The sequence below is a fragment of the Microcaecilia unicolor genome, chromosome 4, assembly GCF_901765095.1.
Source record: "Microcaecilia unicolor chromosome 4, aMicUni1.1, whole genome shotgun sequence".
In the NCBI taxonomy this organism is placed as follows: Eukaryota; Metazoa; Chordata; class Amphibia; order Gymnophiona; family Siphonopidae; genus Microcaecilia; species Microcaecilia unicolor.
In genome coordinates, this window is record NC_044034.1 from 308,752,651 (window position 1) to 308,824,739 (window position 72,089).

The window sequence follows — 72,089 nt, forward strand, 5'->3', positions numbered from 1 at the left end:
CTTAGCGCTGAAAACTTAGAGAAGGCATTAGGGTGTTTGAAAAGAGGATACCCCACCATTCTCTCTAAAATCTGCCAGTTTTTATTTTATTTGGAAGCAGAAGGAAGCCCCTGCAAGCCCCTAAACATTGGCAATGTGAGGCAAATGTGTGCGAAACAGAGGAAACCCAAAACTGAAAGCACACATTGGTGTCTGTTTCCTGTGGTTAAATATAAGCTTTTCAGGTGAAAAAAATGTGAAAAGCTTATATTTAAAGGTGCAGAGGAACGATGCCAATATGTGCTTCACTTTTGGGTTTGCCTGGGCATGCGCACAGGAGCTGTGCTTACTGTGAAACTCTTGTGCACATGTGCCAAGGACGTTCCGTCCCCATAACTTCCCAATGCTCAATGGTAACAGCACTCATATGATTTCCATGCCATTAGCATTGAGCACTGGGAAGTTATTTTATTGCGCTGATCTGGCAGTATTTCCCGGTTCTGTTCTGTACAGCGCTGGAGTTTTAAGTATCAGGGCCATGGTATTTACCACACACTACCTATTGTTAGTTATGGTCCCCAGATGTTATCTTCTTTGGCTTTCGTCTGGTTCTGGGTTCCTTTCTTTGGTCCCAGGTCCACTTCTCAGGGGCAGTGGGTTTTGTAGCAGAATAATCAGAGCTTTTTTTGTGCCGGTACGCACCGGTACAGCGTACTGGCACCTTTTTTCCCCTCATCGAGTCCTACACCCTTCCTCTCACTCCCCTACTTACTACTACATAAGACTCGGCAGCGCGAACGGTGCAGGCAGCGATTGAGAGAGGCTGGCAGCGTTGAAGCTTCCCTCTTTGAGTCCCGCCTATGTTGTTTTGACTTCCTGTTTACGCATAGGTGGGACTCGCAGAGGGAAGCTCCAATGCTGCCAGCTTCTGTCAACCTCTGCACCGTTCACGCTCCTGAGTCCGATGCTGGCAGTCTTTCTATCGCTTCACTGTCAGGCAGTGGAGAAGGAGGATGGGCTGGGAGGAGGATGGGCTAGGGGAAGAAGAATCGCTGGACATGGATGGGAGGGGAGGGGAGAGAGGAGAATTGCTGAACATCATGGGAGGGGAGGGCAGGGAAGAGAGAATTGCTGGACATCGATGGGAGGGGAGGGCAGGGATGAGAGAATTGCTGGACATGGAGGGGAGAAAGGAGAATCGCTGGAAATGGATGGGAGGCGAGAGCAGGGAAGAGAGAATTGTTGGACATCGATGGGAGGGCAGGACAGGGGAGAGAGGAGAATCGCTGGACATGGATGGGAGGGGAGGGCAGGGAAGAGAGAATTGCTGGACATGGATGGGAGGGGAGGGCAGGGGAGAGAGGAGAATCGCTGGACATGGATGGCAGGGGAGGACGGGGGCAGAGAAGAATAACTGGACATGGATGGGAGGTGAAGGAGGAGACATACTGGGCATGGATGGGAGGGGAGGTCAGGGAAGAGAGATTCGCTGGACATGGATGGAAAGGGAGGGCAGGGTAGAGAGGAGAATCGTTGGACATGGATGGAAGGGGAGGGCAGGGGAGAGAGGAGAATCGCTGGACATGGGAGGGGAAGGCAGTGGAAAGAGGATACATGCTGGACATGGATGGAGGGGAGGGGAGGGAAAAGAGGAAGGAGATGCACATGGATGGGAGGGCAGGGAAGAGAGGAGAAATGCTGGAAATGGATGGAGATGAGGGAAAGGGAAGAGAGGAGAAAAACTGCACATGGATGGAGAAAATAGGCAAAAGCTGGATCCACGTTATGCCTCCTCCAGTCAATTCCACGGAGGAGGACCCAGCTTTTACTTATGGATGTACGGCAAGAAATGAAGAAGAAAGGAGGAACATAAAGAAATAAATGGAAAGGAAGCCCTGGAAACAGAATTAAGGGAACAGATAGAGAGCAGCAGAATCAGAGACTGGGACCAATATGGATAGAAAAACAAAGTCACCAGACAGCAAAGGTAGAAAAATCATTTTATTTTCACTTTAGTGTTTGGAATATGTCCAATCTGAGAATTTACTTCTGCTGTCTTATTTTGCACTGGGTATACTGGAGCTGTAACAGTTTACAGAAATTATTTATAATGAAAAAAATCACGTTACTAGTATAATATTTTCAATGATGTCTGTTTATATGCACCATGGCTGGTATACGGGGTGTGACTAATGTAGGTGTGGCTATCTTAGGGGCAGAGTCATATGTGGTGACCCCCGCCCATAATGAGTACCGGCACCTTTTTTTCTACAAAAAAAGCACTGAGAATAATACAACACACAGGTGTGGCTTGGAAAAGGGTATTTCATATAGAAATAGGCTTACAGCACTTAGGGCAGAAAGGTATTAAAGAACTGCTTCTGTGGGTCTCAGGGTCTGCCTGTCACTCTGATTCTATGTATGCATCTACTGCAGTTGAGTCTGTCCTTCTGTCGGGGCTGAGGAGGGGGATGTGTGTGTGTTCTGTGTCTGAATGTGGGGATATCTGAAGGTGTGGGGTGTGTCTGAGTGTATGTATATATCTCCCTTGTGAATGTCTGTGTATCTTTTATATCACTGAACTTTATTTTTCCAGCATGTTCCTGTGTTATGATTTGGTCTGTTTGATCTGATGTCTCCTGATTACCAAAGAGGTGTGAATTCTTTGGGGGGTCCAGTACTTGGAGTTAGGTAGTCTGGCTTCTTTTGTTGTACTTGAGCACTGATCCTGATCTCCTTTGATCTGAAGCACAGGTGTTAAAACATGCAAACTAAGCCCTACAGGCAGTAGACATTCAGGGGCCCTTTTACTAAGCCACGTAAATATCTATGCGCGTCCAACATGCACCAATTTGGAGTTACCACCCACTGCACCCAGCCACCACGTGGCTCTTGCAGTAATTTCATTTTTGGCGCGTGTCTAAAAATAATTTTTATTTTCTGGTGTACGTCCGCTATGCAAGTAGGTCATTACCGCCCGGTTAATGTGTGAGACCTTACCGCTAGGTCAATGGCTGGTGGTAAGGTTTCAGACCCAAAATGGAAGCGCCACACGTCCATTTTCGGCAAAAATTTTAAAAAGGCATGTTTTGCAGGTGCGCTGAAAAATGGATCTGCGCAAGCCCAAAACACAAGCCTACACTACCGCAGGCCATTTTTCAGCGCACCTTTGTAAAAGGACCCCTCAGTCTAACTGTACTGACATCACCAGGGATCAGACCAAGGAGGAGGGAGGAATGTCAGAGCTGCTTGCATCATCTCCCAGAGGCTTCTGGGTAGGCCCTGGATCCTTAGGCTAACTCTCAGGTTAGGCTCTGAACTGTACAAGATAATGCTGACACCTGTCACTTGTGTAGATAGCCTAGGTGCTTTTCCAAGGTAATTCTCTAAACTAGGCACTAACAATAACATGTCAGTTATGCACAGAAAAGTATGCACATATGCCAAAAGCACACCTATGCACTATTCTGTAACTGCATGTAGTTTGCTGATGGCTGTAAACATTGTGTCTTCTGGACGGAAGTTGGATGGAATGCACGTTTACATATTGTATAAATATAGTACAGCCTGCGGCCTACTATCCAGTTTGGGACCTGCTGGAAGAGCTTGGCCCAGCCTTAGAGGCTGCTGGGAAAGATAGGTCAAGTAAGATTTTAATTGAAATCAAGAGACAGCTTTTTAACAGAAATTTCTAACTGGCACAATTGTCAGTTGCAGAAATAGCTCAGAAGAACCTTATGCAGGTGTATGGGAAAAGCAGAAGTGAGAAAGAACATTTGTGGTCAAGGACAGTTGGCCATCTGCCGGAAAAAGGTGGGGAGATTTTTCCAGGGTAAAAATATCAAAATCTGCGGTTAGTCTTGAGCCATCTGGGTAAAGCAGTTTTTTTAAGGGGGGGGGGGGGGGTAATAGGGATCAATGTAAATCAAGAGAGTATAAATATGACTGGCAGCTGATATGTACGGGAGAGTCGGAGGCAAGAGTTCGACCAGTACGTCACTCTGCTGGAGAGGTCTCCCCTGAGAATATATTTCTATATTCTTATAATCAATGCTTCATATGTAACCTGGCTTTGGTAAGTAATAAACAATCCTCTAAATGAATCTGTTTCTCACTCTCTTTATTTCTATTTATAGGGAATCTGCAACAATGCATGAAATTTGGTATAGGTATGAAAAAAGGGTAAGTAGCACATATTAGCTCTTGACTGTCTTTTGGTCTGGCAAGAGAGGTGCACATCTCTGCCGGAGTTAAAAGATCATGGCAAGCTGTCCTATAGTTCTCTGCCCTGTTCAGTGACATGGCTAGTCCATAGTTGCTGAGCACTGAGTGGAATGCTAGGGGTTGAATGATTGGAGTCAGATGGTATTGGTAACAGCCTTCCCTGTAGAATCATACCTCTAGGGGACATAGGACCCCAATTAATTCAGTATATAGGGAGGAATTCAATAAATAATGCTGAGAGGATCTGCACTATGCACCAGTTCTATAAAGGTCGCTTAGCGCTAAGCAGCCTTTATAGAATAGAGTTTAGCATGGCTTCCCAGGCCTAGGGTTACCATACGTCCGGATTTACCCAGACATGTCCTCTTTTTGAGGATATGCCCGGGCGTCCAGACGAATTTGGCCAGCCTGCCCGTTTGTCCAGATTTCTGGACAAACGGGCTGGCTGGCGGGGGCAGGCGCGGGACTCCCCTCCCCTTACTCTACTATCCCTGGTGGTCTAGAGGTACCTCTTCGTCTTCGGGTCAGGAAAGAGCCCCCTCTTTCCTGCCCGGAGTGCTGCTGCTAGCTGCCCTGCATACTGTGAGTCCGGCTCTCGGCATTTCAAAATGGCTGCCGAGAGTTGACGCAGCCTCGCGAGACTTCAACTCTCGGCGGCCATTTTGAAATGCCGAGAGCTGGACTCACCACAGGATGCAGGGCAGCTGGCAGCAGCACTCCCGGCAGGAAAGAGGGGGCTCTTTCCTGCCCTGAAGACATAGAGGTACCTCTAGACCACCAAGGATAGTAGAGAAAAGGGAGGGGAGGTGACGGGGGGAGTGGAGATGACAGGGGAGAGGCAATGTGATTGGGGGAGGAGGGGAATATGCATCAGGGGTGGGGTGAAGGCGTGAAAGGGGCGGGGCAGGGGCGCGGAAGGGGCGGGATAGGGGACGTGAAAGGGGCAGGGCAAGTGTCCTCTTTTTATGAGGACAAAAAATGGTAACCCTACCCAGGCACAGCTTTGGACATGAGAACTTATGCCTGCTGAAGCCTGGTATAAATGCTGAACCCAGGTTCAAATCCCACTTTAACTCTTTCATTTTGCAATTGTGTGCCCTCCAGGAACATTCTGTACCTGAACATACACCACTCTTTCAGGTTTGAAGTTGGCTTTTATATTTAGGTACAGTAGGCATTTTTTTCTGTTTCTGGAAGCACACAATTTAAAACATTTAAAAAAAAGTTAGGTTTGATCCTGGGTCCCTGGCTTAAAGTCCACTGCACCAACCACTAGGCTACTCTTCAGACGTGTTTACTAGTTTGCTAAGAATGTCTATAATACCGAAAGCTGTCTTAGACCCTGGCATCCTCTTTCAGTTTCACTTTCAGGGGAGAGGGAGGGAGACAATAACTACTGGGGGATTAAGGAGATATTCAGGCTTATTTTCAAAAGAGAAGGGTGCCCAACTTTCGACAAAAATCGCAAGATGGGCATCCTCACAGGGTCACCCAAATCGGCATAATCGAAAGCCGATTTTGGGCATCCTCAACTGCTTTCCGTTGCAGGGACGACCAAAGTTCATGGGGGTGTGTCGGAGGCGAAGCAAAGGCGGGACTTGGGCGTGCCTAACACATGGACGTCCTCGACCGATAATGGTAAAAAGAAGGGTGTCCCTGACAAACACTTGGACGACTTTACCTGGTCCTTTTTTTCTTACGAGCAAGCCACAAAATGTGCCCTAAATGACCAGATGACCACAGGAGGGAATCAGGGATGACCTCCCCTTACTCCCTCAGTGGTCACTAACCCCCTCCCACCCTCAAAAAAAAAATTTTAAAAATATTTTTCCCAGCCTCTATGCCAGCCTCAAGTATCATACCCAGCTCCATGACAGCAGTATGCAGGTCCCTGGAGCAGTTTTAGTGGGTGCAGTGCACTTCAGGCAGGCAGATCCAGGCCCATCCCCCCCTACCTGATGCACTTGTGGTGGTAAATGTGAGCCCTTCAAAACCCACCACAAACCCACTGTACCCACATGTAGGTGCCACCCTTCACCCATAACGGCTATAGTAGTGGTGTACAGTTGTGGGGAGTGGATTTTGGGGGGGCTCAGCACACAAAGTAAGGGAGCTATGCACCTGGGAATAATTTCTGAAGTCCACTGCAGTGCCTCCTAGGGTGCCCAGTTGGTGTTTTGGCATGTCAGGGGGACCAGTACACTATGAATGCTGGCTCCTCCCATGACCAAATGGCTTGGATTTGGTCGTTTCTGAGATGGGTGTCCTCGGTTTCCATTATGGCTGAAAATCGGGGACGACCATCTCTAAGTACGACCATCTCTATGGTCAACCTAAATTTCACGATTTGGGCGTCCCTGACTGTATTATTGAAACAAAAGATGGACACCCATCTTGTTTCGATAATATGGGTTTCCACGCCCTTTCGCCGGGATGTCCTGCGAGGACATCCTCAAGAAAACTCGGGCACCCCTTTCAATTATGTCCCTCTTTATGTCTTAACTCCTTCAGTGGTCAGCTGCTCAATCAGAGAACCTTTTTGTACCCTAGACATCATTGAAACAGGTCAAACTTAGGACATCCTTCTTTTAAGATTTGGACCTTTCTTCCTGTTCAGTAATCACTGTTGGATGTCCTGATTTTGGGCCCTCTAATCCCTTCCAAAACATGCTCATAGCATGACCCTTTGCTATTTGGACATACTGCAGTGTTGGACATCTTTTTCTACCTTTGCAAAATTGGGATTTGGACTTTTCAAGCACGTAGATGTCCATTTGGACATTTTGGGCTTCAAAAATAAGCTCCTATGTATTATTGGATTCATAGGAGCCAACTTTTCAAAATGATTGGGGGTGCCAAACCCAATGGAAAATTACCCCTCCCTGGACACAATCAAAGAGTTCGCTCAATATTGGGGGTGCTCAGGCACCCATAGCACCCACAGTGCTGGCTTCTATGATTGGAATGTTCATTCAACGAACTTGCAATGCAGCCAGGTATATTATAAGATTATATGATCCAAACCACTGCAACGTTATTCTAGAAATGCTGTTTCACTGTCACAGGGTCTTAATTCTGGCTAAGCACTCAGCATACTGTATATCATTTCAGAAGATGAAGAATAGATAACAAACACTGTTCAAATGAGTGCCCTGTACTTGGAATAAATACTGGAGCCGTTCTTGCTTATTTTTCAGCTCTTCAGCTTTTGATGGAGACGCTGCAGCCTTTCCAGTCTTGCTGACTCACTGCACCATGATTTAGGAGATTAAAGAACCTGTTCAGGTTGTCGTATTCTTGAATGATGGCTGCCCTGTGTGTAGGTCTGATAGCCATGAGCACATCTCAGTCTCCTCTGTCAGAAGATTATTATATCGAGTGTTACTGTGCTTCTCCATTAATTTTTCCAACAAATGTTCAGAATGTGTTATTCTTTTAAAGCAGCATGAACCCATCAGTGATATGTGTTATAGTAGTATGTGTCATTTCTCATCCAAAACAACTCAAACAATTAACAAAATATTATTTATTGTGTTAGTCATGTATGCATTTCAACATGTGCTATTCATACATTTTAGTAAGCAGGTCTATTAAAAACGGAGAGGGAAACAATTTTCTCCCTTGTGGACAGGAATTGGAAATTGAGTACCTAGTAAATATATGGGACACACTGAAATGAATAAGCAAAACAAATAATACATGTGGAAGAATGAAACAATAAATGAAATAACATGACACAAACCAAAATTTTTCCATGCACTCCCCTAACAAATGTTTTAATACTTCAGATGTTGACTATGGATAGGAAATTTGCCATGCCTAAGCAAGGACCTGTTTGGAAACCACCAAGACCAGTCCCTCTAGTCAGTTCTATAAGTCAGGAACTCATCAATGTCTTTCCTTTTCCTGGACTTCCCTTCTTGCTACCTGTCTCCTGTCTACTCCTTACTATGCCCCCATTCCTATCCCTATTCTGACTTGCTTAGGCCTGCCTATGTGCCTTTCCACAACCCTCCCCCCCCCCCCTTCCAAAGATCTCATTTTTGGCCATGCCGGGCAGCCGCCCATTTGTGCATCTGATCGTCTATACATCTGGGTCATCACCCTCAAATTCATGTTGGATTATACACCTACAAACTTTTGCATAGTGGATGGAGACATATGTGAAACTGTTCTAGGTTATGATGCAAGCTATAGTTATACTGTGTTTTGAATGAATTTGATCAGTACATTTGAATAGACTATAATTATTTTAATATAAATGGGTATTTATGTATGGAATGATTGTGAATATTGTTAGGACCAATGATTAAACTTTATGATTGAGTAACACCATAAGGCTGACCTCAAAGTTGCTCTACCATATATGAAGGTCTACCCATGTCCTACTCAAGCTCCACCCCTGTAAATTCCACATTGCATTTACATGCTGTGGCACTAATTTGCACCATTACAGAATAGCACTTGGGCACCAGTTGGCATTTTCACGAGTAAGTGTACACTTACATACATATAAGTGCTAGTATTCTATACATTTACATGTCCAAGGGATGCATAAATGCAGGCACCCAGTTTTAGAATTGCCCAGCAATTAAATTTGCTGATGACACATTTATTCAAAGTTGTTAAATCCCACTATAATTGTGAAAAATTGCAAGAGGACCTAACAAGACTGGGAGTATGGGCATTCAAATGGCAGATGGCATTTAATGTGAGCAAGTGCAGAGTGATACATTTGGGAAAGAGGACCCCAAACTGTAGCTACCTGATGCAAGGTTCCACATTAGGAATCACGACCCAGGAAAATGATATAGGTGTCGTCATTGATGATACGTTGAAACCTTATGCTCAGTGTGCAGCAGTGGCTAAGAAAGCAAATAGAATGTTAAGAATTATTTGGAAAGGAATGGAAAACAAAAATGAGGATGTTATAATGCCCTTGTATCACTCCATGGTACCACTGCACCTCGAATACTGTGTGCAATTCTGGTCACCGTATCTCAAAACACATATAGTGGAATTAGTAAAGGTAAAGAGAAGGGCAATGAAAATGATCAAGGGGATGGGACGACTTCCACATGAGAAAAGGCTAAAGTGGCTAAGGCTTTTCAGCTTGGAGAAGAGATGGCTGAGGGGAGATATCATAGAGGTCTATAAAGTACCAACTGGAATGGAATGGAGTGGGTAGATGTAAATCACTTGTTTATTCTTTACAAAAATAATAGGACTGGGGGGCATGCAATGAAGCTACTAAGTAGTAAATTTAAAACAAACCTGAGAAAATATTTCTTCACTCAACATGTAATTAAACTCTTGAATTCATTGCTAGAGAATGTGGTGAAAGCAGTCAGCTTAGCAGGATTTTAAAAAAGTGTTGGATACCTTCCTAAAAGAAAAGTCTATAAGCCATTATTAAGATGGACTTGGAAAAATCCACTGCTTGTTTATAGGATAAGCAACATAAAATCCATTTTACTGCCCTATTACCTCCAATTAAGCACCAGTGCTACAAAAATAAAAAGTATTTTTTAGCACTGGAAATGGCGCGCTCTGGGGGTGGGAACTTGGTACGTGGAAAGCCCATTGCTGCACACCGTCCCTTTAGTAAAAGGGCCCCTCTGTGCTGCTGATATAAACTATCAGTATAGCAGCTGGATATATGGAGAGTGGCTGGGTGGTTAGATGGATTTTCAGCCAACTACTTTTCATATGGGGATAAAAATTGATGGACATTGAACTTACACATTTACTAGCCTCAAGTGCACATCAAAGTCTGTTTGAAGCTTGACCCCCATGGGTTTGGGGGGGGAAGGACTAAGGGGTCAATTTACAAAGCTGCAGTAGAAAGCGACCTTAGCACAGCCTTACACAGGTCTTTTCTGTGTGCTAAGGCCATTTCTACTACAGCCAGAAAATGGCTGGTTTTCCATTTTCTGAAATAATGGTCTTTCGTTAATGTTACAACATAACATTGTGTAATAGCCATATCAGTAAGGTTGACGGAACAGTGAAAGTTCTGCTTGGAAGGACCTATCCATTTAAGAAGGAATTAAAGCAATCTTGGCAACGCTCCTGAAGAAGCTATGTATGAAACAGTGGTGCTCTGTAGAGCGATCCGATTGGATTTTGTGCTTTTACAGATAAGTGTCCTAACGTTTGAAGGTTATAGAAGTCTTATACAAATAAGGAAAAAACGCAAGAAAATACAAGAAAAATGTAATATGAAATAGATGAAATAAATTAAAAAGAAGATATTTAAGGAGGTTTTTTAAGACTAATGGTGAAGCTTGCCCAGTAGAAGTCCCTTATAATAGGGCAGATACTGAGCTACTGAAGTATTTTCCTCCTTTTTTTAAATATTTAACATTGCACTTAGTATTATTTGGAGAACTTATGTTGTATTGTATTGCATTTGTTAATGTTGCCATTAGCATGCGGCCATTAACAAAAATTAGTGCATGAGCCCTTGTGCATGCTGCTCCTTGTGATCTTGGACAAGTCACTTAACCCTCCATTACCTCAGGTACAGACTTAGATTGTGAGCCCTCCTGGGACAGAGAAATATTCAGTGTACCTGAATGTAACTCATCTTGAGCTACTACTGAAAAAGGTGTGAGCAAAATCCAAATAAATAAATAAACGTGTTAGTGCTTACCACCTCTTAGTAGAAGGACCCCTAAATAAAATGACAGTCTCCTGATAATACAAAATGTGCTTTTTAACATTAGCCCGTGCCACACCAGTGTGTAGAGTAGTATCAGGCTGATTCAACTGCCCCAGTAGGCTTGTTGCACATTTACACCTGAGAAATAAAAAGCATATTAGACTGATATGTTATCAGTCCAGAAGGATACATTTGCTTTTGGTGAGGAGTGAAATCCAGCTCTCACTGTTGGTCTCCCCACCCCCTCTGCTGTCTCTGAAGTGTTAAAATGAACCATATGTGTTTGTATCTTCATGTTCTCTGCTGTCTGGCCCTGTGCCTAGACACTGTTGCCGTTCTGTTAATGGAAATCATATTTTAAACTGCCCTGATGTCTTGCAACAAATGGCAGTGTACCAAATGAATCCAGTAAATAAACAAATAAAAATTGGATTCCAAACAATGCAATCTTCGGTTACATTTACTGCACTCTCACAATCAGATGTTTTCAGCATTGTCCGTGCTAGTGTTTCATTACTTATTTAAATGCAGAGAAATATTATTTCTTTCATTCCCAGATTGCACAAACTATATTTAAACTTTCGGCCGACATGTCTCCTTGGCGGAAAAAATAAAGTCTAAGCTAGATACTGGATGGAGGGAGGACTTCTACCAAGCATTATAGATTGAAATCAGATTGCGAGTTGTATTATTACAGAGGAGTGATTCCTTCAGTTCATCATTTCTGTAATTGTTTTCTCCCAGATATTCAATGCCATGGCCCAGCATTGAGGGGCCTTTTTATTAAGGCATTTAAGTGCCTACATGCATACGCGCATCAAATTAGAACTACCAGCTGGGTACCGTGGTTGATACGCAAGTCAGAAAATATTTTTTATTTTCTACCACATGGTGCTAACTGGGCAGTAATTGGCTAACACATGAGACTTTACCGCTAAGGCAATGGGTGGCGGTAAGGTCTCAGGCCCAAAATAGAAGCTCGCCAATTTTTTATTTTGCTGCACATTCATTTTCAACCCCCTCCCCCCCCCCCAAAAAAAAGGCCTTTTTTGCAGGTGTGCTGAAAAATGGACCTGCGCGCATCCAATACACATGCCTACACCAGCGCAGGCCATTTTTCAGCGAACCTTAATAAAAGGACCCCTGAATGTCCAGGCCTAGTTCTGCCTGCAGTGGTCAGCATTTAAAAAAAGCACTGACTGTCGCCATCTGAATATTGACCAGATACTATATATAAATGTACAGAATGGAGACCACGTTAGAGCTAAAAAAAAAAAAAATAGAAATATCTATATCTATCTAAAGATAGAATCTGAGCTCAAAAAAATGAAACTGTATTGTTTATCCAATTGGATACTATATTCAATATGTTTTGTAACAATGCATTTATTTGCAGGTTAAGCCCACTTCGGAATCTTTGGCAGATGGCAGCCCAACCTGATATATAATGCCAGTTAGACTCTGTGTTTTTGTTTTCTGGTCTTCATTTTCTTTGTATTATTTTATGGGATACCCAGGAAAGAATGGCACATGAGCCATTTCTAGGTCTTCCCACCCTAGGCCCCTTCACTGGTATCCTCCTGAGATTGGACATATGTTCACCCTTGTGAAGAACAGGAGCAGGTTTCCAAAGCACAGATTCACTGGCATGAAAGCTATGTAGAAATCTAGTTAACAATCCAGTTGATATTCAGCCCATGGTGGTCAGGAGTTTTTTCATCACTGACCGCTGTGGGCAGAATTATCCCTGAATATTCAGTGTCAGCCATGTCCAGGTACCAGCACTGAATAGCTTTGGAGACTGCCTTGAAACTTCAATTTAGCAAAACATGGATCTATGTCAGTGACATTGGATCTCCATCATGTATCATTTACTGTGGCTGAAAAAACTAAATACTAATTTGGAGTTTAAAGATAACAATAAGTGTGGAAAAACTAAGATAAATGATATAACTGAATATTATAAAGAAAAATAAGTAAGCATCGAAAAATTTGGATTGATGAGGATTACGGTACTGCCTCTTTAAATATGCTTGGCTCATAATCAATAGCCACTATAGAGGCAGGTACGCTGATCTGATGATCCTATTAAAGCGCTTTGATTATTTAGACCACCGTGATATAACAAGGATGTGTTTCATGTGAAGCTGAGTATAGTGAGATTGATTGAACAACCAATTATTGGCATTAATTGACTTTATTTGGGTTTTACACATGCATGAAATTCTATAGCGATGTGCATGGAAATCCTATAGGTGTGAATTCAAGGGGACATGGCCGGGGACATTCCAGGGGGCATTCCCATGCACACACTGTTACAGAATATACCTAATAGGCTCTTAACTTAGGTGCCAGAATTTATACCTGATTTCAGGCATAATTGCCGGCGCCTTAAATTAGGTGCCATATATGCTTAGCTGCTATTATATAAAAGGTACAGATCCTTTATAGAATAGAACTCAGCGTTATGTTTCTCAGTTCTGATTTCTCAGCAACATTGAGCTTTATATGTAGATATTAAAGATGTATCCAGCAATATTTAAAACCATTTAACTGGCCAGGAACAGCTCCTGGCCGGTTAAATAGCTTAGTCAGCTAAACACTAATATTCAGCTGTCAATCTCGGTTGACCATTACCACTGGTCACTGGCTATATCTTGCAACATAACTAGTTAACGCCAATATTCCATTTATTTTGGATAGAATAAATGAAGGTGGGGGGGGGGGGTTCAGACTTGTGATAGCAGTAATTCAGTAGCCTTTAGTATTGTCGCAAGACAAGAAAGGCACTGATAAAAAACTGAAGTTTTTTTCCTCCATATTTTTTCATGAGAATAAAAATCAATATAAAAATGTTTTGATGAGAATATTCAGTTGGAATATTTTGAATTTAGTCTGGCATTTAGGTTGTGTGCAACAATTTATACATACTTATCAAAAATATAGATATGGAGAGAATTCTATAAATGCCACCCAACATTAGGCATCAGGAACATCCACGTTAATATAATATAAAATAATATTCTGCAATATTCTCTGTGTGGAGAGACCTTTATAGAATACTAGCTTAGGGGCCTTTTACTAAAGGGTTACTGAACGGCAACAGGCAAATCGGATTTACAACTAGCCTAATGTGTCCGCCAGCAGTAGTATCATCCCCAGCAGGCGGCAATTCCAGTGTGACCAGAAAGTTTTATTAATTTTTACTGCAGGGGGTTAGCGTAGTAGTCCTTATCACCACCTCAATGGGTGGCGGTAAAGGCTCCCTCCAAGATGGCTGCACGGCAAGTGCATACTTACCACACAGCCATTCCATTTTTCTTCACTGTAACCCGCTGTGTTAAAAGGAGCCTTGGCACATGGCAAATCCAGGCACAGCTGCTACCACAGGGCCCCTTTTACCTCAGTAAAAGGACCCCTTAGTGTGGATCTCACACCTAACCTTGGGTGTGGCACTTATGCCTGCTGAAACCTGGTGCAAATTCTTTTTTTTTTCAAACTTTATTTATTAATTTTAAACAATACAATATTTGTAGAAACATACATCTGCATATATTATTGAAATAAGAAAAAGAGAAAAGAAAAAATAAATAAATAAACAAATGTGACAGTGGGCTGGTAAAAATAAAGTAGAACAGCATATGCAAACATACTTTTAGGAAGTTAATTCCCGTTCACAGGATTACATAGCTATCTAGCAGTGACCATGCTTTATAAAAAGACGAGATATGACCAAACCTTGTGGCAGCTATTTCCTCATATTGCCTGTATGAACACAGCAGGTTCCACCATTCACGAAACGAAACAAGCTGATTATTTTTCCAATGCAGTGCAATCAGATGGAGGGCAAGAGAAATCATTAAGTTAAACAATTTAAAATATTTTTGAGGAATTGGCAGGCCAGGAGTTGAAGCCTTGAGGATTAGTATTTTAAAGGACAGAGTATCTTGAATTTTAAATATCTTCTGAGTAGTGCCCCAAACCGAACACCAGTATGATTGCAAATTACAACAGGAAAAAAGCAAATGATCTAGTGAACCCACTTTAGACTGACATGACCAACTTAGATTTGATGTACTTTGTTTTACTTTAGCAAGTTTTGCAGGCGTCCAGTATGATTTATGGACAATATAGTAGGTAGATCTGGTGCAAATTCTGACATGCAACTAATGGCAGTTGGGTGTCTAAATCACCCTATTCTATAACACTGCACCTAATTTCTGGGAACACCCTGACTCACCCATACCCCTCCTATGGTCATGCCTCATTTTGAATTGTGTGCTATAAAATTTAGGTGCACATTATAGGGTGCAGGGCAGATCCATGGGTAAACCCAAATTAGTGCAAACCAGCACCAATTATTGGCTGTTAATATCTCATTAACTAATATATTTTCATTTGGATCTAGGATCCACACCCAAATTTTAGCAAACCATATAGAAACTGGGAGAAGTAATGCATACAATGATCAAAAGAAAACTCAAAGGAAATGTACAGTCCTTATGCAGCATGAAGTGCATTCAAATGCAGCCCTAGAATAAATTTTGTATGTATAACATTTCATCCAACTGTGTACGTATTTTCATAGCTATACAGCCTCTTTTTTGACTATTTGCATTTTTCCCCTAAATGTTTAATATTTATGCAGACTTCTCAACACTCAACAACTTGCTGAACAATGTCAAAATACGTAGCCAACAGCCAGCCATCGCCAGACTTGCCCTGCACAAAATTGATGCCGATTGCCAATTGAAACATGATGTAAGAGTCATCTCAGAAATTTAGCAACCACAGGGTTCACTTTACATTGCACATGACTTGAGCATTCAGGGAGTGAAAATACTTCCAGATCCAGCATGCTTAATCAGAGTGTTGGTGGCCTGAAAGCCACCAGCCTATTGCTCCCATCACATTAGACATATCAGCAGTGCCATTGAAAGCCTGCTTCATCTGTTCCAGCCTCTCCTGAGGATGAGAATGTACAGATGGAGCTTCTTCTTAATTGCCTGCAGCACCTGCTAAAATGATGGTAGAAAGTAAAGTGGCCCATTCTGCCAACAAGATCTACAGTTTCTGTAAGGATCCAGAAGCAATAAAATTTAGGGGGGGGGGCGTAACCTAGGTACAATAAGAGGCGGGCTTTTACTATCCCATGGGTCACCACAGGAGTCACCAACCTGCAGTATCTCAGTACTGCAGGTTGCTGACTGCAATGTAAAAAGAATAATGCTGTTTGCAAGCCACTTCACAAGTAGCGTTATTCCAACAGCCCAAGAGCATATGGTCATCAAGCCACAACCCAATGCTCCCAGGCTACCAACACAAACCACCTCTTCTGGTCCCCTCCAAAATCAAGCCCCCAAATAATGCTTCCCTATTCATAACCCCTGTGACAAAACAGTGGGTTTTAAGCCTGTAAACTGCATAACATTGACATTCGCACATCGTCATTCATTTTCCCATCCTTCACCTAACTTCAACAAATAACACTACCAGTTTTTCTTGGCATAAATTTGGCTGCAGCTTTATTAAAATTATATAATTCCGTGATATTACTTTAACTTTAACACAATACATTAACTTCTTCCAGTAAAATGTTGGAATCCCCAGAGTGGTTTTGAACAATTCAAAGCCATTCGGTGACAAAACTAGCTCCTTACCTTACCCCAATTACCCCCCTTCAGTCCATGTGACTTCTTCCAGTAAAATGTTGGCATCTCCAGAGTGGTTTTGAACAATTCGGAACCATTCAGTAATGAAACTAGCTCCGTACCATATCCTCAATTATCCCCCTTCAGTCCATGTGACTCACGGTACCATAAAGCCACAGTTCACTCGTGGCGGTTCTGCCCACGAGTTACTCTTTAATCAAACATCTTTTAACCAAACATTAACTTCACCACATCTGGAGCCTCTTTCTCTCCTTGAATCCCGCCAGCTACAAGCTGCAACTGACCCCCACCCCCACCCCCAAACCCCAGACAAGAAAATTCAACTTCAATAAAATACTAACCCACCTCAACCCACTACCACTCCTAACACCAGACAAAACATAACAAACCAAGACAACAGATGTATAAGACCAATAGGGTGGGTAGGGATGAGCAAAATTTCCTAACCACCCCAGCCACCCACACCCGCTCCTGACCACCCAGAGATTACCAAAATCCGCCAAAACCTTTCAGCTTTCCCCAAGCCATCACCATAGCAACCACCAATCAACACCATTCATAATCCTCCAATCCGCTTCTTTCTAGTTGCTATCCTACTATAATGTACCATTAACCCTTTCAACCCTTCCTTCCCATCCCTCCTTTCTTACCCACCCCTCCCTCCCCACCTTTTCCATACCTATTATCCATCCATTCCTTCCTCTGACTCAGTCAATGTTATATACCCTCACAGTCAGAATTGTGGGGTTCCCTTATTTCTTGAAGTATATTTCTCTAGTTTGGCCAGCAGGTGGTGCATGCTTATGTTGAAAACTGCTACAGGGAAATGACTGTTCCCTCTTTAACACAGATAAGAGGTAACCTTGCAGTGATGTGGCCAGCTACTTTAAAAACTTGTTGTTCTGGGCTCTGATTGGCCCAGGAGCTCAATTCATATAGCATGAACTGGCTTTCCCCCCCCCCCCCCCCCCCCATCTTAGCCAGAGAGAAAAGAGAGAAAGATCCCTTTGCTGAGACCCTGTGAACAGTTATATTTGATAACCTGTGAGCAACTATATTACCTGTATCTCCAGGCACTATTAAGGTAGTGAACAAATGTTGAGATAGTTTTATAATTGATCCATATTCAGTTACCTGTTACTATGTGATGTTTAGTTCCATCTGTTTGTATGGTTCACTGTTCAATATTTTTATGACAATAAACATGATTAGTTTATTGTCTCTGCTTGTCTAGACTGACTAAGAATCCTGGTGGTTTGTGTGTTGGGTCTGTGGGTGCTTTCTAGGAACTGTGGAGCCACTGGGAGTGTGGCACCAGTTAACCTAGGAATCACTGCGGACAATCTGAAAGTGGGAGACTCGTCCAGAGGTGGTTGTGACCCAGTCGGTGGGAGAAGGGTTCTAGTGTAGAGCACAAGCAGCAGGTGCAGACAGACATGACTTGTGCTGGGATAGACCCTCTAAGTGGCTGTGGGTTAGCCCCAGGTGGGTAGCTAGGCATTTCAGGACAACCCCCATATAGGGAGATTCTATAAATGCTGCCCAAAATTAGGCACCAGGAAGATCTGAGCTAAACTAATATTCTGCAAAAGGTGCTCTGCGTGGACAGCCTTTATAGAATACTAGCTTAGCATAGATCTGAAGGGCCCCCAATTGATGACCCCCCAAAGTTTCCTCTCCCACATCAGCAGACCCTCTCCAGGCCTTGATCCCCCCCCCCCCAAGGCACCCCTATTCCCTGCAGGCCCTGGGGCCTACATTAGTAAAATCCCTAATCTCTAGTAGTCCAAGCAGGGGCAATCCTGAGTTGCTCCTGCCCTTGCAGGCACTTTCATCCAAAATGGCACCAGCAACCTCCAGCAGTACTCTTAGTAATAGTTTAAAGACTTTGTTTAATAAACAGTTGATCAACCCTACTAGTTCTTCATCCTTTGGAATATTATGATTTATAACAGCTGTTTCATTTTGCTTTTTGTTTTGTTTGTTTGATTGTTCTGATTTATTGGTTTTATATCAAATTTGTGTAGACTGATACTTCTTCTGTAATCCTCTATGAACTGATTAGTTAAGCAGAATACAAAAGATTTGAATTAACTTAAATTACATTACTGCTAGGGTTTTGTTCTAAGGACATCTAACACACGGCTTTGTGCTTAGGCCCCTCAGTGCCCACATCCCACAGCATCCACCATCACTTAAAGAGCTGAAACTGCAGCCCAAATGACTGACTGGTCTCTTCTGCATTGCCCTGGCTGCTTATCAGAACTGGTAGTCCGACACTGAAGGCTAGTCAAAAAGACAAAGGAAGCTTGCATCAGTTGGGAATTGAAGATCCCAGAACTCTGACAGCTAGGTCAGTAGGTCCTGGGTGTGCAGAAACTGGACAAAGTAAGCAATGCCTTGCTACTAAACAAAACAGCTGTCTTGAGAGGGGGGAGGAGATAAGCTAATTGATTATCTTTTCTGAGGCACAGATCTCATTTGTTGCTTCTTCCCCTGATCATTTGCCTTGTAATGAGGTAAGGATGAATTTCTCTAAGGAACCAGGAAGTGCTTAATCAGATCAACTGCAGGAAGACTAAGGAGGATTTTATTTTCTGTTCTAAGGACAAACAAAAGGCAAACTTAAAGGCATGAAATGTACATTAAAATGAATATAATACTTGGGACTCAGTAATGATTATTTCACAGAATAATACAGTAGAATTATAACACATTGCATTATGATAATTTTAAGGTGTGTGATACTGGTTTCAACAGTGACCACTGGGGTTTCAAAAGTGGCCTGCAATTTATTTGTGCTACTATACATTGTAATATAAAATGATGTCATATCCAAATTGTTTCCCAGTATAAAACCTGGTTTCAGGATTTGTGCCCCTCCTCGCTCCTCTCTCTCCCTCTCCCTTCTCCTTGTAGCCACACCCACACAGACAGGCACAAGCACAAAAGCAGGGCATCCTCCATTACATGCAGTTATATATTTAATTTGGATTAGCTCATTATTATTTTTGAAAATTAAAAAACTTGATGTGTTCAGATCTGGAAGCATTCTTCTGCTGTGGCAAGCCAAATGTAGTGGACTAGATTTTATATATCACGCCTAAAATTTGATGCTGAAATGAAATTTACCTACACGCATTCTACGAAGTACGCCTTAATTTAGTCATACTTTATAGAATAAGCCTAAATTTCTGAACGGTTTATAGAATACACCAAGCACCGGTCCACGTGACTAAATTTAGTCATCAGCAGTTACACCGAGAAAAACCTGGTATAAATGCCAACGTCTAAATTAGGCAAAGATCGGGTGTATCCTATAACACGCATAGATTTTAGAAATGCCCATGACCCGCCCATTCCACCCCCATGGCTATGCCTCCTTTTCAACCATGCAACTTCGCATTCATGCACAGCATGTTATAGAATACGCTTAGTCAGTTCTGTGTGTAAATTCTAATAAATGCCAATTGGTGTCAATAATTGCTTGATAATTGGCAATTATCAGCACTGATTGGCTTGTTAACCAATTAGGTTATAAGCATTGTTATAGAATATGCTTCAATTTTCTTGTGGAAATCTCAGTGCAATATATAGAATCCAGGGGATGTTGTTTACAAAAGAAAGTTGAAAAATTCATGCAGTGTCTTCAAATTATAATAAATAAATAAAAGCATGCACTCAACATTTGGATCACTTATGGAAAAGAGTTTTTGAAGTCCTATACTGACTTTCCAAGCAAAATAGTTCATAAATGTATCACAGTAAATGTTTCGTCCATGATGCATCACAACCTTCAGATCACCTTCAGAAAACTCTTGTAATGTTCCAGTGAACTTTCTCTTTTGTCCTCTACATAGTGATATCTGGAAATATTTATCCCTCCAAAGATGTGTTTTTGCAAGTATGGCATTGCTAGTATATAATTGAAAATATATTCTATTTAAATACTTGTACTAGATTTACCAAGAATATAAAAAAGCATGCCAGCAGTTAGAATGTATTTATTTAGAATAGCATCTAACACACCCAAAATAAGTGTTATGATACAATATAAGTAAGCATTTAATTGCTGGCTCAGTTACTGACAGAAATCTTCAGTTCATTCCTTGGCATACAGTACAACATAGTTTCTCTACTTTTGGGTAACTATTTTTGCAAATAATAATATGTATTTATTTGTAAAAACATAAATCCACCCAATCAGAAAAATTATTTCCATTACAAGGAGTTGCATTTTTTTAACACCCATCACTATCTTTTTATAAATTTTCATTAGAAAATACACAAAGAGCCAGATTACAACCTAGCTGTAGTATTTCTACTGGGAAAAAGCAAGCCATGGTTTGAGGGCTAAATATATTCTGGCATCTCTCTATTTGCTGACTTTGAAAGGCTACATTTCTCTAAGAACAAAAAATAATTTGGGTAAAAAGTACTTTTGCTAATCTTTCCTTACTTCCATTTACTAACCTATTTTGCTGCATGCCTAGTAATGCTGTCAGTAAACATGCAAAATGCAAGATCATTGATATTTGTACTAGTTTAAAGAATCTTTTCCCCTCTCCCTGACACACCATAATTTCAACCTTTTCTATCCAGGCTGCTGTGCTGCAATCCCAGGACGGCAGGAACACAAAACAGAAACTCCACCAGTATCACATGAACCTCTCTCTCTCTCTCTCTCTCTCTCTCTCTCTCTCTCTCTCTCTCTCTCTCTCTCTCTCTCTCTCTCTCTCTCTCTCTCTCAAACGTGTGATGTACAAGCTTGTTAATGTAATATTACTTAAGCCACACTTCTAATTGATTGAAAGTTCTGTGTAGGTGTTTGAGCACCCCACCATCACCACCACCACCACCTGAGCAAACTCCTTCACTGTGTTCAGGGAAGGGTAATTTGTATAGAAATCCACGCCCTCGATCATTTTATTATTATTATTATTTATTTATTGCATTTGTATCCCACATTATCCCACCTATTTGCAGGCTCAATGTGACTTACATAGTTTTGTTATGACATTTGTCATTACAGAATATCAGATACAGTTAATAGTGTGTAGAGTTTAAGTAGGGAAGAAAGAGGAAGTGATTAGGCGGGTGATAGTAGAAGTGGATTTTTGAAAACAGGGTCCCTATGTTTGTAAGATCTGATTTAGGCTATGAAGTATTTCATTTAGATCTGCAGTTCTGAGGGGACAGTGAAAGGTTAAGCAACAGCGATCGGGTCTGCCTACAACCAAACCTCCCATGTCTTACCCCTATCCAGTAATTATTTCTAGGTCTATAAATTTGTCACCCACTGAGATATTCAAAAGATACCAATTGGTTTAGAGCAGAAAATAGAGAAATGTATATCTCCACTCAGCACAGTCCATGCCTCAATGACTGGCAAAAAATCATAAGAACCCTCATCCCCATCATAGAAACTGCAATATGAACTTGCATCCTGTCCGTGTTTTCTTCCGTGTTTCTGTCTCCATATCACTTCCGTCAGTCTAAGATTATTGGGATGTTTCCCCTATTTTTCACAGAGCTGCCTGTGTCATGCTCTCACTTCAAATTCATTGATTTACGAGATTATACAAGGACGATTCATTTTAAGCTTTCATTCATACATTTAATTTGTACGGCTACAAAACTGATATAACCGCCGGTTATATTTAAAGAATGGCGTTTTGCTGCAGCTCGAAAATATACATCGAATACAGTTATACAGGGATTCAGCTCTACTTGATTCAATTTATTTAATAAATGACTAACAGCAGCGATGCTGGGAGATACTTCTTTTGTCCTTTCTCTGCTTCCATCTTGCCAGGACACTGCAGCATCTGGGAGAAACCTGCGTCCGCGGCCTTACCTTTCCCCAGGCTAAATGTCACCTCCAACAGATACAGAACAAGCTCCTGCCGAAGGGCTCTGGCCTCGTTTTTTTTTTAGGAACAGAAATGCACAGGAAGCCCACGGTAGTCTATTTGGCTGGAGGATTTTCCTCAGCTTGGCCCCGTTCTGCTCTGCCTGGTATATTACAGAGACAGGGGGAGGGGAGAGCACTTCACTGGATGTTGCCCAACCCACGTGTAGGGGAGGGAAAAAAAAGCCCCACCTTCAGCAGATCAATTAGGCAGGGAAAATGCTCTTTCTTGCCGTGCTAGCGGTATGCATGGGGTATATAAAGGCAGTGCAAAGGCAGAGCGAGCGCTGGGATAGCCACACACACACACATCACAAAGTCTTCCAAGATGAGCTACACTCTGGAAACGTTAGGCAATCCCTCCTATAGGAGGATGACCGAGACTAGGACCAGTTACACCCGAACCAGCGGCTCCCCGTCCAGCGGCTTTCGGTCCCAGTCGTGGTCCCGGAGCACGCCCAGCACCATCTCCCCCTCTTACAAGAGACCCAACCTGGCTGTCCCTAGAGGGTACGGCTCCACGGTCCTCAGCTCCTCGGATAGCCTGGATTTTAGCCAGTCCTCTGTGATCAACGGGGACCTCAAGTATTCCCGAGCCAACGAGAAGGAGCAGTTGCAGGGGCTCAACGATCGCTTTGCCGGCTACATCGACAAGGTCCATTTTCTGGAGCAGCAGAACAAGGAGATCGAGAACGAGATCCGGACTCTGCGGCAGAAGCAAACCACCCATTCCCAGCTAGGAGATGTCTACGACCAGGAGATGAGGGACCTAAGGTCTCTCTTGGAGCAGGTGAACCACGAGAAAGCCCAGATCCAACTCGACACGGATCACATTGAGGAAGACATTCAGCGCCTCAAGGATAGGTACGAGGAAGAGCTGCGCCTAAGGGATGACACCGAAGCCACAATCCGAGCCTTAAGGAAGGACATGGAAGACGCCTCTTTGATAAAGGTGGAGCTGGATAAGAAAGTGCAGTCCTTGCAAGACGAGGTCGTTTTTCTCCGAAATAACCACGAGGAAGAAGTGGCCGAGCTCCTCTCTCAGATTCAAGCGTCCCGTGTCACCGTCGAAAAGAAGGACTATCTCAAATCAGACATCTCCTCCGCCTTGAAAGAGATCAGGTCGCAGCTCGAGTGCCACTCGGACAAGAACATGCAGCAGGCGGAAGACTGGTTCAAGTGTCGCTACACCAAGCTGACGGAGGCTGCGGAACAGAACAAGGAGGCCATTAGATCGGCCAAGGAAGAGATCAATGAATACAGGCGTCAGCTGCAGTCCAAAAGTGTGGAGCTGGAGTCGGCCAGAGGCACCAAGGAGTCTTTAGAGAGGCAGATCAATGACATTGAAGAGCGCCACAACCACGACCTTGCTAGCTACCAGGTAATCTCCATCTTTCTCTTGTCAAACTTTAAGCGCACTGCAATCATGTAGACTAGGTACCTAATTCTGCTTTTTCAGCACTTTTGAATCTGTAGCTTCTCTGGTTTCAGGAGTTGGTAGCATCTGTAACATTCCCTGATTTCCTAGGCATTTCAGCTCCTCTTCCTCAAGGGTATCGTTGTTCATTGCGGTGGTACTCTGGAAATTGTTCTACCGTTGTAAAGCTTATTTAGTGTTATACGTTTATAGATTTTTGTTTTAATACCATGTGGTCATGCTAAAAATCTTAACAGAAAATTTAAACATTTAAATAGCAAACATACAATGTTGGTGGATTGTTCGAATTAAATTGGTATCTGACCTAAAAGTTTACATTATTGCTCTTATGAAATGTTTTGGACGACATCTGAATGGTTAAATGTGGTCTCTCATGCTAAAATGCCCATCGGCTAACTCCGCATACTGAAAGTTACCTGAATACTTGTTTATTAATTACTGCAGCCCAATAGCGCTGAGATAGAGGAGAATATTGGGAGGTGAGGTTGCTATAGATTTCTAGTCCTTACATGTAATATCTAAATTTAAAAATAAAAGAGTTACAAGGCGACTTTTGAGCATTTGGATAGGTCTGCACGTCCATGTAGTCAAGTACAAGGTTTCGTCAGTTAGACTCCGAATTACAGAAATTTGCCGGTTTTGTTTCAGGATACGATTCAGCAGCTGGACAATGAACTGAGAAGTACAAAATGGGAAATGGCACGTCATTTGAGGGAGTACCAGGACCTCCTCAATGTCAAGATGGCTCTGGATATTGAAATTGCTGCATACAGGTACTGTAGCCACGGCGCAGACGTGTCTTGAATATTAATAGCACTGCAGATGCTGCCTGAGCCATGCTCCAGCTGACGATCAGCAACAGAAAAGTTTTCGCAGCTTCAGGGGCGTTTGGGTTCTTGGCTATCAAATTAAAATGGGGCACTTATGATCCGGGGTGCCCAAATTGCATTCGGAACAAAAAGTCTATATTAAAGGGCTTATAAAAAAAAAAAAAGATTTTCCCAGGTAAAGGGCATTATTCGATGTTTTGTCATTTTTATTTCAACATTCTAATGCAACGTTTTTCAGGAAATGATCGATTTATTTTACAACTGCTTCTATATTGACTGTTCAATACCAGAAGGCAAAATTCAAAAAAAAAAGCATGCAAGTTCAGTGGGCACCCACAAAAGACTATTAACATGCCAGGAACATTGCAGTTTTGTAGTATAAGTTGGCCTTGCTTTTTCATAAAGTGTGCCAAAGAAAGGAGGGCTTGTTTGAAATACATAAGATAAATGACATCTACTGACTCTAGAAAGGACTTCTTATAAATAAATCCCTGCTGGATGCAGAGGAGGAAATGGGTGTGTCCTTTTTAAATTTAGTCAAGGTCATTGAAAGTCAATTTAAGAAGACAAACATAATCCTGACATAAATGTTTAAAAAGTATTCACCTATGATTTGTTATTCTTTTCCCAGAAAACTGCTGGAAGGAGAAGAGACAAGATTTAGCACATTTTCTGGAAGTATCACTGGGCCTTCGTTTACACACAGGCAGCCAACAGTAACGATAACATCTAGCATAATACAAAAATCAAAAGCCGAGCCTCCAAAACTGAAAGTCCAGCACAAGTTTGTAGAAGAAATCATTGAAGAGACCAAAGTGGAAGATGACAGGTCTGAAATGGACGCTGCCCTCGCTGCCATGGCAGAAGAGCTGGCAAAATGTTCCTATGGCGGAGTGAAACGAGAACAAAAGGAAAAAATTGTTGAAGAGAAGATTGTAGCTTCAGCAAAAACTACAGTCAAAGCAGTAGCACCTGAGGTTGCAGAGGAGGAAGAGGAGGAGGAAGGTGGTGAAAAAGAAGAAGAGGTCACAGAAGCTGAAGAAGCAGAAGAAGTGGAGTCTGATCAGGCAGAAGAAGGATCTGAAAAGGAAGGTGAGAAAGTTGAAGAAGAAACAGAACAAGAAGGCAGTGATGAAGGGGAGAAAGAAGCAGAAACTGAGACTGCAGAGGGAAAAGAATCTGCAGAGAAGAGTGAAGAAGAAGAAGCAGCAGAGGAGGAAGAAGAAGCAGAGGGTGAAATAGAAGAAACCATCATAGAGGAAAAAATTGAGCGTGTGAAATCATCAGTGCAAGAGTCTACCCCTGAGGAAGAGGCAGAAGCTGAAGAAGAAACTGAAGGTGAAGAAAAAAAAGAAGATAGTGAAGAAGAGGGAGAAAAGGAAGAGAGTGAAGAACAAGAGGAAGAAAAGGAGGAAAAAGAGGAAGAATCTGCTGAGGAGCAGGAGGAAGCAACTGTAGAGCAGAAGGGAGAGGAAGAAAAAGAAGAAGAGGTGGAGGAGAAGGATACAGCTGAGGAAGCAGAAGCAGCTGACAAGGAGGACGGAGAAGTGGAGGAGGAGGAGGCAGAAGCAACTGAAGAGGAGGACGTTTCTGAGAAAGAGATGGCAGAATCTCCAGTGAAAGGCAAGCAAGATGTGGAAGAAATTATTATTGTTGCAAAAGCAGTGAAGGTTGGTTCAAAAAAAGATGTTAAAGAGGAAAAGGAGGAGGAGGAGGAGGAAGAGGAAACGGCTGAAGGAGAAGGTGATGAAAGCGAAAAAGAAACCGAGAAAGAAGACACGGCTGTCAATGGTGACATTCAGCATGAAGACGAGGGGGAGGAGGAGGAGGAGGAAGAACAATTCAAAGAAAGGAAAGTGAAGGAAGAAGATAAGGGTGTGGTCACTAATGGTGTGGATGAGAGCCCCTCGGAGGAAAAAGAGGACAGTGAGAAGAGAGAGGAGACAGTGATAGTCACCAAAAGGGTGGAAAAAATAACTAGTGGAGATGGGGATGGAACCACCAAATACATCACAAAGTCTGTGACAGTTACTGAGAAAGTCGAGGAACATGAGGAAACTTTCGAAGAAAGATTGGTGTCCACTAAGAAAATTGAGACGGTCACTTCCAGTTCACGGGCCGTGCTAAAAGAAACTAATGAAACTGACTAAAGCTTTGGTTCAGTTAAAAAAATAAAACAAAATAAAACACGCAAAGGTAAAGCCATATGACAGCTATTTAAAAAATGCATGTGAGGAACAGCTTCAATGGGCTTTAAGCAGAATGGGTCCTCTCTATGGGGAGGATTCAGGCACCGTCTTTTACTTTGTGCAATATGGGGGGAAAATGCATGCTAGTTCAAGACAGCACTGCCTCCACAAAACTTGGGAAATTTTTAAAAAAGAAATGCATGAATTGTACGTAGAGAGGATGTTTTCGAATTTCCCAAGTGGTTGGAGGAGTGCAGCTGAGGAAAGTCTTTCAGATGTATTATGCAAAGAATAAACTGAGCCAAAATAAAAGGAAATGAAAAGAACCTGGAATTTCCTAGCCTTAAATGAAAGCTATTTATGAATTATGTTTACCTCACTGGTGCAACTCCGAAGGACTTTTGTTTAGGGGAGAACCTCTTTGACATGCATAGTAAGCAACCTTTTGTTGATCTATGTCAGTATCACAGCAGAATATTGCTCAATAAAAGTCATATTGGGAAAGAAAAGTAACATCTGCATTGTGGCCTCGTTTCTGTGAACTCAGCTTTTGACTCTAGCACAGCTGATGGTCTTGATTGATGCTAGGAGGCATCTAAGAAATTCAACATACAACTGAACCTGTCTTGCTAGAATGACCCCCAAATAATAGTTCGGAGAAAAAGTTAAATCATAAGAAAGTAAATATATGGGATACAGAATGCCCTATATTTTATTTCACAGTGATAATTTAGTGACCATAAAACATGGATAATTTGTAGATAAATTCAATAGATACATACATGCACACAGTGGATAAATAGACAAACTAAACTGAAAGGCAGACAGGCTTTATTGCTGGTGGTTATGACTAGGAATACATTATTTAAATAAGGATTTTTACTAATTGTGTACCAACTCTCCAGATCCTTCAGAGAATGCCTACAAGGTCCCTTGGCCCAAAACTGCTTATACAAGGTTCTTGTTTGTAAAATGAAAGAGAATAAATTTGAATCTGTATTTTTAGCATAGCACACTATTTCCCAAACATCTCCAAAAGTCACAACAGCCAGTAGGTTTTTCAGGATTGCCACAATGAATATGCATGAGATAGATTTGTATAGACTGGATCCCCAATGCATGCAAATTTCTCATGTGCATTCTTTATGGATATCCTGAAAGTTATAGCAGTTAGGTGTGCCTTCAAGGCAGATAGGGAAACATTGCTATTGTGTACTGGTAGACAAAAGGCAGAAGTGCTGTAATGTCTCTGAAGTGAGCTGGTTCTGGGGTGCCATAAAAACAAATTCTGCACTCCCTCTATATATATTGATCCAGCTCCCATTTATGTAGAATTATTTTTAACTTGATGAAATACAGTATGGTTGATTCTGTCTTCAGATGCGGTGGAGCCTAGTAGACTGATGGTCAAGGAATCAATGGTTTCCAGTGCGTGAAGTCAAACTGCAGTTGCCACAGTAACCTCTTCACACACCACCCTGCCAACATGATGCAGCCCTGCCACAGAGCCTAGATGGGCTGTGAAGATGGACCCAGTGGAAAATTACTATCCAACTCTCAACTCTAATCACCATACAGCACTGAATAATGCAACTTGTTTCTTGTGTTATTTTCTAATTTTGTTCTGTTTATTTTCTTAGTGGCTATATTTTCAAAGAGAAACATTATGCCCTCAGACTTAAAAAAAAGGTCACTTGACCTGGTTTGCAAAAAAAAAATACTTGAAATGTGTGGAAAGTAATAAACAGCCAAAGAAAATTGTGACCTCAAAGAGTACTTAAGGCACTCAAATAATAAGGTTTATTATCATAAAATCACATTCAATAATGAATATCTTCCAATAATTAAAACTACATCTTTAGGCCTGCTAATCTCCATTTTAATACTAACATTGCAATGCTAATATTTTTAGAGTTCTGAAGATATAACTTTGAACCTTTACACAGAGCTTCTTGTGTCCATCCATCAGTCATTTCACACAAGTGTAGCGCAAATGTATTTCCATACATTCTAGCAGATAGTGACATACAAAGTTAGCCGGGTGCACATAAGAGCAGACGAAGCAGCTTGTGTGCTTCTCCTACACACACGCCTTCCCATACAATTCCTCATCTGGCCCACTCCCACCTATACTCCACTCCTTATCAACGTTCTCCCCCTGTGTTACCATCAAACCCCTCCTCCAGCCCACCTCCATACCTACTGATTCTAGGTTTGCTGGTCCCTCTTCTTTTCAAGACATTTACATCCACATTGAAATTAATCCCTTCCTTCCATCTCCTTCTGACACTTCCCAGCCCTGTATTTCTCCCATCCACCCCCTTGATGCCTCCCTACCCTGCATTTCTTCATTCCTTCCTTCCTATCCCCCTGATGGCTTTGTCTTACACTCCTCCTTCCATGATGCCTCTACCTACATGATCCCTCCTTCTCCCTCAAGTAATATCACCACTACTTAACTCCCTCTCTCTATTCCCTAAACTCTATTCCCTCCAGTACTGCATCACCTCCTCCCCAAACTTCTCACCTTCCAATGGCATTTCTTTGATCTCAAGTAGCACCCACTCACCTCAGCCTCCTCTGTAATACTCATTATCCACTCCCTTTCCACCTCCTATCAGAGGTGCCAATGTTCCAATGTTTCTTCACCATAGCTATAGCATAGTTTAGAGTCTTCATAATAGAAGTTAGGGGAGGGGAAGTTCAAATGTAACCCAAGGGGAAAGGTGAGGAGGGTTATCATGGAGTGTTGGAGCAACATAAGAGCTATCACCAGAGGAAGGTTCTATTATAAGAATGAGGAGGATTGTCACTCATATGGAAGATGCAGGCAATGGTGAAGCAGAAGAGAAGTGACACCAATGTGGAAAAGGCACCAGGATTGGAGAAGATGAGGTTGGGCAACAGGAAGGGGGAAGAAGAGAATACCATTCCCATTTTTAAAACCCTAAAATATACAACACCCATTCTATCATCATTCTCCACCTAAGCATGATGTGCCCTCCCCATATATTGCATGATTCCTTACACCTGATGATTTCCTCTTCTCTTCCCACCCCATCCTCCTCCAACATGCTAACTTTGGCATTAGCACAAGGGCAGTGACAGAGTTATACTTTGTACTGCTTCCCTTCTACTACGTGGGGGGTTAGAACATGGGACACTATGATGTGACATAGTTGAAAGTATGACAATCAAGCTCCCAGCAAGAGAATAAGAGGAAACAGCTTTTTCCTCCTCCTTGCAAAGCCCAGATCAGCATGTATAGGAGATATAACAGGGTAGAGAGGAAATGTGCTTCACCACCACCACTGCTACTACTTCTGGCTCCTACTGGCCTCTGATATTTGATTCCACAAACATTGTAAAATGCTTCAGAAGGTACTGGATTACATGGTTCTTAATGTGGCTGTGGAATCATAAGATACACCACCTATAATAATTTATTAAGCCACCCAGTGTTTGTTGTGTAGTTTTCCTATCCATGTGGGGTCCTAAGAAGAACTGGATGTGGCTTCCTCATGAACCTGGGCAATATATCCTTCTGTTGGCCAACCATACTCTTCCAATGCATCTTTCTCTAACAATACCTGCACTCATTGATGATTATTCTGAGAAACTTCATAATATCTCTTCAGTACTGTTCTGAACATACTAAGTCATAAAAGTGCTATCAAAACATATAGTAGAAGTCCACAATTAAAACATTTCTTTTTCTTAGGCAGTTTCCCCTTCTTTTTCCAATATCAAACATAGGGTCTTCTGACATCACATTGATCTACTGCAACATAGCACTGTAGAAAAAAATGTAATGGAAAAAATGCATAAGGATGCAGCACAAAGAAGGAAAGGAACAATAGTGGACATATTGGTTCTGGAGGCAACTGGGGTCTTAGCAGACTTTTTATTTCACTATACATATTGTTACTTGTGAACTTTGAAGACCACACATCACCCAAAACTTTTTATCAGTCTGCACTTTACAAAAGAAACTTTATCCAAAAAAAGGACTGTATGATGAACAGATATTTAGTAAGAAAGACTCATCCAGTAGCTCATAGGCCCAGAAAGACAGAGCAGCTTACCTCTATGCTACAGTTTATTTTTCTAGAAAAGTAGCCCTAGTTTCTGAAGCAACCTCCATGTAGTAATCAGATCAGAAATACTGGGCCTTATTCTATAAAAAAAAATAATTTTTCCCCAGGGCACAGAATGAGGTGAGGACAATTTCACTGGTGTATCTTACCTGCTGGAAATTGCATTCAAAACTTGGGGGGGAAAGGTAAACTTGAGGTTGAATAGGTAAATTCATTAAGGCCGATATTCAGCCTGTGGGAGGCAGCCCGCCTAAGTGCCGCAATCAGCACTAACCCCAAATATTCAATGCCAAGCCTGGCATTGAATATCTGGGGGAGTTTTGGCTGACTCAAACTTAAACAGCTAGGTCAATATTCAGCGCTGGCCAGTTAAGTTTATAGTGGCCAAAGATAGGACTGCTATTTAGGCAGTCCAATTTGGCCACTAAACTTAGCCAGTCAGTGCTGAATATTGCCAATTATCAAACAATATAGCCGATTATCTTTTCTTGCTAACTGGCAATATTCAGTGGCGCTAACCAGTTATCTCACTCTGAATATTAGCGGTTAGGCAACAAAACTCTATTTAACCAGTCAATAGCCATTTCTGGCCAGTTAAATAGCACTATGTATCGGCCAGATTGTCTTTTTTTTTGTTAATTTACTCTACTTATTTAGCAAAGTCAGTTTAGACAATAGTGTAGCCTTTTAAATCTCTGTTAGGGTTTTATATAAATAGTGTTTTAGAGTCTAGTTTAGTATTTAGGTTGCATTTTAGAGCTTGGCATAACATCAGTTTAGAGCACAGATACCAGTTGAGGGAAACCTCTGTTTAGTGTTTAATTCCCTCCCTCTCACCCCATTTTCCACCTACCCCAAGGGTGATCTTTGGATTTATAGGCTCTTCAGCTAATTAGGAGGTAGAAATTGTAGATTGAATTAGGGTTTTTTGCAACAAGTGTTGTGCCTGATTTATTTATTTTAGGAATGGGTTTATTTAAATTCTAATTTTATATTGCTGGGGAAACTATTGCTTTATTTTTTTTTTTCTTATCTTAGAGAGAGGACTTAGTTTAATTTTCTCTTTAAGGAGCTTCTTTGTTTGCTTGCTCCAATATTTCTTTTTTTTACCTCCATTTTAAAAGGAGAGGTGACCTAAATAAGCTCTTTTGAAGTCCCTGAACTTCTGATGGTTACACCTTACACAAAAGAAAAAAGCTGCTACTTTTAACCTACAGGACAGCTGAAGAAAAGTTAGGGACTTTGGAAGGGCTTTTCTTGTTTTCTTTCTACAGGTGCAAATACTTCTGTAAATGCAGTATGGCTGTGAAACATGGTGTCACCAAAGCTATTGCTCCAATTACTACTACTACTACTACTACTTAACATTTCTAAAGTGCTACTAGGGTTACGCAGCGCTGTACAATTTAACATAGAGGGACGGTCCCTGCTCAAGGAGCTTACAATCTAAGAGACAAGTGAATGGACAGTCCGATAGGGGCGGTCAAATTGGGGCAGTCTGGATTTAGTGAGCGGTAAGAGTTAGGTGCCGAATGCAGCAATTACAGTTTCTGCTTCTGTGCAGACAGAAAATGTGATCCCAAGAGAGTTGCTGGTTCCATGAGCAAGATGGATTCAGCTTGAATCCCTCACGGAAGAAGCAAAAGAACTGAGAGAGGAGGTGGCAAGGTTGAGAAGCATCCATGAAAAATGAGAAATACATCAATGAAATGCTTCATGAAGCAGCAAAGATTTCCAGCAGTGGGAAAGAAGAAGCTGTGCTGAAAGAGGACAGCTGGACTCTGATCATGAGACCCTGCAGGATTGATACCATGACTCCACCTGCCCTCGAACTGAAGAACCAATATGCAATCCTGGAATTGGAGGAGGTGAGAGCATCCCAGAGAGAGGAGGAATCGGAGCTCAAAATCCCCAAAGTTGCTGGATTAGTGACCACTAAGAGGCAAAAGGTAGTGGTGGTTGGTGTTTCTCTTATGAGGTGTACAGAGGCGTCCATCTGCAGACCAGTCATGATGTCCCAGTAGGTGTGCTGTCTGGCATGTGCCAAAATTCAAGATGTTACAGAGAGTGTGTAAGACTCATCAAGCCTAATGACAATTATCCAATGCTGCTCATCCACGTTAGCACAAATGATGCTGCTAGGTACCCCTCCGAACATATCAAAAGTGACTTCATGGCTCTTGGAATGAGGGTGAAGCAGACAGATGCACAGATCTCAATATGTATTCTATGGAAGAAAGGCAGAAGAGGGAAGATAAGATAGAGACATTTAAATTCCTATGCAGCATAAATGCACAAGAAGCCAGTTTCTTTCAATTGAAAGGAAGCCCTGGAATGAGGGGGCATAGGATGAAGACTCAGAAATAACCTGAGGAAATACTACTTCATGGAAAGGGTGGTAAATTCATGGAACAGCCTCCTGGTGGGAGTGGTAGAGATGAAAATAGCATCTGAACTCAAGAGAGCTTGGGACAAGTATAACGGATCTGTAAGGGAGCGATAGGGAGAGTAAATGGCATGGCTGGGCAGACTGGATAGTCCCTACGGTCTTTATCTGCCTACATTTTTCTATGTTTCTATGTAAATTTAACTCATGTATATTCATTGTGAACATCTTGAAAAGCAGACTAGCTGGGTGTATCCCAAGGATGGGTTGAGAAGTTCTGGTTTAGTGGTTAGCACAGTGGGGATAAAGCCAGCAAATCCAGGGTTCAAATCTTGGCTTTTCCCACTTTACCCTCAGTTGCCTCAGGTACAAAACTTAGAGCTAGATTTACTAATATGCTAACATATTAGTGCAAGTTATGTGCTTTTTAGTAAATAGGTCCCATTAAATAATGTGTGTTAGTGGGTTGCATGATCAAAACTCCATATGTGTGTGAGCTGCATCAATATTTTACAATTACAATTACAAATATTCTTATATTCCACAGATACCATTAGGTTGGTTCTATGTGGATTCCAACATAAGATACCAATCATATATGGGAAATAACAATAAGTAAATATCACATCAGAGTTTCAGAGTAATATATAATTACATCTAGAAATGACAAACATTTAAATTCCATTTAATATTTCAACTCCAAATATTTCCTAAACAAAAAAAAGAAGAAGAAAGATTCCAAATGTTTTTAAGAGTTCCAGATAATAGTAGCCTGATATGAAACAACAGAAGTATAACTTCTCTTGGACCAATACAACCTGGGGTCCAGACAATATAGTTGCATGGTGTCTCATAATGCTCTGAACTTGTCTTCCTTTGAGATACAAATTATGTCCAAACTATCCACCCTGTTTACTAAAGCTTAGCTTGAATTATCTGCAGCAAGGCCCATAGGAATAAGATGGGCCCTGCTGCAGATAACTCGAGCTAAGCTTTAGTAAACAGCCCCCTATATAATGGAGCCCTCCCAAATATTATATTGAATACAATTGTACAAACTTGAAAATGTATTCATGCCTCCATTGGAAGCCAATGAAGTGATTTTAACAAGGGAGTAATCCTATCATACTTGTGTGGAGAATATAAGGTGGGCTACTGTATTCAGAATAGTCTGTAATTTTCTAATAAGGTATTTTTTTGTTGTGTGCATATTAGCAAGGGTGTGTCCATCTGTCTTTCTGTTCATGCATCTGCATAAATGGGTTGGTCTGTGCATGTGCTAACAAACCTGCACATACAGATGAAGAGGAGAAGAGCATTGGAGCAGGAAGCAACAAGATAGTGGAGAGATCAAACCCCACCATCCCAAGAACTGGTACCATGGGGATCAAACTCTGAGGTACACAGAAGAAAACCTGTGGTGGCAGCAGCCTTGCCCCGGACCTGGCCCAGTCTCTCGGTGGCCCTGAGTAGCGCTATAGAAATGATAAGTAGGTAGTAGTGCAATGGCTTCCTGCAAGGGTTGAGGCACCAGCTGACACAGAGAAGCTCAGAGGGGTGGGGTGAGGGGAAGTAGTTGCAAGAGAGAAGAGGGGAAAGGAATGACTGTAAGGGGAGTAAATGCATGGTGGGAGAAGGAAGGTGTTAAGAGGAGACTGGGGGAAGGAGAAACCATCCCCCTCTTGAAACACCACTACCTATACCTTCCTATTCACTCATCTATACCCCTTCTATCACCCACATTCATGTAACACACACATGCATCCCACCCCACACATATGCATGTATCACTTCCATTTACATATCCCTTCCCACCAAGTTCCTACATATGCAGTCACATACTCATATATCCATACCTCACTCACTATGCAAAACACACCTAATTATAATGCCTGTAGCATACACCTTACAACTTATTAACAAAATAACTGATATGCACTCTTAAGAGGAAAGATCTGAACCAGTATATTAGAGAAATGTCAAGAAAATAACACTTAGGGAGATGTGAGAGAGGCATGTAATTTTCAGAAGAGTTACAAGGTTATTTTACTAAAAGGCTTAATTCTGCTCCAAGCTCTTTACTTTTTGCATCTATTTGACAGCAACCATAGTGAGAGTTTTGCAAACATGACAGCTACTTTGTGTTAGTGTTAATGAAGAAAACAATTTTGCTTCCAGTAGCATTAACTGTAACCCACAAAATATTTGTGGCAGAATGTTTACCCTTCTCCCTTGCAATCTCATTGCTCCCTATGCCTTCTTCCCTTACTTTTTATTCCTCTCCCTACCCTCTTACATCCTCATATTCCTCTCCACTAACTCAGCACTGCACTTATTCTATAAACTTAGGACTAGATTCCGTAAATGGCACTTGCCGCTCAAATTTGGATGCCAAGAAAATGGGCGCTGAGTGCTACTCTATAAACAGCTCTCCGCTCTGCACCTAACATTGAGTGTGAGGATTTACAACACCTGAAACCTGGTATAAATCCTCATGTGTAAAATAGGCACAGATCCATTCTGTAATACTGCGTGCATGTTTAGTGAACACCCCTGACTCACCCCTGGTCCGCCTATGGCCATGCCTCCTTTTCAGTTGTGCGCTAAAAGATTTATGCACACATCTATATAGAATAGCACTTAGTAAGATGCGTGTGTAAATCCAAATTGCTGCCAATTAATACCAATAATTGATTGTTAGCGCCCAAGTATTGGTGCTAATTGACTCGTTAATTAGATTGTGCATGCATATTGGGCGCATGTCCAAATTTGTGCATGCTGTTTTGAGCACCATATATAGAATCCGTGGGTTAGTGTCTCATTGCCATAGTGCTTAACTACAAAGGGATCATGACTATGGGCAGATCAGAGGCCTGTCTTGCAGTTGTGCATGTAAGATATAAAATACTATGACCTACATGTATAAAGTGCCAACTTTAGGCGTGACCATTTACACCAGCCTTTGATATAGCACAAGAGTTTGCACCTAAAGTTATTAAGAATATAAATGTCCAATGCTTAAAGAGTACCCTTCATATCAACAGTGACCTCAGTGGCAACTCTTTTCATATGAACTCACAGGCCCACGGCTCACCAACCTCTTCATTGGTCACAAGATTACTATTCCTTGCTTAATTTATTATATGCTTCTTAGCCAACTTTATTGCTTAATAACTACAAAAGAGCTTATAACTTATCTTTTTCAAAATAGCAGATCCTGTTTATAGAATACGCTCAACCCACATTTTCTGCATCGTGGACATTTACGCCAATGAAAACCCGATGTAAATGCCAATGCCTAAATTACATGCAGACCAGGCATATTCTATAACAGTGTGTGTAAATTCTAAGAAAGCCCACAACCCGCCCATGGTGATGCCCCCTTTTCAGATCCACATCTTAGAATTTACATGCATCACTTTATAGAATACGCTTAGATATTTGCACGTGCAACTCAAGTCACACTTTATATAGAATCCAGGGGTTAGTGCCCGTATTTTTCACACCTAATTTTTGATGCTGTCTCTTGAATCGACCCCTCCCCCTATGTCCCAGGAGTGTTGTGTATCTTGACAGTGACTATCTTTAGTAGTTCGCAGGTACCCTCCAATAACCACAAAAAGAACAGTGTGGACAGAGAACCAGCTCTCAAGACTATTGTAATAGATACAGATATTTTGTACATCATATGATAAAGTGTTGTTGGCTATGCACTAATTGTGCATGCAATTTTGGGTGTTCACAATTTAATTGGATAATAAGCCAATCAGTGCCGATAATTGAGACCTTAACAAGCAATTATTGGTGTTAATTAGATTTAATTAAAATTTATGCATGGGTCCAAAAAGGGGGCCCAACCATGGGCTGGTCATGTGTGGATCAGGGGTGTTCCTTTAATTTACTCATGGAGATTTACACCAAGGTTTCACTGGTGTAACTTGTTTTGCCTAAAGGTAGTTGTGATTCCTGGTGCTAAGCGCTATTTTATAAACACTGCCTAACTTTAAACTCCATTTATAGAATAGTGCTTAGCGCTATTTTTTTCAGCACCAATTTTTTAGGTGCCATTTAAAGAGCCCTGTTTATTAAACCGCGCTGTAGGCATGCTAGCATTTTAGTGTGCGCTAAAAATGAGCACATGCTAATGCTAGAGACACCCATATTTTCCTATGGGTGTCTCTAGCATTAGCGCATACTAATTTTTAGTGTGCACTAAAAACACTAGTTCACCTTAATAAACAGGGCCCATAGAATCCAGTCCTAATAAAAATAATAATTAAACTTTATTTCTAACCCACTGTATCTGAAACAATCTAAGCGGATAACAAAAAAAAATCCATACATAATAGAATCCAATTTAACAAGAATAACTAATGATAAAACAAAATCATACATTACTACAACTGATACAAATTTACACAAAACAATGATAATAGAAACATAACATAAAACACTGTTATAAAGCAAAACATTATCATTCATTTAATGATCAATATGCACAAACCAAGGCCATATGGGCCTTTAGATCTTTCTTAAGCTGAGTGATCTCCTGCACAGAACAAAGCCAAGGGAAAACTGGAACGTAGACAAATGAAAGAGATAAGGAGAAAATAAAGTAGGAATAAGGTAACCCTTCCTTCTGAAAACATGTTTTGTCATTAGCACAGACTGAAAACTGACAGATAACCTTTTCACTGTAGGCCCCAGTTTAAAAATAATTAAGTGTTACAGTAAGCAAATGGCACAGATGGGATGCCAAGCTACATGTATATATTTCTCAACGTTGTGTTATATGTCTGAAAGACATTTTAAGACGCATAACTAGCACTTGCAAAGAGTATCTATTAAACTAACAGCCAATGCAGATGCTCATCTAACTGTGTCTATCTGGCAGGCTTCACAGTGAATCTAAGAGACAGGACATTGGACAACTAATATTAGTAACTATTTTGATTATTGCATAGTTTTGCAGATACATATGAGAAGGGAAGGGGTCTGCATAGAAACTAAACTGGGAATCTTGCATGCTGATTGGACCAAGATGGTGAAGAATAAAGGAGAATGATGATAAAAGCTGTCCTAGATAAGAAGAAATATCTTACCAGTGTTCATGTCCTGTCACTGGTAGCTGGGTACATCTGGCAAGACTGGGAGGAGGGGGAAGCTAGTCTTTTTCTGACCTCATCTACTAGGTTACTATAAAAAAAAATATGGATCAAATTGGTTGAAACTCTAGCTTAAAGACTTTTTGTGAAAAAAAAATATTTCATATTTACAGCGGCTACAAATAAATTCAGCTATAGTCTGAAGAACGGAAAGATAAGTAATTAGGAGAGGCTTGGTGATCCAAGAGATAGTTAGGTTTTCAGGATATCCACAATGAATATGTTTCACATAAATCTGCATGCACTCCGAATATACTGAAAACCTGACTTGCTGTGGGATCACCAGGACAATTTTGGGAAGCCAGGTCCAGATAGCCATCAGACATAGAGGAATACCAAGAAAGAGAACCAACCTCACAACACCAAGGAAATTGATAAAAAAATATAATAGCATTTAAGCTTAAATTATAGTATATAATTAGTGTAACCCCACCCTCACTGTCCTGTACACCTATGTACAGGGCTGTTTTACAAGTATGCACTCACAGTTACATGCTGATTACATATTCAGTACAGTCTTGATTGACCAAACTTCTCTAATCTGACCATAGGCATATCCGAAAGACTCCCCCCCCCCCCCCCTCTCTCTCTCCTGGTGATGTCCAGTCTCTTTCCATTTTCTAGTGTAGCACAGAGCCTGCTTTTACAGCCTTTGTTAATGCATTGTTTGAGGGGTTACCATTGTTTTCCTATTATCTGACTTTGCACTTATCTGACAATGGAGTGGAGTGGAGTGGAGGAGTGGCCTAGTGGTTAGAGCACCAGTTCAAATCCCACTGCTGCTCCTTGCAATTTTGGGCAAGTCACCCATTGCCTCCATTGCCTCAGGTACAAACCAAGATTGTGAGCCCTCCTGGGACAGAGAAATATCCAGTGTGCCTGAATGTAACTCACCTTGAGCTACTACTGAAAAAGGTGTGAGCAAAATGGAAATAAAATAAATGGGTCGGTCCCATTTCCAACAGTGGCCAATCCAGGTCACAAGTACCTGGCAAAAACCCAAATAGTTGCAATATTCCATGCTACCAATTCCAGGGCAAACTGTGGGTTCCCCCATGTCTCTCTATGGTTGGGGTTTAAACTTAGGTAGGAAGTTTAAGCAGATACTGGAAGTAATTTACATGCCCATTTCCCTTTCACTCATGTAGCCAGGTAGAACGCAGAGAAAGTTACTCCATCTATATACACTCACTACTTTCACTGTATTCTGCTTCCGTGCTCTTGTGCTTTACTGCACTGCGTCAGTAATAAAATTCTGTATTTCTAAACTGGAAACAATTTTTTATGACTTAAATGCAAAGTCTTGTTTTTGGCGTCGTTTTTGAGACCTCAATTAACTACGTGCTTATAAGGTTGAAACTCGCAGCCTCGCACTGCAGGCAATCAGCATCAAACCGGTTATTTTTTAATTACCTTTTTCCATTCCCTGCTTAATACAAAATGCCACAGTTGTTAGTTTTGAGATGCTTTAGGCGCTGGCTCAGCCGGTGTTAAATATTGTTCAAAAAGAAGGCAGATAAAAGATAGGGAATAAAAAATAAGCTGCAATGAGCCGCAGTCGTGCAGGAAGTATTCTGAGATTTTATTTCTTTTTTTTTTTTTTTTTCACATTGAGGCTCAGACTAATGGTGCAATAAAGTCCCGGCTAGAAAAAAGACATGTCATTAAGATTTACAGGATGCTGTAATGCGGGACAATACTGCAGAGTTAACTATTATGCCTCCCTGCAGGAAAAAAAAATCGATACAGCGAATAGCTGAGCTTTGCTTCAGCACAAAACTGCATAGGCAACTGTGATCCAAAAAGCAGGAGACTAGACGCCCCAAAATATTAACTGCATTGCCTAAGATCATGCCACATGGAAGTTATTCCTATTGTAAGAACATTGTGTTATTAAGAACATTTTTCCATAGTTTTCTAAAAGGTGGGGCACGTAAAACATGTGTCACCTATCTAGAGAATAGATGCAGACCTATTGGGGCACTTTCCCCACCCGCTTCTCTGTCAAGGTCTCTCAGCTCTGCCCCTGCCAGCTGAAAAATCTGCTTTCTTGGTGATTTTATGGATATGAATAAGATTCACTAGGAACACCAATCCACCGGAACGTCTTATCAAAACCCTTGGTATATATTTTGTAAGGGGAATAATTCCTCTTAAAGAAGCGATTTGATGGAGAGAGCATTCTAGGTGGCATATGACCGAGGCTGTCTCCGCCCCATCCCCAGTTCCTTTCATCTGGAAGTAGGTATATGGTACATAGTCTATAATTCAACCAAATTAGCAAGTTGTACTTGTGAAGCTCTAGTCATGAAGCCGTCCAGAAGAGATATCAGAAAGTTATAAATAGAAACATCGTGCTTTCTTTTCAGGCTTGACTTCCCCTGCCTATCCAGCAGAGGGCCTATTCTTTCCCTTCTTCACAGCCTCTCTATTGCAAGTTCATCTTATTTCTTTCTAATTAACTTTTCTCAAGTAAAAGTACTGCGTCTGGATGAGAGAAATGTGCTATTGAGCCGTCTACCCCAGAGGTGGCTGCAGTTATTTTTTTTTTCTTTCATTAATTAAACTTTATAGTTTAGTGAGATTTTGTATTAGAATTAGAGGGTGGTCTCTGTGTTATATTGTTTGTACTTGAGCAATAAACCCTTGGTTGAGGGATGTTACAAATAGTATAATATTCAAATTTTTCAATAAAAATTTAAAGTTAAAAAAATGTTATAGCATTGTTAGGAATCCTGTTTGGAAATAAATAACAAGGTACTTCATGAATTGGAATTATTAACTGAAAATAGATTGTAGTTTTTGGAATGTCATATTATAAAGGATGCCCTGAAGATGGTCCCTTCTTCAGGTCTTATATTCATTTTTAAATGAATATAGCTTTAAAAAAAAACACCACAGAGCTCCGATTAAAACTGAAAAGCTTTTATAAATGCTATATGTAATTATAAAACAGATTTACATTAAAGTTGTGTTCAATGACAGTTTAATTATAAGGCTATTCATTAAACACTGGAAGATTGATATTACACACAAAACCATTATCTCTTTTGATATTATTAGCTATTGCATTGGTATTTAAACTGTCGGAACAGTGATTCAGCAAGGTAAGGAGGGCGTCGCTATATTGACTGCTACAGGAAGACCGGCAGAAGAGGCGTTTTCTGCTAGGCTGTCTCCGAGTGGCTGGTTGGAGCTGGCCATGGTGCTGATTGATCAGCTTATGGCTGCGTCAGACTTCTGCAGCTATGATAAGGGCTGCCAGAGAGCACTGATCCGCAACGCAGCCGTCATGAGTACCTACAGCTATGAGCCTTATTTCAGCTCCTACAAGCGCAGATATGTGGAGAGCCCTAGGGTGCACATTTCCACCGTCAGGAGTGGCTATGGGGCACCCCGCTCCACCTACACTAGCTTCTCAGCTCCAGTGTCTTCAGTGTCCCTACGAAGGAGCTACACCTCCTCCTCCTCGTCACTGATTCCCTCAGTGGAAAATTTAGATCTGAGCCAGGTGGCTGCCATTAGTAATGATCTGAAGACTATCAGGACCCAGGAGAAAGCCCAGCTGCAAGATCTCAATGATAGATTTGCTAGCTTCATCGAAAGAGTGCACGAACTGGAGCAGCAGAACAAAGTTCTGGAGGCCGAGCTGCTAGTTCTCAGGCAAAAACACACAGAACCCTCCAGGCTGAGAGCCATCTATGAGCAGGAGATCCGAGATCTGAGGCTGGCGGCCGAGGACGCCAATAATGAGAAGCAGTCCTTGCACAACGAGAGGGAGAACCTAGAGGAAACCCTAAGGAACCTGCAGGCTCGCTACGAGGAAGAGATCCTGAACAGGGAGGATGCAGAGGGTAGACTCATGGAAGTCAGGAAAGGAGCCGACGAGGCAGCCCTGGCCAGAGCAGAACTGGAGAAAAGAATCGACAGCCTGATGGATGAAATTGCCTTCCTGAAGAAGATCCACGAGGAGGAGATTGCGGAGCTGCAGGCTCAAATCCAGTACGCCCAGATCTCGGTGGAGATGGACGTAACCAAGCCAGACCTGTCGGCTGCCCTGAAGGACATCAGGTGCCAGTATGAAAAGCTGGCCGCTAAGAACATGCAGTCTGCCGAGGATTGGTTCAAGAGCCGCTTCACTGTTATGACCGAGAGCGCAGCCAAGCAGGGTGACGCCGTCCGGGCCGCTAAAGACGAGATGTCCGAGAGCAGGAGGATGCTGAAAGCTAAGTCCTTGGAGATCGATGCATGCAGGGGTATGAACGAAGCTCTAGAAAAGCAGCTGCAGGACCTAGAAGATAAGCAGAATGCCGAAATCATGGCTTTACAGGTACCGTACATGTGGGAAGGACTCTAGGAACCAAGTGAGAATAAAACGTGGGTCAGAGTCCTGGGTGGGGGGGGGGGGGGGGGAGGGGACGAGAAGGAAGGCTACCAAAATAATATATATATATAAAATGTACATATGGAACTGCTGCTGCTGCTGAAGAAGCCAGAGGGGGGTTATAACGTGATCAAGGGGCATGGTTTCTGAAAAAGAGGTAGCCAGGGACCTGGATACATACGTTGTCCTATTGAGCCTTCTGGTGTTAAAACAATGCAATTATTTTGAGAGTTCCGCTGCTGTCCAGTTTTACTTGGGGGGGGGGGGGGGGGGGGAGGGGGAGGGGGAGGGCTACGTTATTCATAGTGGAGATCCTAACCCTGGAGAATGCTGACACCTTGCTGTAACACGGTGAGAATATTATGCAAAACAAAAATGTGCTAAAGGGTAGCAGAAGAAAATAAGAATCCCCTAAATAATATGTTTATAAGAGAAAAATGCAGTTTATTCATGTTATGCTTTACTCCAAGAATGCTTGGAGAAATAATGATCACGCTGAGGGCACAGATGTGCAGACGACACCAGCCTTGAGGTCTTTATTTGCCTTCATGTTTCCATGGGAAATCTTTAATATTATGGAATACAGGTTGATTTTTTTTTTTCCAGTAAAGAATATGCTGACCTAAAACAAAATTTAATATTGCAACTTCGAGGATAGGTTTGACAGACTATATTTTGTAGGAAAATTGAAGGCGGGGAGTGATGAAAATTATGTTTACATATTTTGTGTTTTAAGTTAAATTCATACAAGAATATAATTGTTTTCCTCTTACAAAAATATGACTTTAAATAGAGTGCATAGTGGATTTGTCATTTCTAATTGACTAAAACTGAACGCAACAATAGTTTGTGTATTCTCTAAGCTTTCTAAGCGTTGTACTGGGTTTGATCAACAGTAACTTTGCAATTAAGTGTTTATCTAATAACCCCCAATGACAAGACCGTGAATAGGCATTCCTTGCTTATTTAGAACAGATTCCGGTTAAAGTTCGATGGTTTCCAAAATAAGAATGTGTTATTCGATTAAAGCAACTCCCATCGACAGAAGGAATTTTATTGCTAGGCTATATCAAAATAAGTTGATTACATTATAAGTCAGCTTAATGTTGACCACTGGCCATCAACCAACCCAATTGTTAGCAGAGGGACCTTAGCAATGTTCAGTATTGTATTTTACATCCAACAGGATACAATAAACAAACTTGAAAATGAACTGAGATCTACAAAAAGTGAGATGGCGCGGTATCTGAAAGAATACCAAGATCTCTTGAATGTGAAAATGGCTTTGGACATTGAAATTGCGGCTTATAGGTATGGACTGGGAACATTTTATACCACACATAGACTTTATGCCTTGTGCCTTGTGTTTGTGACCACAAAATAAACTTTGTTTTGTTGTTTCATCGTTTTCATTTAGTTTTAGTTCACAGGAACCACCAGCTAAAATAAGTGAAAGGGGAGCAGCTGGTGAAAAATATTAGTAGTTGAAAATAGAAAGTCTTTTTACGGGATGTTCATTAATCAGTTTTCACTGATTTTTTTTGTTTTGTTTGATGATTAAGAATGGCTTTTTAAAAAAATTTGATCTTGATAACATAGGATGCATCTAGAGTAAATATATCAACCAACACAACTCAAAAAAAAAAAGAATTTAGGATTATTATGTGGTCCCAATGGGTCTTTAGAAACTAATCTGCCATGAGAAATTCTTTTCTATAGATGCAACAGTCATTTTGCAAATGCCAACATTATACAGAAATCCTTTGGTAAATTACTGGAAATATTTTTTGCAGGGGGTGAATGAATAACAAGGCTTTAGCACTCATTTACATTATACAATTATAGCTATCAAAGTTAATCTTGAAATATAATTGGGCTTTTCATATGTAACAATGTACATTTTAATGCATATTTCCATCCCATCATTCCAATCAACACACAACAAATACAGTAAAGACAGAGTTCTATATTAAATTACTTTATAATAATCCATACATACATCAAGAAAATAATTATATTTACCAGGAGTGCGAGCATGCAATGAAATACAAAAGTGCTCTAGTTAAAGGTTGTTTAACAAACTCTCTCACTTTTTATGAGTATTAAGCCATTTTCCCAGTTGCTAATGCATTGGTGTTATATTTTAAAACTGCAACTGGTTAATCAATAACAATAAATGTTTCGTTCTATATTCTTTATTTTGCATATTTCTCTTTCAAAAAGTTGAGTAAATAATAATTTTTTTTAATTTCAAGAAGATTTACTTATTGAGTATTGAGAGCAGCACAGAAAATATGGGTTCAAATATTTCACAAAGCATCATAACCTCTACAAAGCCCTTCTGGTTTGTGAAATTAGCATTATATACTACTGTTCTTTTTTTTCCAGAAAATTATTGGAAGGAGAAGAAACTAGACTCAGTTTCACCAGTGTTGGAGGCATATCAAGTGGCTATACCCAGAGTGCCCCAGTCTTTGGCAGGCCAAGCTACGGTTTACAGAGTAGCTCCTATCTGATGTCAGCTCGGTCCTTCCCATCATACTATACCAGCCATGTTCAGGAAGAACAGGTGGATGTCGAGGAGACAATCAAATCAACAAAAGCTGAAGAGGCCAGAGCAGAAGCTCCTGGAGATGAAGAGGAAGCTGAAGAGGAAGAAAAGGAGGAGGAAGAAGGTCAGGAGGAAGAGGAGGGGGAGGAAGGTAAATGTCACTTTGATGTCACTTTGAGAATAGTATATACCTTTAAGCAGTGCTTTAAAACCCAGAATTTGAGATACACCCAGCCAGTCAGGATGTCAGGATACCCACAATGTTTCAGAATACCAACAATGAATATGCATAAGATAGATTTGAATACAATGGAGGTAGTGCATGAAAATTTATCTCATGCATAGTCACTGTGGATATCCTGAAAACTTGACTGGTTGGGTGTGTCCTGAGGACTGAGTTGAAAACCCCTGCCTTAGAGAGATGAATGTGTGCTACTCTTCAGATGTCAACCTAAAAGTGAACACAGCTCGGGACACAATATAGAGGGGCATAATATATTGTACTATGTCATACTAGAAGACAGGTGGATTTCTCAACATTCTGGTCTTAATTTGAACTAGCCAACCATATGACTTCATCTGAAAAAAAATTCACTTTTTTTTTAAGAATAATGCATGACTAGGTTGCACACCCTACTGCATCAGCAGTCCAATTTTTCCAAATATCTTATTCTATACCAGGGGTTTTCAACCCAGTCCTCAGGACACATCCAGCCAGTCTGATTTACAGGATATCCACAATGAATATGCATGAGATAAATTTGCATGTACTACCTCCATTGTATGCAAATCTATTCCACAAGAGCATGCATAAAATCTCATGGAGGTATCACATACAAGCCACATAATGAGGGAGATTCTATATATGGTGCCTAAAAAATCAGCAGTGAAATCAGTGACGACTAAGCATATTTGCGATTATAGAATATGCTTAGTTGATATTTCAGCGCCTAAAACTACATGCATCTATTTACACCAATGAAAATATGGTGTAAATTCCAGCACGTAGATTTAGGCACACTGGGCTATATTCTATAAATATATTTGTAAATTTCAGAATGCCCTCAAAATGCCCATTTCCCTGCCCATAACCACGCCCCTTTTTGCCTGCACTTGTTAGAAGTTTGGCGCATTTTGTTACAGAATGCAGTTAGCGAGTTGAGTTCCTAAATTCTAATTAGTGCTCATTATTGCTTGTTAAGTGCTGTTATCAGCGCTCATTAGCTTGTTAAGCTTGTTAAGTCATGCACACACATTGTTATATAATCTGCTTGGATTTCGGCGCAAATCTCTAGGCACGCTATATAGAATCCTAACCAGTTCCAATATACTTTCTCTTTTACAGCACCAATCAACTTCATCCCCACACACCTAGCTGTGTCCTCAAACTCCCTTCACCACCACCCCTCATAAGAACCTTTACTTGGATACTAGAACTAACTCCTTCCAAGAAACGCCATACCTGGGAGGGTAGGACCAGCCAAAACCTACATGAACTACCACTTTCCTCCACCTGCTCCCTCCCTTCCTCCCTCCCTCCCTCTAACTGAACCTTCCTGCCCAAATCTCAACATTCCAAATCACCTTATCTGCCTACCAAACTCATTCTTTCTTTCCTTCTCACCCCTGAGCCTAACATCTTCAGCCCCCATCCCTTCTCCCAATATATCTACCTTTTCACACCCTTTCATAAGCCACTACCTTGAATATTTTCCTTCCATCTCTCCCTCCCCTTTTCACTTCATACCCGACTCAGGGCAGCTCTGACAGTGTTATAAGCCCCACACTTATTCATGAGGCTCCCTTATGGCTTGCATTCCTCTTATTTTCTGTCTATGCCATTTTGAGTACTATCTGAGCTACACATGTGGCATCCACCTTCTTTGCATTTAGGTACAACACTACCTTTGTGCATCTTGATGGAAGGTAACCCAGCACCAGCCTTGATATGTTTAAAATAATGCAAGTTTCCCCACATGATCCTGGATTATTTGACTAACTTTTGCTAGATAGTTGATGTAGACAGACATGGAGCTCACACTATTATCATTGACCAATACAATTTCTTGCAGGGTCACCTATGTAAGCTATGCAGTAAATGTAAACTGCTTATGGGGAAGAAAAGGCATTACAGAAGTAGAAATGGAATGAAAAATAAAATCATTAGATGAAACAACAGGAAAATATTAATAGAAGGATTTTATTTAAGGCTCCTTTTACTAAGGGGCGCTAATGGATTTAGTGAGCTCTAATGATTAGCACGTTCGAAATGCTAATACACCCAATAGGAATAAAATGGGCATCTTAGCATTTAGAGCATTCTAATCATTAGTGTGTGCTAAATCCGTTAGCACACGTTAGTAAATGGAGCCCTTAGTTTGCAAACTTGGTAAAAAGAAAAGCCAACCAGAAACTAGAACTTGTGCAGTCACTAGCAGTGAAAATTGTGGTCAACAGCCACCTGTATAGAAGGTTTGTAACACCAAAAAGAGGGCACTGTTTTCCCAAAGTTCTCTCTTACCAGGTCCGGCTTAACCATTAGACCAGGTGAGGCTCCGGCCCAGAGCACCAGTGATTAAGGCCACCAAAATACACAGCCTCTGACCTCACCTAGCCTACAAATAAAGCCTTTTTTCTCCCACCTCCAGTCTAGTCTCATCCCCCTCCCCATGGGTCTGACACTGCCCCCTCACCTCTCTCATTCCTCTTTAGTCCTGTAAAATTTACATTGGTTGCTGGCGGCAGCAGCAGGCACTATGATAGGCTGCCTTGGGTCATCCCCTGGGTCTTCCCACTGCCATGTCCTGCCTCCTCTGATGTAACTTCTTGTGGGCGGGATGTGGCAGAGGGAAGACCCAGAGGCTGGTAGAAGGTAGCCTGTCATGGTGCTGCTGCTGCCGCCAGCAACCAGCATAAACTTTACAGCCCTATGAGGGAGTGAGAGAGGTGAGGGAACAATGCCAGACCCCACGGGGAGGGGGACAGAGGAGGGGGGAGAGATTGGATCTAGGGGTGGGAGAGATGCCAGTCCAAGGGAGGGAAAGATGCCGAACCTGTGGGAGGGAGGAAGGGGATGTGATGGGGGCACTGCCAAAGCAAGCTGGCTCAGGGCACCACTGTCTCTTGAGACAGCCCTGTTTCTCACTGTATGCAAATGACAAAACTCTTCTACAAATAAGATCCAGAGTAGCTGATCATTCCTAAGGATGCATGGAGAAGAAAACATGCACTGCTTGTTGGGGAATTTCCTCTCCCCTAGGATATAATTGCCCACTGGGAGAGACAAATGACTCTTAAATATCTAAAAATAAATTCTAACAGACTTCTTTTAGGCATTAGCAGGCATAGCAAAACTTTAATTTGAACATATCTGTGTAAACCACGGGATTTCAACCCAGTCCTTAGGAAGTAGTGCATGAAAATTTATTTCATGCATATTTATTGTGGGTATCCTGAAAACCTGAATGACTAGGTATTTCTCAAGGTCTGAGAACTCCTGGTTTAAACTATACATGCTGTTACTTCTGTGGCATGGGGGAGCCTAGTGGTTAGTGCAGCAGACTGATCCTGGGGAACTGGGTTCAAGTCCCATTGCAGCTCCTTGTGACTCTGGGTAAGTCACTTAACCCTCCATTGGCCCAGGTACAAATAAGTACTTGTATATACTATGTAAACTACTCTGAATGTAGTTGCAAAAACCACAGAAAGGTGGTATATAAAGTCCCATTCCCTTTCCCCTTATTTAGTTAAGCCTTGCATTTCTTCTAGCTACTTGGCTGGGAAATGTGGAATTTGAAAGCTGATTCCCTCAGTATTCCAAACTGTGATGGGGCAGCCCATTGAATCTGGCTAAATGACACAGTCCTTTAGCTGCAGTTTGCTTCAGGGGCGTAGGTAGGTGGGGCTACGGGGGCATGGGCCCCCACAGCTTAAGCCCTGGCCCCCGCTACTTTTGACCCCACCCCATCGCCGACCCTCCCCCGCCACTTTCGATCCCCCCTCCTGCCGCCGACAACCCTCCCCCGCTGCCAGGTACCTTTGCTGGTGGGGGTCCCCAACCCTCGCCAGCCGAAGTCTTCTTCAGTGCTGGTCGACTCCGGCGCTTTCGCTGATGATCTGTTTCTGACTCCTGATGTTCTGCGTGCACGTCCTGCACAAGGCTACATACAGGACGTGCACGCAGGACATCAGGAGTCAGAAACAGTGAAGGCACCGGAGTCGACCGGCGCTGAAGAAGACTTCAGCTGGCGGGGGTTGGGGACAACCGCAAGCAAAGGTACCTGGCAGCAGCGGCAATGGGAAGGGGTGGCGGCAGGGGTCCAAAGTGGCGGGGGGGGGGGCGGCGGCTGAGGGAGACAGGCTAAACTGTGCCCCCCTCCCACCTTAGGCTCTGGACCCCCCTCCCACCAAGGTCTGGCTACACCCCTGGTTTGCTTATCTTTCATTTGTTTCCAATCCTGGCCAAGACACTATCCACTCCCATTTCCACACCAGGTCACTCACTGCCCTAGAAACAGAAAGCATTCCCCTGCCAGTTAGCAAAATCCCTATGTGTAATAACAACCACCACAGATTGACTGTGATGCTACATTGTAACAATGCTTTCTCTTTTCTGTCTTCTGAAGGTGATAAAGAGGAGGAGGAGGAGGAAGAATCTAAAGAGGGTGAAGAAGGTGGAGATGAAGAAGGAGAAGGAGAGGGGGAGGGAGAAGGAGAAGGTGAGGAGGAAGGAGAAGGAGAAGGAGAAGGAGAGGGAGAAGGAGAGGGAGAGGGAGGAGATGAAGAAGAAGGGGAGGAATCCCAAGAGACCACAGAAGAACCTGATGAAGGTGAAACGAAAGAGGATGAAGACAGAGAACAAGAAAAAAGCAAAGGAAAAAAAGCTTAAATTGGATCAATTCAGGTTTCCCAAAATGACCAACAAATAATTGAGCTAAATCTGTTATGCCAAATGAGACAACACACTTCTGTTTCACGAATCTTAAACAGTATCATGATTGTTCTTCCTCCTGCTTTCTCTGTCTCTGTCTCTCTCTCTCTCTCTCTGTCTGTCTGTCTCTCTCTCTCTCTCTCTTCCTCCCCCAGCTCTTCTCATTTCTCACTACTTCTCTATGCAAAGTGTCTTTTGCCTGCACAGAACCTCACTGGCTTGCTCCAGCATACGCATGGTATGTACTTTTGAGTACAGAATGATCAAAACTTAACATTAAAATATTATGAATAATAATTTTAAAAACCTGTCTCAGGTTTATTAAAAATATGCAAAATTACCTTAAATATTTATTGAAACCTCTGAAGGTAGAATGCAACAAAGATGAGATTGTGCAAACGTCTAACAAATAAACTTACAGAAGTGCATACATAAGGTTGCTCGTTGTATGTCGTCTTGTGTAAGAAGGAATTGGATGGTCTTTGGTTGATAGAGAAGTAGTATGTTCACCATTTGTTGTGTCACGTTACATTTATACACCACTCATGAGCAGCTTATGCTAGTCCTATCTTCCCACTCATAATGAGGTGAAAGAGTTAGTTTCTGTTCAGTGCAAGAGTGGTCCTAACAGGATACAAGTTTATGGAGTGGAAGATGGCACCTAGGCTGACTCTGCACTATCTCCTCTCTATTTGGTCACTATGAAATGATGCATGTTTGGGAAAGGCTCTGCCTAATCCTGGTGGCTAGGCTATGATTAAATAGATTTTAGACGATCTTGGTACAAAGGGGTGTACATTTTTTTGGAGGTATAAGTCCCTTCCCCAAAAAGCTTACAACCTAAGAAGGTACCTGAGGCAATGGGAAATAAAGTGATTTTTCCTAGGTCAATGGGAGAAGCAGGATTTGAACCTTGGTTTCCAGCCCCTAGCACCAGGCCACTTGATTTCACATTTTTAGGCAATGTTTCTGGGGAAAAAGATGTCTCATGTCCTTGCACTGTCCACCCATTGGTTTGACTTTGACTGTCATTCTGCAGTGCTATAGGTTATGGTCTAAAATTAGGGAATGAAGCTTACGGATGGCTACCTGTAGCTCTGCAATCCCAGAGATTGGACACAATGGAGCACTTGGCTAGAATCCATAAATGACTTCAATTGTAGGAGGTAAAGCACAGGGCAGGCTAGAGATGCCCAAATGATCCAGGAGATCTGATCCATGGGGTAGAATGTCAGGAACTATGATAGCAATCATTTGATTTGATTTTTAATTACTTTATATATGACAACACCAACATATTAAAGGAATTTACAGAACTTTAATAATACAAAATACAATGTATATGTATACTTAACTAACAATCAGCAAAATAAATCAAAAAACAGTATAAAAATTGTAAAATAAAATTAAAATAACCAAGTCAGTCTCTACAAAAAAATTCAAAATATGTCTCCAATAAATTCATAGTAAACAATTCCAAAACCATATTAAAAACCAATATCTTTGAACTATACAAAAACAAATAATACAATAATACAACATAATCATGAGACGCAACACAATCCATAGCAGCTGAATGCAAACACTGACATTGTACTTGTAACCCCAAGGCAGAGGCAAAGCCACCTAGAGCAAGTGAATGTAAATCCTGCTACTGGATTACTGGAGTAAGTACAGCAACATTTGAAAGAGGGATTAGTAAAGGGATCTGGTGAGTTACATCCTGTTCCCAGAGTGTTTACAATTTAAGTGTGGACCTGGGGCAATAGAGAGATAAGTGGCTTGTCCAAGATCACAAGGGGTGGCTGTGGAATTTGAGCCTGGCTTTCCAAGTTCTCAGCCCATTGTTCTAACCATTAGACTACTAGGGAAAAGGGCACTACACCAAGCCTCAAAGGATGAATGAAATAGTGAAGGCCTGGAACCCACAGCCTACTAGATAGAATGCTAGAACCTTTTGATGTCATACTCTAGAACTGAAAATACCTGGACGATTCAAGGATCTGATTTCTTTCTAGCATGAGGGAGGAAGCTCAGGGCAATAGCCACAATATTACAGAGTCTTTCACTTCTAGGTCATCAGTAGAAATCTCAGCCACAGTGACCTATGCCAGATGTGGTAGTGCTGAGGCAAAGCAGAAGCTAGAGACATGTTTGGGGAAAACAATTTTCTCTGCTCATTTCACACATTCAATTTAATAAAAAATAACTTTCAACTTGCATTAGACCTTTATAACATATGTTGACTTAACACGTTAACACATATGAAACCAATTTAACGTGCATTCAATTTTTAAGAAGCATTAAGAAATCAAATGCATGCTAATGAATATCACATCCCTAGCAGAAGTGTTCATAGCACCACTGCCATCAGGTTCCTGTGAATCTATGAATTTGGCTACAGACTTCCTCACTGGCTTGCAATAAAGACACAGTAACAGTGAGAGAGTAGGTCAAAATGACTTGATGCGGTAGGGCTATTTCAAATAGGGGCATATTTACTCTTGTGGGCTGCTGTTAAGATGTGTCATCTTACTGTTAATCTCAGTTATTAGTAGCTAGGTCTCACTGTATACAATGGGACCTGTAGTACAATGGCACTTTAACAGCAGCACGTTAGTAATTTCACCCCATAATATTCTACATGCAATCAGCCAAATGCTGAAGAGGTAACCAAAAAAAGGATACAATACATTTTAGAGCTGAAGACCTGTGTAATGTTCTCAAACATCGCACTTTATTTTTGTCCATTTGTTGATCATACTAGTGTGAATAGTACATATTATAATTGCAAGCAGTCCTAGGGCTCCTTTTACAAAGCCACACTAGCAATTAAACTCTGGAATTTGTTTGACAGAGTTAGCTTAGCGGGGTTTAAAAAAGATTTGGATAGCTTCCTAAAATAAAAGTCCATAAACCATTATTAAGATGAACTTGGGGAAAATCCACTGCTTATTTTAGGATAGTAATTCAAAAGAAAAAATTGGCTACGCTCTACCTTAATACTGTTGTAGAATACAAAAATCTAGGTAGGAAGAGCAAGTTGCTACAACAGTAACATATTGTTAATAAGGGGACGTCTCATACAGTCACGCAGGCACCTTAAGTGTCTGGCTTATATTAAGCCACTGTATTTGTGACACAATATAATCATTGACTGCCCCCGGCCTCCAGTTGTGCACAATATTTGCTTTTCGTGAATTTACTAGTGCTAAATTTTAAGTGTGCATATCTTTATACAACACTGTGTCCATATCACTTTTTTTTATAATAGTTTTTTGTGTGCATCCATAGAGTTCTAGATCTTCAAAGAACTAAATCGCTGTTGTAGTCAACTGAATCAAAAAATGCAAAAGCATATACAAAACTTATCTTAATCTTCTTAGAAGCTACGAGCCACTCTGTGTTTCTTTGAATCCATCGATTGATGTGTCTCTCGTGCTTCATAGACTTCGCTTGTCAAATCTTAATCAAATCCCCGGTACCGATGCCAACCCGACAGGAGCCTGTTTCGCGGTTATTTGCTTTGTCAAGGGCAATTGGCATACATTTTAATGGCAACCGATCTACACACACTTAAAATTTAGCACTAGTAAATTCACGAAAAGCAAATATTGTGCACAACTGGAGGCCGGGGGCAGTCAATGATTATATTGTGTCACAAATACAGTGGCTTAATATAAGCCAGACACTTAAGGTGCCTGCGTGACTGTATGAGACGTCCCCTTATTAACAATATACTAGCCGTTGAGCCCGTAAAAACGGGCTGGTATTGGGGTTTTCCTTCCTTCCTTCCTTCCCCCTCCCCCCCCCCGTGAGGTCGCCACCGCTACCGTTCCCCCCCCCCCGGAGTCGCCGCCACCATCCCTCCACCCGGCCCGGGCCCTCTCGCTCTCCGCTACTAAACTTACACATCCATTCACCGGAACGCAGCACGCACATCAGCTGAGCTGCCATCGGCCCTTCCTTCTCTGCCTGTGTCCCGCCCTCCTGTGATGTAACGTCAGCGAAGGCGGGACAAAGGCAGGGAAGGAAGGCCGACGGCAGCTCAGCTGATGTGCGTGCTGCGTTCCGGCGAATGGATGTGTAAGTTTAGTAGCGGAGAGAGAGAGGGCCCGGGCCGGGTATGGGGGGGGGGTAACGGTAGCGGCGACCTCGGGTGGGCGGGGAGCGGTATCAACCTCGGCGCAGTTTCCCTCTCTGTCCCGCCCTCGTCATCACGTATTGACGCGGGGGCGGGACAGAGAGGGAAGTCTCTACTGCGCATTTGCGAGTGAGTCGGTCACTCGCCGTTTATATGTTTGATTACTGTTGTGGCAACTTGCTCTTCCTACCTAGATTTGTGTATTTCTAGGATAAGCAGCATAAAATGTATTGTACTGTTTTGAGATCTTGCCAGATACTTGTGGCCTGGATTGGCCATTGTTGGAAACAGGATGCTGGGCTTGATGGACCTTTGGTCTGTCCCAGTATGGCAACACTTATGATTCTGGTGTGGCAAATACAACAAAGTCCATAGGAATTGAATGGGTATCATTACATTTGTCGCACTGGAATTGCTAGCGTGGCTTTGCAAAAGGAGCTCTTAATGTTCCTAATTAACAAAAAGATGAACACAATGCATTAAAAAAATCAAATATGATACACATAATTGCGGAAAACAACATAAAACAAACAAGTATTTTCTTATACATGTATTATTTTCTAGTTAACCTAGTGACAGCTTTGGAAACCAAAGTCCTTCATTTATCCAGAGAACATAAAGAGTACCAACTCACCAGTGTGCCACGGTCCTAGGGGGACTATATCCACAGGTAAGGGGGTGATTCGGCCTGTGCAGTCTTTGGCCTTTCACCTGAATCTGCCAGCAATGTTATTAATTCATATTAAACCGTGATGGTGCTCTTTGCTGTTGTAGATACCTGTTCAGTCCAGTGGCAACAGAATTGAGTCCAGTAACTTTTCTCATATGCCTTCAAATGGCTTTCAAAGGTATAATTGCATGGTTTAAGTTGTTATTGTGGTGTCTTTTACTGTGCTGTGTTTTAAACAGTTGTAAGACTCCGTGAAGATTTGATTGGTGAAACATAAATGCATATAAACAAATAAAGTTTCTCAATCACTGAGAATCTGAGCTGCTTAACATTGAGGATCCTGCTTACAAAGGTGTGCTAGCTTTTTTAACATGTGCTAAAAATTAACATGTGCTAACCGTTTAGATGCCCATAGGAATATTATGGGCATCTACGTTTAGTGTGCGTTAATGCTTAGCGCGTGATAAAAATGCTAGCACACCTCTAGCGCAGCTTAGTAAACAGGGCCACGAATGTCTCTATAATATTTTGCCCATTTACTTAAAGGATGCAATCGTCACTCTACATTTTATCATACCAAGGGGCCCTTTTACTAAGCCGCGCTAAAAAGCGGCCTGTGCTGTTTATTGCATGTGGGTTTCCCACTCACTGAGGCCACTTTTAGTACAGTGGTAAAATGGTTGCAATTTGTATTTCTCCATTAATGGTCATGCGCTAGTGCATGGCCATGAGGCATATTTTCAAAGCACTTAGCCTTCCAAAGTTCCATAGAAACCTATGGAACTTTGGAAGGCTAAGTGCTTTGAAAATATGCCTCGATCATTACTGTCGCCTATTTTGTAGCTGGTAAGGACTCACACATTAACCCCATGTGGTGATTTGCTGATTAGCGTGGGGCACACCTACTCTCTGCCCCCCCCCAAAAACATGCCCCCCAATAAAAAATATTTTATACGTTTTAGCGCAGAATGCCAAGCACTGGTCCAAGAACTACCACAGAATGCCTGAGCGCACCTCGCGGTAGTGCCTTTTAGCATGTGGTAATCACGCATTAATGCATACCGCTGCTTTACAAAAGGGTCCCCAAGAGAGCATCTGGATGTATATTGGAAATAAAATAATGCACAACCAGCAAACTAGAAAGAAGCATTGTGACACTGATAGATTTCATGCCCTCCTCCTCAGGGTATGTGTAATCTCATAACAGGGCATTCCTGTGTGTAAATAACTAGTGATGACCGCCACCGATCAAAGTTTCATTTCTATAAATTGGGCTGAGCTATTTAGTTTCCAGTATTTATAAAGCTTTTTTTATGGCACTTTGTTCTTGAAGTTGAATGAGCCAAAAAGCTACAAACTAGTGTGATTCGCTTAAGGTCCTGCAGAATGTGAGTGGCACACTCAGAGTTAAAAGACAGACCTTTCCGATGAGTGTAGCAGAATTTTATTACAGTGCAATAAATTAATATAGTCTGAAATGTTCTGGGAAAACTGAGCATGAAAGAGAGAAAAAAAGACTGTCCAACCTCTAAGAATCAGGCCAATGACTGCCTCTCATCCACCCAAAAATGCGGCAGAGAGAATTCACATGTGAGCACTAGAAGGCAGCCCCTGTAAGATAACCAATAATAGAGGATTAGGAAATACTGGTAGATATCCCAAATTCTCTACAGTACACCACAAGTAAGGCAGCGATTAGGATAAATGGCAGCTAGATGCCTAACTGGGCTTAGACACTATTCTATACATAAGTACATAAGTATTGCCATACTGGGAAAGACCAAAGGTCCATCAAGCCCAGCATCCTGTTTCCAACAGTGGCCAATCCAGATCACAAATACCTGGCAAGATCCCCAAAAAGTACAAAACATTTTATACTGCTTATCCCAGAAATAGTGGATTTTCCCCAAGTCCATTTAATAATGGTCTATGGACTTTTCCTTTAAATATATAGTGTAACCAAAGGATGTTCTAATATTGACTGGTAACATGATGTCTCTACACTAGAATTTTGTCTGCTATGGCTATTGAGAATTCCACCCATTCATAGAAGGGATTTCTAAAACTGGTCCTACTTAGCTATATGGTACCATTTTTTTTTTTTTGTTACATTTGTACCCTGCGCTTTCCCACTCATGGCAGGCTCAATGCGGCAGGCAATGGAGGGTTAAGTGACTTACCCAGAGTCACAAGAAGCTGCCTGTGCTGGGAATCAAACTCAGTTCCTTAGGACCAAAGTCCACCACCCTAACCACTAGGCCATCAGAGGAAATACCCTTTGCCTTTGTTTTAGCATCAAACAGATCAGTTGCTTGGATCACTGGACACTGCCTACAGTGGTGTTGTCCTTTTGAGTTAGAACTACTTGTATATTTATTTATTTGTGTGTTTGTTTGTTTGTTGCATTTGTATCCCACATTTTCCCACCTATTTGCAGGCTCAATGTGGCTTACAATTTTCCGTCATGACTTATGCCATTTCAGAGTACAGATACAATTGGTAATATATATAGAACATGGATGATAAAATGAACAATCAGGTAAAAAAAAGGGGTTATGCAATTAGGTTTATGCTAATTGTGTTTATTGAGGAAGAACTTCCCAGGCTGTTACCATCTTGAGCTGCTTGTAAAAGTAAATATTCTCTAAGATTCTGCACATTCCCGTGTTCATTAGATTTTATAAACTTTAATGATTTCCTAGAAGAGGCAATGTCTTTCAGAGGGGTCATTTTACTAAGCTGTGGTAAAAGGGGTCCTGCGCTAGCATAAGCTCATGTTTTTGTCATGCGCTGAGGCCCCCTTTTATTGCAGCGGGTAAAAGGCTTTCTTTTTTCTCATAAAGAAATGGCCATGGGGTAAGCGAACCAGTTGATGCGAGGCCATTTCGGGGGGGGGAGCACTTACCATCACCCATTTAGGTGGCGGTAAGGGCTTCTGTGCTAATCCGGCAGTAACCAGGCAGCGAGTGGCGCAGCCCGATTACCGCCAGGCAAGCACCGGCACTACAAAAGTAGAAACTATTTTTGTAGCATCGGAAATGGCACGCGCTGGGGTGGGAGCTACCTCCAGGCTCCTGAGGTAGCCCGGCGGTAGTTCCAGATTGGTGGATGGCAAACCTGTTACCGCTTGCCAACCCTTTAGTAAAAGGGCCCCTAATAAGCACCAAAGTGCTTTAGAACCTCACTGTAATGGAAGCATGCATTTGGGTGGAGCATGGGTGGGGTCACACACTTAGGCACCAAACTTACAGAATACTGTAAGTTGCATACCAATATTTACACCTGCCATTTACATGGTGTAAGTGTTGGTGCTAAATGCCAACTTAAGCTCTGCTCTGTAACAGAATCTGGGTGCCCAGGTGCCATTATAGAACATTGTCTTTGCTGCTCTCTCAAAATGCCACCCAATACCTTCTTTTTAGTTGGCCTAATTATAGGGCCGCCCCTGAAGACAGAAAGTTGTTAAATTGCAAGAGGATGGTGGAAAATTGCAAGAGGACCTTACAAGCCTGGGAGAATGATGTTTAGGACTCAATTCTATGTATTGCACCTGAAAAATTGGTGCTGAAAAAACTTCAGCCTAGTCGTATTCTATAAACTACACTTAACTTTATATGCGGCATATAGAATACGCCTAGTACCCATTCACACACATAAATCTAGTCACGGGACTTTGTGCCAAGTAAAACCTGGTGTAAATACCGAAGCCTAAGTTAGGTGTGGTGGAGGGGTATTCTATAACCATGCGCATACATTTTTGTAACCCCCATGACCCGCCCATTCCACGCCCATAGCCACATCCCCTTTTTTGGTTGCACACCGTAGAATTTATGTGCACTGCTTTATAGAATATGCCTAGAAAGTTGTGTGCCTAAATTCTAATTAAAGTCAATTAGTGTCAATAATTGCCTGTTAAGTGGCAATTATCAGTGCTGATTGGCTTATTAACTAATTAAATTGCATGCACAAATACAAAATATGCCTGGATTTGGTCGAACTATGTAGAATCCGGGGGTTAATGTGAGCAAATGTAAAGTGATGCTTGTGGGAAAGACAAACTCAAACTATAGCTACATGATGCAGGTTCCACATTAGGAGTCACCACCCAGAAAATGGATCTAGGTGTCATTGTTGATGATACATTGAAACTCTCCTCAGTTATCATTGATGATACATTGAAAAACTCTGCTTAGTGTATCAGGGGCGTAGCCAGACCTTGGTGGGAGGGGGGTCCAGAGCCTGAGGTGGGGTGGCACATTTTAGCACGCCTCCCTCAGCCGCCAACCCTCCCTCGCCACTTTCGCCCTCCCCCCGCACACTGCCGCTGCTGCCACTGCCGCCAGGTACCTTTGCTGGAAGGGGTCACCAACCAACACCAGCCAAAGTCTTCTTCAGCGCTGGTCTGTGGCACATTCGCTGGTCTGTTTCTGTCAGTCCTGACTCCTGACGTCCTGCAAAGGTGCCTGGCGGCAGCAGGGGAGAGTCAGAGGCGGCAGCGGGAGGGGAGTCGAAAGTAGCGGGGGAGGGTTGGCCGTGGGGGGGGGGTCGAAAGTAGAGGGGGCCAGGGCTAAATCTGTGGTGGCCCATGTTCCCGTGGCATCTGCAGTGTATAGTAGCAGCTAAGAAAGCAAATAGAATGATAGGAATTATTAGGAGAGGAATGGAAAACAAACATGAGAATGTTATAATGCCTTTGCATTACTCCATGGTGTCACCACAAGGTACAGAGAAGGGCAACAAAAATGATATAGGGGATGGGATGACTTCTCTATGAGGAAAGACTAAAGTGATTGGGGCTCTTCAGCTTGGAGATGAGATAGCTGAGGTGATATGATAGAGGTCTATAAAACACTGAGTGGAGTGGAACGGGGTAGATGTGAATTGCTTCTTTCATCTTTACAAAAATACTAGGACTAGGGGGCACACAATGAAGCTGCAAAGTAGTAAATTTAAAACAAATCAGAAAAAATATTTCTTTACTCAACATGTAATTAAACTCTGGACTTTATTGCCAGAGAATGTGGTAAAAGCAGTTAGCTTAGCAGCTTTGTAAAAAGGTTTAGATAATTTCCTAAAAGAAAAGTCCATAAGACATTATTAAGATCTGGGAAAATCTGTTTTACTGTTTTGGGATCTTGCCCTGTACTTGTGACCTGGTTTGGCTGTTGTTGAAAACAAGATATTGGGCTTGATGGACCTTCGGTCTGTCCCAGTATGGCAACGCTGATGTTCTTATAATAACCACCCAGTCTGCCTAATTGTTCCTGTTTATGCTGTTTTACCTAAGGATATCTTCCACCTGCCAGTCCTACAAGTTTTTGTTGTTGCTGTTCTTTACCATCCTGGGTAGATGAGTGTGTAAGTTCCTGCCTTTAGAGCAACACCCTGGACTGCTCTCCTCCCAGCCACCAATGTTTTTTGCCCAATCTCTCAAACCTGTTCTTACCACTTCCTCCATATGTGGCCCAATGTCACTTAAATTCTGTCATGGTACTGATCTCTAACATCTATGTTGATACGTTAGTTTACTTTAGGCATCTACAACTCCCCCCTCCCCAATTCAAGAACAGCAACCGTGTATTCATAGGACCAGAAGCTTCAACTGGACTCAGTGAGACATTGCTCTGAGTTAGAGCTAGCGTGCCTGTACCACAATTTCTCTCATCTGGTTTTACTGCCAGTGCAACTGTTAGAGCTGAACCACCAACAGCAAGCTGCTGCATATTCTGCTGGACAAGCCAAGGACCCTGTGAGGCAAGTGGGTTAGGCTGCTTGACTTGGCCTTTCCTCTTACCCCACTGGTTATTATTATTATTATTATTTATTGCATTTGTACCCCACATTTTCCCACCTTTTTGCAGGCTCAATGTGGCTTACAGAGTGTTATTATGATGTGGTCATTACATTCCCAAACCTGGTCCTAGGGAGGCAACCCAGCCAGTCAGATTTTCAGGATATCCACAATGAATATTCATGAGAGGGATTTGCATGCAATGGAGGCAGTGCATGCAAATCCCTCTCATGAATATTCATTGTGGATATCCTGAAAACCTGACTGGCTGGGGTGCCTCCAGGACCAGGTTTGGGAACTACTGTCTTACCCATTGTGCACACAAAAAGGTAAGCTGAACAGGGCTCTGCAACAGCATGTCTGCTCAGAAAACCAGTTTGGCTCCTCCTCCCCTGCTGACCTGTAGCTTTCACAATATTTACTGCTGTCGTTTTTTGGAGAATACTCAGCAGTTTCCTCTTTTAGGTGTCATATAAAAACACGTTCAAAATTGACCGAGCAGGCTATCATACTAAAAAGATACCTGTGCTTACAATGAGGAAAACAGCTGGAGCCCAGGGAACAATGTTAGCCGGGCTGGCTAAGCTGGTTGTCATATTTCTAGGTCAAAGAGAATTTTATTTCCTGCTCTAGAACTGGCTACAGATGCAAGTGGGATTTTCTGATCCTCTCCTGGATTGTCATGTAGAAGAGTGGGAAAATCTTTATGCCTAGGAACTGCATTAGACTGGGTGATGCAGACATCCAAAGAGTAAGAGATTCCTTTGCCCCCCCCCCCCCCCCCACCCAGTTCCCTCAGGATGATGTGGAGAGTGTTATAGGGGTCTGATGCACTAAGCATTTTTCTCAAGTACATAAAGGGGTGAATTCTATATATGGTGACTAAAGTTGTGCACATAAATTTGGTAGTGCGGCCAAATTATGTGCCCAACTTAATTGATTAACAAGCCAATTGGCACCAATAATTGACCAATAATAAGTGATTATTGGCACTAATTAGAATTTGTGCACAACTTTCTAAGCGTGCTGCACTAAATTGTAATGAGTGGATCTCAAGAGGGGTGGCCATGAGAGAGGCAGTTAGACGTGGCATTTACACCAGGTTTTAGTTCACGCAAATGACCATGCCTAAATTTTAGTCATGGGGATGGGCGCTACGCATATTCTATAAACCGCACCTAAGTTTAGGTGAGATTTATAGAATATCATTAAGCACATTTTTTTTTCAGCACCGATTTTATCAGTACCATATATAGAATTCCCCCCAAATGGGTAAATCCCTCAGACAAAAAGTTATACTCATTGGTCCCATGGGCCTTTCTTATAATCAAGTACTTATGGAACTAAGTTCCACTCACTGTAAAAAGCGGGGGGGGGGGGGGGGTCAGGTAGTGTCTGTCTCCCAAATGTCCGAATATGTATAAGTACAGCAGAAGACTATGGGGAAGCCTGGTAAACAAAAAAAACCACTGTGGTTGGCAAGGAAAAAGAGACAGTGAAGCTAAGTGGAAAGAGAAGTGTAGGATGTTTGCAGAGGCACCCAGCAAAGACAGTGCAGTTGGTGGAGAAATCACTTTCCAACTGAAAGTGACAGCAGTCCGGAGTGGACACAGGCTTCCAATCATTCACTGATGGGCCTAGTGGAAAATACATTTCATTTTGTTTAAGTCACCTTGGGCAAATTATTTTTGGTAAGGCATGGAATCAAATCTAAATAAATAAGTAAATAAATAATTAAGTGCAAAAACAGTGCAGGAATTCAGAAAGGAGTGGGATTTATTATGGACAGTACATTGAAATCTTCAACACAGTATCTGGTGGCAGTATAAAATGTAGATAAAACATTAGGAGCTTTTTGGAAAGGAGTGTAGATGCATTTGTATCGATTCAGTGTGCAATTCTGGTTACCCCATCTCAAAACAGAATAGTGAAGGGGGACCAAAATGATGAAGGAGATGGAAAAGCTCTATTATGAAGAACGGTTAAACAGGTTAGGGCTTTCAGATTTGAGAAAAGATGGCACCAAGGAGATATAATAGAGCACTACAAAATCATGAGTAAGACACTTCATGAAACTACAGTTATAGGTAACACATTTATAATGAACCAAAGAAAGTATTTTTTCCACCCAATGTACAATTAAACTGTAGTATTTCATGCTGGAAGATAAGATCAAAATAGTTAACATGGCTGGATTAAAAAAGGGTTTAGACAAGTTCCTGGAAGAAAGTCCAAAGACTCTTATTTAGTTAGGGGCACTTTTACTAAGCTGTGGTAAAAAGTGGCCTTAGAGTGCCTTTATGCTGATCTTTCCTGCACACTAAAATGGCCGCGTTTCTATTTTTTGTATTAATGGCCATGCACTAATATTGCCAATAGCATGTGGTCATATTTAAAAATTACCATATGAGCACTTACCGCCATCCATTTTGAAGTGATATGTGGTATTCCTGCAGTAATATAGCTGCACTCTCTGGTTAACACAGGAAGGCTCACTCTCCACCCCCAGACATGCCCTCTCCAAAAAAAAAAAGCTTTGTCGCGTTCTCGAGGGCCTTGGCATACTGTCAGGTCCTCAAGGCAGCACTGGGAATCGTGAGCCCTTGGGCCCCTGCCGCGGAGCGGCAGAGGCAGGCAAGACCATCTTGGAACTGGACGTCCGGAAGGACCGGACCGGAAACTCTGGACTGGAAGTAGGCAACTGAACCGGCAGAACAGGAACCGCTTCACCTGTACTTAGCCACCTTTCCGCTAGAGTTGACCTCTAGCATGCGGGCGGCCGACAGGACTTGTAGGGCAAGGCCGGAGCTGAAGATCCAAAGGACCCACCTCGGGTCTAGGAAACACAGGGGAACAATACTAGACTGCACTAAGTGCTGCACGCAGCCGCTAAGCCAGGCACACCAGACAGACTAGACAGACAGAAGCTTTCAGGAGCAGGAACTAGGGCAGTCATGCAAGCAAGGAAGAAGGGGAGACTGGGAATACCATTTGGGCAAACCCACTAGCTAGGTTGAGGCAGGTAACAGGATAAATCCCCCAGAAGATATACGCTAGCTAGACAGATACAGGAATCAGGATACATAAGCAGGGATCCGGATAAGCACACAGGATATACAAGCAAGGTACAAGGTAGACACAAGGGACAGAAGGTAGCTAGGCAGAGCGGGAAACCGGATAACACTAGCTAGCCAAAACCAGGACTCAGGACGAACAAGCAGGGACCAGGATGTGCACACAGGATATACAAGGATCAGGATGTGCACACAGGATATACAAGGTTCAGGATGTGCACACAGAATATACAAGCAGGGAGTAGGGCAGGCTGCAAACACAGACGGGAAACCAGGCCTGAACAGCAGGCTCTAAACACAGACTAAAGGCAGAAGGCTAGCAGCCAGGATGTGCACACAGAATATACAAGCAGGGAGTAGGGCCGGCTGTAAACACAGATGGGGAAACCAGGGCTGAACAGCAGGCTCTAAACACAGACTAAAGGCAGAAGGCTAGCAGCCCACGCAGAAGGGCAAGCAGCCCACAGGTACTGGGAACCGAAGGGCACTAGCCCACACAGAAGGGCAAGAAGCCCACAGGTACTAAGCAGAAGGGCAAGCCCACACAGAAGGGCAAGAAGCCCACACAGAAGACAGGCTTAGAAGCAGCGCAGCAACACACTAACTAACCTGTCGGCCTCTGGGCATGACACCAGACAATGACACCATGTGAAGGCACTGACTGCAAGCACAGGCTTTCCTTATAAAGGAACTCACTGATGAGTCACCACCAGCAGGACAGAAGCAGGAAGTTCCCTGCCTCCAAACAGAGGCTTGACACACAGAGGAAGTGAGCCCACAGGAAGGACAAGTAGGAGCCATCTTGGATACTGGCATAGAGGAGGAGGCGGCAGCCATCTTGGAAGAGGCATAGCCCACACAGGTGAGGTCCAGTAAGGCAATCAGCACACAGAGCCAGAGAGAAACTAAGACAGACACAGAGACAGAGACAAGCAGAAGCCAGCACAGCCACTGACTCCCAGAAACAGGGTAAGTCTGAGGGTGGTCACGGCCACAGACGTGACAAGCTTTTAGATAAGTTAGTAGGCACTGATTTGGCAGTTACTGCCAAGGAGGTTTAGAAGATGGCAGGAGTGTGCTTGGCCTATTATCTGGCCTGAAGCCAGTAGGTGGAGCTTGTCACCATATCAATTACATTATTTTGGGTGTACCAAGATGGCCACAGCAGCATTGGGGTGGATGGAGTGGCTTCAGCCTTGTGATGTCATTCCATCTACTGTTAACCAAACCTCCTTGGTTACCACAGAATGCCTGAAAGCATCCTACATTAGATCATTTTAACCTGTGTTGGGCACACATTTTAGTAAAAGGGCCTATAAAGTCAGCCTTTTTCAATTATCTTTTCCTAGCCACGCACTAAAAATAGTATTATTCAGTAAACATACGCTGTGCGCACATTATCAGCATTATTCAGTTAGAATGTACTAATGTCAACAAACTAGTCAAATAGTGCTTCCATGTCCCCTCCAAAAAAATAAATAAATAAATATCGCACAGTTATGACTAGATTCTGTAAATGGCGCCTAAAAAATTGGAGCCAAAAAAATAGCAGTTAGCACTATTCTATAAAGCATGCGTAAAGTTAGATGTGGTTTATAGAATAGCGCTTAGCACCAGGAACTGTGACTTCAATTAGGCATGACCATTTACACCAATGAAAACCTGGTGTACATCCCCATGCATAAATTAGGCACAGATCCCCCTAATTCTATAACAATGCGCATAAATTGCGAGATGCCCCCAACCTGCCCATGGTCATGCTCCCTTTTTGGGTTCATGCACTAGAATTTGCATGCACCTGTTTATAGAATACGCCTAAAAAGATGTGCACGTAAATTCTATTATCAATTAATGTCAATAATTGCTTGTTATTGCCCAATTAGCACTGATTGACTAGTTATTCAATTAAGTTGTGCATGCAAATTGGGCACACACCCAAATTTACACGTGCAACTCAAAGCACCATATACAGAATCCAGGTGTTAGCATGCACAAATGGCAAAACTAACACAAAATGCTTTACCACAACCTGCATTAGGCCATTTTATCTATATTAAGCATGCGTTAGCTTCATATAGTTTAGTAAGTGGGCTCCTCAGTTAATTGATTATTTCTTGATTTGGGGGGTTTGGATCATTCCTGTTCAGTAGAAACCCAAAGGAAGTTCTACTCAGGTATGTCCCCAGAGGGCATACAATTCAATTTTGTACCAAGGCAATGAAGAATTAAGGGCTTGCCCATGTAGGCTTGTCAGGGCCTTTATTAGGGGGTGGCAAAGATGGATCCCCATACTGTAGGGGGCCCCCAAACCTGCCTTAAGCTGAAGAAGACAAAGGCTGAAGACCAGCTTCGGGACCCCCTCCCAAGTTTCTGCTCCGTGCTCCTCAATGTCTAACATCAGCCCTGAGGCTTGTGAAAACCACCACTTATCTCTGGATGTGGACAATAAAGAATGGGTCTACTTCTTGGGATCCTGCTGGGTACTTGTGACTTGGATTGGCCACTATTGGAGAGAGGATGGGGGAGGCAATATCTCCAAATGGGTTAATTTTTTGCACATACAATGACTATAAGAAACTAAGGGGCCCTTTTACTAAGGCACATAGGCACCTACATGTGCCCAACAAGCGTCAATTTTGAGTTACCGCCCGGCTATCATGTGGCCCTTGCAATAATTTCATTTTTGACGCATGTCCGCTATGCGGGCGGTAATCGGGCGGTAGTTGGCATTTTACGCATGTAGACCATTACCACTAGGTCAATGGCTGGCGGTAAGGTCTCAGACCCAAAATGGACACGTGGCAATTTTCATTTTACCGCATGTCTATTTTCAGCAAAAATTTTAAAAAGGCATTTTTTTACAGACACGCTGAAAAATGATTCTGTGTGCGCCCAAAACACGTATCTACACTACCGCAGGCCATCTTTCAGCATTCCTTTATAAAAGGGCCCCTTAACTCTTAAGCCAAGGTATATGGAGTTTGATCTCAACCTCTCAAATTTACTGCTAACCCTTGTCATAGTACTTGACAGGATACAGTATAGCACATCTTACATTTTTGTATTCCTGCCCATACTATGTCGGAGGAAAAGTTAAAGTTGAAAAGTAGATGCATGATTTTGACTTCCTTACTAACATCACAACGCAACAATGATTTTGCTACTGAGAGAAAAACATGTGATTTATACTAAATTGAACCCGCCAATTCCAAATATGAACTCCGAATTTGCCTGACACGTCTAGATTTTAAGTTATACATGCAAAGCCTATTCACTTATAATATTATTGCTTGGGATGCATTTGTGCTAGTAGTGCAGAACTTCCTTGGGAACAGACGAGCTGAAAACTATGCTGAACTAGTAGACAACATGCTTAAAGCATATGAACAACTTGGCTGCCGAATGTCATTGAAAATGCATTTCTACATTCCCATCTTGACTTTTCCCACCCAATTTGGGACACGTAAGTGACGAACATGGAGAGAGGTTCCATAAAGACATTTCTACAATGGAGAACAGATATCAAGGCCACTGGAACCCCAACATGATGGGGGACTACTGCTGGTTTTTGCAACGGGAAAATATGACCGGTCACAAACGCAAAAGCAGATACCTGAAGCACTTTTAACAGTACTGGGCCTGCTGAAGTAAGACTTTTAAACTGGAATACGAGAATTTTTTGAAATTTTGTTATTCCATTACATTTTCATATACTACTTACTACAAAACTTTGATGTAGATCAGGTAATTGTTGGAGTAAAACTCGTTCTGTAAAAAATTATTCAATGCTTTCCAAGTGCTTAATTCATTTGGGCAAACTTATGCATAACAAAATTTCCTGAAGTGTTACAACAATTCTGACTTCGGATTTGGAATACGCACACTGAATTTAGTATAGGACAAATTGTTTTTGCCCAGTAGCACACGAAAAAAATGTTTTTGTTGTGCTGTGATTTAGAATTATGGGATGCTATTTTCAATTTCTTGACAAAACAGTTATTATATATAGCTGTGATTCTGGCAAAAAGCTGAGCAATTCACTGATTAATCTGTTTACTTTGCCTCCCTGAGTCAATTGCCAAAAAAAAACACACACACACACACAAAAAAATCAAAAACAAATTACAGAGCTGTGTCATGAATTATTCACTCTCTTCCTTTTCAAACAGGATCAATTTCTATACCCTGCTCCCCCTGCAGCTTACCTTTGCTGTATGTAGTCACATAGGATCCTAATCAATAGATCATTATTTAAGGTTCACAAGACTTTTGCATTGCATAACCCCACTGATTAGACTTCGCATTCGCTTGGTGATTCATCGATTCACTCAGCCTATAGAAAATAAACTGGTGGGCTTTCGGCCCATGGTACACCAGCTCAGTGCAGACTAGATCAGAGGAAGATATAGCAGCTCAAAACAAATGAAAACACCTACCATTTCTTCTAAGGAATACTAACTGCAACCAAGATGGTCCCTAAACATTTGCAAGGATTTTTGCCTTCTTTCTTTCCCATGGGTTATGCAATACAATTTCACTTCCTTTCAGCTATGATCACACTGTAGCCGTGTATGTGTAGTAATGTCTTATTGTCCACAAGGTGGACTACAGAACTTTTATAAGTTGATGTTTTTGAAGGGCACTGTTTCCTAGAAGTCCTCATCCCAAAAGCAACAAGTAGATCAGGAATAGTCAGCTTCCCAAAGTCTGAGAGGAAGGTTTTGAACTATAAAGAAGGAGGAACACCTCTCTAGGAAATCTTTTGTTCAATTTTTGGCCTGCTACTTGAGATAGATTTGCCTCCCTTCTGCTGGAGGCCCTTGAGTCTCCTTTAAAGTGCATTAACCAGGTTAAGTAGCTTAATTAGGAATGATTTGAGCTTAAAGGTGAAATGGAAATCCTGTGTCTCCATAAAAATCTTCCTTTGACATTATGTCTGAGCGGAGATCATTGTACAAGATGTGATGTCAATCAAGCTGCTTCTGTCCATTATATATAGTGCCAATGAACGTATAAAAGACATTTTCTTTAGCACAGAACTCAGTGGTTCAGATACAGGGTACCAGTAAAATTATTGCAGTGTTATTGTAATGCACTGGGCCTGCTTGCACAGTGACCAGTGTTCCAAAATCTAGTTGGCGCTGTCATGATGTGACCTTGACCCTGGAGGAGTACAGCTAATCCTTCCAATGGTTTCATTTGCTCTCTGTCTACTTTTCTTTATAGAAGAGGCTCCAAATAGGTGTGTTCTTGGCACCCATTTACAGAATTTCCCACCACGTGGGTAAAAGAACACAGATTGTCTCACAACACATCCACTTTTATCAATATTTTCTTGAAGGCTTTTCAAAGATGTAGGTCAGTCACGGGAAGCAACAAGACATGAGAAGCCCCAATTTACCGCTGGCTGATTATGCGGCCCATTATTTATTTATTATGATTCATCCACCACCTTTTTGAAAACATTTACCCAAGGTGATGTACAGCAAAAGGATAAATGTATAAAGTCTTTGTCATGCCTATGTAGCCACATACATGTGAAAAAGGCTTTTTATAAAAATTCCAACTAGCATAAAAGTACCCCATTGACATAATGGTGAATGCTTTGCCAGTAAGTATGGCCTGTACAGGAGCAGAATTTAGGCACATTGAGCTAGATTCTATATATGGCGCCTGAAAAATCCACGTGGAAGAAATTTCCGCCTAAGTGTATTCTATAAGCGGTACCTAGTTTTAGGTGTGGTATATAGAATATACTATGGTTATGTGGTTGTATTTCAGTTCTGTGGTTCATCATTCTATATTTCACCACAGATGTAACTCATCACTCATGTTTTTTATTCATATACTCTGTATTCAAAATGTTTATGGTTTTTAACTATTGGTTACCTACAATCATTTATTTCAATATGTTTGGAATATTAACATATTTGACTACATATTTTATGAAGTGTGTTCCAATATCAGTTTTATTATGTATTTTTCATCTGTGCATCTGTTTTCATATATTTTTATAAATTTATTATATTTCATTATTTATATTCTTTCTTTAATCACCCTGTAAAACCTCTGGGGGCAGTATTAAGCTTGCGGAGATCAGCATTCTTAAATGCTGGCTGTTGACAGCTTTTATGCCCAAATATGTAGTGCTGGGCCACACTTGGATACCAGCCCTGACTATTTGGGTATTTAGTGGCCACCGGCACTTATCTATATACCAGCAATATTCAGATTGGTACTCAGATAACTATCTGGATAAAGTTATCAATAGAAATCAAACAAAATAAAACATGGAAAAGAAAATAAGATGATACCTTTTTTATTGGCTATAACTTGATACATTTCTTGATTAGCTTTCGAAGGTTGCCCTTCTTTCGTCAGATCGGAATAAGCAAATGTGGTAGCAGATAGTATATACAGTATAGGTGAAACATCCAAGCTTATTTTGACAGTCTGACAGGGGTGGGAGGGTGGGGGTGGGTAGGAGTTATGCATGGGACATCAAAGCATTTCATTGATAGTCTAACAGAATGGGTGTGGGTAGGTAGGTGAGAGGAGGGTGATAAACAGAGAATACAACTTTATGGTTTATAATGGGCTAGAAAACCCAGGTCCTTGTTAAGTCCTGTTGGGTGTCAAAATATTCAATCATTCTGACTTCAAAGGTCTTACGTTCCTGTATTATTTTAAAGTTACCTTTCAGGATTCTTACTGTGAAATCACTGGTACAGTGTTCCGGTCTTGTAAAGTGTTGGCCCACAGGGGTGGGAACCTGACTGGCACCGGCTTTCTTCATGTGATGTCTATGTAGATTAAATCTTGTCTTAAGCATCTGGCCTGTTTCTCCAATATAGCATCCTTCGTTACATTTTTTACACTGAATGATATATACCACATTGGAAGATGAGCATGTGCAAGATTCCTTAAATGTTGAATATTTTTCCTTTGTGAAAGGCTGTGGGATCCTGTGAAATGTTTTGGCATAGCTTGCAGCTGGATATATTACAGGGAAATGTGCTCTTCTCTTCTTTTTCAGTCTGTGTTGGGAGTTTACTTCTAATTAGCTTGTGTTTTAAGTTGGGTGGCTGTCAGAAGGCCAGCACTGGTGTTTTATTTTGTTTGATTTCTATTGATAACCTTTAAGAGTGGACTAACACGGCTACCACACCTCTCCACTTTGGATAAAGTTAGAACAGTCTTTTTTGCTGTGATAACTTTACCTGCAATGTTACCCAGTTAGTGAACTGAATATTACTGCTGACTGAGGGGTCCTTTTACTAAGCTGCAGGAAAAAGGGCCCTGCGGTAGTGGTAAAGTCAATTTTTCCCCACACACCAGGGCTCTTTTTACCACAGCGGGTAAAAAGCCCCCCCCCCCCCCCCCCCGAAAAAAATGGCCATGGCGGCGGGGAGCACAAGGGATTCCATGGTAACCCAGCAGTAACTGGGCATCAAGCGGAGATGCCCAATTATCACCATGTTAGCACTGCGCTATTAAAAAAACCTTTTTTTCCAGTGCACTGGAAATTGTGCAAACTCAAGCCAGAACTACCGCCGGCAGCCACGTTGGGCTTACCGATGCTTTGTTAAAGGGCTCCTGATTAACTTCCAACTCTACTAAGACTCTGCCTGGACTTTTAGCAGCACCATCTGGTAAAGTGCTGCTGAAAATACATAGTACATAGTAACATAGTAGATGATGGCAGAAAAAGACCTGCACGGTCCATCCAGTCTGCCCAAGAAGATAAATTCATATGTGCTGCTTTTTTTATTTGTACTGTCCTCTTCAGTGCACAGACCGTATAAGTCTGGCCAGCCCCATCCCCGCCTTCCAACCACCAACCCCGCCTCCCAACCACCAGCTCTGGCACAGACCGTATAAGCCTGCCCAGCACTATCCCTGCCACCCACCACCGGCTCTGGCACAGACCGTATAAGTCTGCCCAGCACTAGTCCCGCCTCCCAACCACCAGCCCCAGCACAGACCGTAT

General features: G+C 42.0%; 2 protein-coding genes across 3 annotated transcripts; both read left to right on the forward strand.

Moving 5' to 3' along the window:
• The first annotated feature begins 22,778 nt into the window (after positions 1–22,778).
• Positions 22,779–27,322, forward strand: NEFM (neurofilament medium). Of its 2 annotated transcripts, XM_030199613.1 has the most exons (4): positions 22,779–23,831; positions 24,537–24,661; positions 25,350–26,265; positions 26,299–27,322. In XM_030199613.1, exons 1-4 carry the CDS (start codon positions 22,779–22,781, stop codon positions 26,866–26,868), a joined length of 2,664 nt encoding a protein of 887 aa, XP_030055473.1. In that variant the 3' UTR covers positions 26,869–27,322. The 2 variants fall into 2 exon arrangements, with proteins under 2 accessions (XP_030055473.1, XP_030055472.1); XM_030199612.1 differs by having other exon boundaries at positions 25,350–27,322.
• A 14,525-nt stretch (positions 27,323–41,847) lies between these two features.
• NEFL (neurofilament light) lies at positions 41,848–50,821 on the forward strand. The gene is made up of 4 exons (XM_030199614.1): positions 41,848–42,885; positions 44,126–44,250; positions 45,328–45,641; positions 50,116–50,821. The coding sequence occupies exons 1-4, from the start codon at positions 41,848–41,850 to the stop codon at positions 50,376–50,378; spliced, it is 1,740 nt and encodes a 579-aa protein (XP_030055474.1). The 3' UTR covers positions 50,379–50,821.
• Positions 50,822–72,089: the final 21,268 nt, after the last annotated feature.

Excerpts from the sequence above, each read along its gene's own strand:
- NEFL (XM_030199614.1), top strand. The coding sequence starts at position 41,848 with ATGAGTACCTACAGCTATGAGCCTTATTTCAGCTCCTACAAGCGCAGA. Across the intron at positions 42,886-44,125 it reads CCGAAATCATGGCTTTACAG|GATACAATAAACAAACTTGA; the intron begins GTACCGTACATG and ends TACATCCAACAG. Across the intron at positions 44,251-45,327 it reads ATTGAAATTGCGGCTTATAG|AAAATTATTGGAAGGAGAAG; the intron begins GTATGGACTGGG and ends TTTTTTTTCCAG.
- NEFM (XM_030199612.1), top strand. The coding sequence starts at position 22,779 with ATGAGCTACACTCTGGAAACGTTAGGCAATCCCTCCTATAGGAGGATG. Across the intron at positions 23,832-24,536 it reads ACGACCTTGCTAGCTACCAG|GATACGATTCAGCAGCTGGA; the intron begins GTAATCTCCATC and ends GTTTTGTTTCAG. Across the intron at positions 24,662-25,349 it reads ATTGAAATTGCTGCATACAG|AAAACTGCTGGAAGGAGAAG; the intron begins GTACTGTAGCCA and ends TTCTTTTCCCAG.